At 43.3% G+C, this 55,307-nt stretch overlaps 1 protein-coding gene across 1 annotated transcript; it reads left to right on the top strand.

Annotated features, from left to right (window-relative positions):
- The first annotated feature begins 7,523 nt into the window (after positions 1-7,523).
- Positions 7,524-39,432, top strand: LOC120044405 (neuronal vesicle trafficking-associated protein 2-like). Its single transcript, XM_038989041.1, has 4 exons — positions 7,524-7,652; positions 18,035-18,133; positions 38,768-38,878; positions 39,241-39,432. Exons 1-4 carry the CDS (start codon positions 7,524-7,526, stop codon positions 39,430-39,432), a joined length of 531 nt encoding a protein of 176 aa, XP_038844969.1.
- Positions 39,433-55,307: the final 15,875 nt, after the last annotated feature.

Here is a 55,307-nt window from a genome sequence, read left to right as displayed (position 1 = left end):
ATCAAGAAGCTGATTAAACAGCATGATCATTAACCAGGTGCACCTTGTGCTAGGGACAATAAAAGGCCAATCTGAAATGTGCAGTTTTGTCACACAACACAATGCCACAGATGTCTCAAGTTTTGAGGGAATGTGCAATTGGCATGCTGACTGCAGGACTGTCTACCAGAGCTGTTGCCAGAGAATTGAATGTCATTTCTCTACCATAAGCCACCTCCAACGTCAATTTAGAGAATTTGTCAGTACGTCCAACCGGCCTCACAACCACAGACCACGTGTAACCATGCCAGCCCAGGACCTCCACATCCGGCTTCTTCACCTGCGGGATTGTCTTAGACCAGCCACCTGAACAGCTGACGAAACTGAGAACAATTTTTGTCTGTAATAAAGCCCTTTTGTGGGGAAAAACTAATTCTGATTGGCTGGGCCTGGCTCCCAAGTGGGTGGGCCTATGCCCTCCCAGGCCCACCCAAGGCTGCAACGCTGCCCAGTCGTGAAATCCATAGATTAGGGCCTAATGAATTTTTTTCAATTGACTGATTTCCTTATATTAACTGTAGCTCAGTCAAATCTTTGAAATTGTTGCATGTTGCATTTATATTTTTGTTCAGTATAGAATAATAGTGACAAAAAACTTGGATGAAAGATCCAGATGACATCACGCCTGTCTCTCTGACAGTGGAGACAATGGTTCTGCTGAGCCAATTCATTCTGCGACCGGATGCCTGCCTGCCTCTCTCTTTCTCTCTCTGCCTCTGTAGCAGCCAGCAACCAGGTCACAGAGACATGGACCCCTCATTAAGCACAGCTAGGCCGTGGTGTCTGGTAAGACTCATAGCAAGGAAAAGCCTCTGCCCTGGACATGTTGTCCCTTAGGTAGTACATTTATAAGAATGAGTACTCTAGGACAGGAATTTGAAATCTCCTTAGATTATTGTTATTGAACACTGTTTTGGTCCTATGTGCCTTTTGGTCCTATGTGCCCTGGTCAAAAGTAGTACACTGAACCCTTGAAACAAAGAATGCAACGTTGTGACTACTGTTTCATGAAGGAGGGAAACGAGGTACATCATACTATGGGGAGTCGCACTCTCGCGACTTCGCTTGAAGGATCTACAATCACGCCTGACAAAGCCAATGAAATATGTGCCTCGATGGAAGCCCCGCCTTCCACAGGTGATAAGCGTGAGGCTTGGATTCATTCCTTCAATTTAATAATGCGCTTCACCAAGCCCAGGAACGGGCGGTGCGGGGCCAAACAGGTGTTGTATCTCCTTTCCCTCCTTCAGGGAACAGTAGTTATAGTCATAACGTTACGTTCCCTTTAAGTCAGTCAACTTTGTTAAAACGTACTATGGGGAAATATAATCAGGCCCCAATGGCCCATGGCAGACAACCTAGACCTGACACCACCAGATGTGACAGTCTGGGTATTGAGCACACGGTGCGCTGCCTAGTGACTTTCCCCTGTCCTTGCTGTAAGAAAAGTGTGTGGTGATGCCCGACTCGCTGCAGCACAAATATCTCCTATAGTCAACCCTTTAAGCAACACCCAAGATGCCAGTGGAGTGGGCGCTTACTCGTCTAGGTAACCCCTGCTCCTTGCTGCTATATGCCAGGGAAATATGCCACAATCATATCAAATCAAATCATATCAAAATCAAATCAAATTGTATTTGTCACATGCACCGAATACAACAGGTATTTCACCTTACAGTGAAATGCTTACGTACAAGCCCTTAACCAACACATTTTAAGAAAATACCCCCCAAAAAGTAACAAATAAAAGTAACAAATAATTAAGCAGTAAGTAAAGCAGTAAGCAGCAGTAAAATAACAATAGCGAGGCTATATACAGGGGGTATCGGTACAGAGTCAATGTGCGGGGGCACCGGTTAGTCGAGGTAATTGAGGTAATATGTACATGTAGGTAGAGTTATTAAAGTGACTATGCATAGATAATAGAGAGTAGCAGCAGCATAGAAGAGGGGAGTGGGGCAATGCAAATAGTCTGGGTAGCCATTTGATTAGAATTTCAGGAGTTTTATGGCTTGGGGGTAGAAGCTGTTTAGAAGCCTCTTGGACCTGTACTTGGCGCTCTGGTACCGCTTGCTGTGCGGTAGCAGAGAGAACAGTCTATGACTAGGGTGGCTGGAGTCTTTAACAATTTTTAGGGCCGAGCAGTTGCCATACCAGGTAGTGATGCAACCCGTCAGTGAGAGAGATGCTGCTTAGAGAACACCATGCACTGCCCGAAGTGAGAGTAAATGGGCTCTGCTCCACAGCAACAGGAAGCCAAGGTGAGGAGGGGGAGGGACCGAGTTCCCCCTGCCTGTTGATGTATGCAACCGTTGTCATGTTGTCGGATCTGACCTGCACATCACGGCCCGGGAAACGCGGGACTAGGCGCCTAAATGCTAAGTACACAGTCAAAAGTTCCAGGTAATTCATATGCCAGGCACTCTGTGACACTGTCCATACTGCCCAAATTGAGTAACCATCGTACAGCGTGCCCCACCATTTGGGGGACGCATCTGTCGTGACCACCTTGCGAGACAACACCTGGCCCATAGGAGCCCCTTGTGACAGCAAGATGCATCCAAGCTCGTTGCTAGTACCCACTGCTGGAATGGCCGCATCAATACTAGTCCCAGGGGAATGACCACTATCATAGAAGCTACTATCCCCAGTAGGCGCAGTAACTGGCAAAAACGTACTGTGAGCCCCAACCGAAATTGGGCCAAGCAGAGCTGGAACGCGGACACCTTCCCTTGACTCTGTTGCTATCAGCCAATCGTCCAGATAGGCCTATACCCTCAGCCCGTGGCTCCTCGTGGGTGCCAGAGCTGCCTCCACCACCTTTGAAAAGATGGAGACGAGAAGCTCGTAGGCTTGCCTCTTTAAGGAATCTCAGGAACTTTCTGTGACTTGGGTACATGGGCACATGAAAGTTTACATCCTTTAGGTCAATGGTGGTGAACCAACAGACGGACTGTAACAGCCACTGATTTGTGAGCATTTTGAATTAGTAAACTCTGAGATGTTTGTTCAGGGCATGTATGTCTAGAATGGGGCGTAAACCCCGTCCCTTTTCGGTACCAGGAAATTCCTCCCTTAATACCGGTCCTGAGGCCGGGAGAACAGTCAACTTCATGACACCGCAAACAAATAGGGTACGTACAACAATTTGTACCACAATGTTATGGTTTGCATTACCCAGGGCGACACTGTGCATGCGAGCAGGCAACGAGTCTCCCGTAAAGGGCCATCTGAGGGGGTATGACGTCTGTCGTGGACAGGTAGAAATAGGTTATTTTTGTATCTTTAAAAAAAATCTCCACCACTCTTTACAACCTTGTGTCTGAATGTGGAGGAGGGACATGCTTTATTGAACTCACATGAAGAATTACACAACACTCTTGAAACCCGAAAACAATGGGGTTGAAACAATGTGTTTAGGCGCATATGTTTGCCTGAAGCCCGGTCCACTCTGGATTTGGAGGCATCATGACGTACCCCAATTGACCGTGCTGTTGTCACCACGGGTGTTTGGGGCAGATGGCAAGGCAGGACCTGACCCCGTGCCACCCCGTGCCACCCCGCATCCCTGAGCTACGTATGCGGGGGCTGTCTCCTTCCCAGTGAGGTTGCAGGTCCCTCTCTCACCTCGCCCCTGGGTGCGGGGCAAACTGGCGTTGCGGATGGGAACCAGGCCTGTCTGACCTGGTGCTGACCCGAACCCAGGGACAGCCCGCTAAGCCGACAGAGCTCCACTTGCCGACCTTCCAGAAGCTGCCCCACCGGCATCCCCAAAGTACCTCAGAGGAAGAAAAGCATGCAACCCCTCTTCCTGCTTCTTTTTGGCCTCAAACTGTGCCAGCATAGCCTCCATGGCCAAGCTTAACAACCCCGTGGGAGATATTGGCTCATCGATATACATCTGTCTGTTCCTCTATGGCACCTGCGAAAGCATCACAAAAGATGACGTTGTGCCACCACAGTAGTTGCCATGCTTTTCCCAAGCGCCAGAACGGTGCACCGGGAAATGCGTAGAATGAAGTCAGCCGTAACGCGGATCTCATCCAGGAGCTCTGCGTGGGGCTCTCCTGTGGCCAAGGCCATGCCGAGCTCCTACAGCAACTCGGTCTGGTAGACCTGAAGCGTAGTGACAGACAACAGGGACCGGGCAGCCACCCCTCCTGTACTATACACCTTCTCCAGCTGAGCAGCCGAAAAGCAACTGTGCTTGTTAGGGAGCGTAGGATTCGCATTAGCAATGCCCTGGTGTGTGTACCAGCCCTGTCCCTTTCATCCTTTCCAGAAGGGGGCACACCCATGCAGCAACAGCTTAGCTGAATGTAGGTTGGACCAGGTTGTTGTCAATTCTTCGATGAAATCCAGAAACAGGGGTAGGTGGTGTTTGACTTTGGTCACCTCCAAACGCATAGCTACCCTGCAACGCAGTTCTATGAACGATGCATTGTAAACTATGTTTTCCCCTGTGACTCCCGTAGAGTGAGGAGGTGGCTGTCTCAGAACCAAGTCCTCTTCCTCATCCGAGAAACTCCCGGAGCCGTCCAGAGACACCAAGTCGTCATCCGAACCTGGGCTTTGTATGTAACCAACTGTCTCACTATCCCCCTGTTGGGATGCTAATTCCATCTGTTCCGACCACAGCCCCAAGTCTCTCTCCTCTTCCGGCACCTCAGTCCAAGCCGAGGTAACTGCATTTGGGAAAGGAAAATCGCCATCGGCAACTCCAAGCTTCCTCAAGAATGCTACATGTCTTTCCAGGGAGTTTGTCCGCACGTACGTGGCAATGCGCACACTGACTGGTTCGAGCGAGGGCCGCCTGAGCGTGTTCCAAGCCAAGACAAACTACACATAAATCGTGAGTATCTTTCAGAGAAATACTATAACCGCATGACTGGGGTCATGATCTCCACCACAAACCCGGTGTAGCCACCGTCGTTTCGGTTGCTTTCTTAGCCATCTTACTCATTGCGCTAGCAAATAGTTTGTGATTAGGAAACTAATGAGAACAAGTACAAACTTCAGCACAAAACGTCCAGCGGGTGAGCAGGCTATAACACTATGCAACAGTTTAGACAGTCTCATTTTCCAATTGTTTGTTTTCGTAGCGTGACTCGTTCCTGTTCACACCGAGGTGAAGAGAGGAATAATTGAAGGAATTAAACCGAGCCTCACGCTTATCACCTGTGGAAGGCAGGTTCCCAGCGTGGCATGGATTTTATTGGCCTTGTCAGGCTTGATTGTAGAACCTTCAAGCGAAGTCGCGAGAGTGCTACTCTCCATAGTATGTTGTACCGAAAGTTGACTGACTGAAAGGGAAACATGCATGTGCGTTTAGAAAAATTATGACATTGTCAAAACAAAAGGGGGGGGGGGGAATTTGTACACCACATCAAGTGTCATTATTAAAAGAAACCTCTCTTTCAATTCTACTTGTTTTCAAATGTACTTGTTTTCATACATATTTTCCATACTTTTTGTAATGATTCATGAAGTCTATTTAATTATTTTCAAAAGGCACATATATGGTTCTTGGATGCATCCACTATTTATATCTACAGTACAACAAGTACACTGAGCGTACAAAACATTCAGAACACCTGCTCTTTCCATGACATAAACTCACTAGATTAATCCAGGTGAAAGCTATAATCCCTTATTGATGTCACTTGTTAAATCCACTTCAATCAGAGTAGATGAAGGGGAGGAGACAGGTTAAATAAGTATTTTTAAGCCTTGAGACAATTGAGACATGGATTGTGTACGTGTGCCATTCAGAGGGTGAACGGGCAAGTCAAACGATTTATATAAGTGCCTTTGAACGGGGTATGGTAGTAGGAGCCAGGCGCACCGGTTTGTGTCAAGAACTGCAACGCTGCTGGGTTTTTCACGCTCAACAGTTTCCTGAATGTATCAAGAATGGTCCACCACCCAAAGGACATCCAGCCAAGTTGACACAACTGTGGGAAGTATTGGAGTCAACATGGGCCAGCATCCCTGTGGAATGCTTTGGACACCTTGTAGAGTCCACACCCTGATGAATTGAGGCTATTCTGAGGGCAAAAGTTTGTTTCTCAAGGTAAGGGACACATGGAGCTAGGGTTAGGGTTATGTTTGAGGTTAGCATTACAGCTGTAATAATAACGGCAAACCCTAACCCTAAAAGGGTATAGCAATGGCCCTACAGCTGTAATGCTAAGCACAAACCTAACTCTAACCATAACCCGCCCATAGGTCTCCCCCACCCCAGCTCCCAATTCCACCTTGTTCATACAGTGGATTGATGGGATGGATGCATGTTTTCCTGTATATTTGCACCCTCTTGTGGTGTTTAGTGAAACAGATTTTGGTATTGATGGCCAGATTAAACAGGTGGAAAATACAGCCCTTTAATATAACGTACATACAGACAGATAAAAACATAGGCTAACACTTTCAATGCACTAGATTTATATTTGATGATGGACAGATCATTGCCTTTCTCATCAGATTATCTTTTCCATTAATTGTGGCGTAGGGGCTATAGCTGGATATACAAAACAGATGGCTTGGGACGTGGACCTATCTTGACATTAAATCACTTTTGATGTCTCAAAACATGCGTCGAATTTGGACTTTGAAGTGCAATAATGTCCCTTTTTACGGTCTTGCACTTTAGTCCTTCTTTACCTAGCCTATATAGCCTCTAGTGGATAGACTATTATGCAGAGGGAGAGACACAGACACGGCACAGTTCTAACTTTAAGTCTCTAGGTGGCGATAAAGACTAAAAAAATACATCTGAATGCGGTTTGTGGTCCTTTTTAAGTCACGCATAACAAATGTGCGATTTCGTTCAAAAATCCCTCTAGCTGCGCCAGATGCAAGCATAAAGTGAGGAGGCAGTGTTTGGAATTGGGTTCTGGGTTGCTTACGGAGCCTGCTAGTCTCTGCAGGGATCGGGCTGTCTAGTTTCCTGCATCAGCATCGCTGAGTTTTGATTGCAACTACGCCCGGTCTGTCTTCACGCATCTGCTCCTTGCATCCTGTCTTTGATATAACAAAACAGCAGACGAAGAAACGAAAAGGACTTATACAAGTGCGTCCATCGTAAGTAGATGTTTTTGTTTGAGATCTTTTGTTTTTGGCCGATAAGAATGGCGAAGTAGGCTAGGCTACTGCAGGTGCATCCCTATGCACAGTTAGCCTATGAACGAACATAGGATTTATTTTGACGCCTGCTCTATGGCAGGCGTCAAAATATTTAATATTTAATATATCCAATATTTAGGAAATTAAAACGGGGTTTCAGAGCGTTTTATTAGACTGTAAAAAAGTATTATAAAGGTAAAGTTTAAATCCAATGAATGTAATGTCCAAAGAAAAAACATTGATTTGCGTGCTCATTAGATGTTTTATTGTTTGATAAATTAGACATGTACAATTAACTAACAGTGTCTGTCATATTTACAGCATCTGCTTGAGAAGTGCACTATTTTCTATTGGTAAAGATGGTTAAACTGGGGAGTAATCTACAAGACAAAGGCGCTAAACCGGTCAGTGTGGAGGATGGCTTCCAAAACGTGCCGCTCATCACCCCTCTGGATGTCGGTAATCTCCAGTATGGAGCCCCAGACAAGGTAAAATGGACTGTCTGTCTGCTGAGATTTCCTCTGATTCACACACACTCCTTGATTTATGGCCAAAGCCATAACAAATAAAACAGCAAACCCATCTCTTTGTCATCTCAATTGCCCTGTTGCCTCCTTTGTTTAAAGCCCTGATTAAAGAAGCCCTTTTTGGTTTATAACTGGGATGCACATCATCCATTCTAGGAAACCAGCAAACATGTCATCCCTAATTTACTTTGACAAGGGGTTTTATTTTTGAACCAGACTGCTGCATCTTATTACACAGAATGATTAATGAATTGACTAAAGCCATATAACAGTTTCGACTATTACAGTTCCAGCGCTGCCTCGCTGAACTGAATATGTTAATATGATTGATATGAGTGATGATAGTTTAATAATGCACATAATTTAATCTTACTTTGAAGTGATTTTCAATCAAAACAGCTCCATATGATCAAAGTAGTTAAAAAAAAAAATATTCCATAGGAGTGAAGGACAGGTCCTTTGTTGTGTTATCACAAGGCCCACAGTACCTGCTGGAGTCATTTCATGCATGTTTTACTTCAGGAGTGAATGCTGATATGCTGAAATGATGCTCCTCTGTGATTTATTTGTCAGCTCCCAGCTTATCGTAAGGCTTGTGTTTGGCTTATTTGATCAGCAGCACAGAAGAACCCATGGCCCCATGCAGGCCGAACCCGTCACTCTGTAGTAAACATTAAGGGAAGAACCCTGACACCTTTGCAGAGTGGTGCTTCAGCCCTTGTCTTGGATTCTGCTGTCTTAACCATGCCTGCCCGAGGAGGAATTGGAGCACCATCCAGGATTTTCAATGGGTTGATACATGTTTGTTTTTAAAGATATACCATGCAGAGGGTCAGATAAGTACATATCTTGTGGTTGTTTGGAGATGGAGTTGTTGAAGTGGACTAGGGGCCATGCCAGTAGATTTCCCCAAGGTGGTTGGATAAATAGAAAAAATGTAAAGACTCTATTTGGCATACAGCCTTGGTAAATACCAAAGATTTTGTTTTTTAATGCGGAATTATTGACATTTGAAACAGTACAGTTAAGGCTCAATTCATGATGTGTTTACAGTGGCCCTGTGTTTTCTGAAGAGGGCAAATTACATGGCTCAAGAAACACAAGGAAATCAGATGGTTTGAATGGGCTACTTGGTTTGTCGTCTTTGAATATATGAAGAGTAGACCTCACTAGCTCCTTTTATCTCTGGTTCTAACATGCAACCTTTGTCCTGATCTTGTCCACATTCTGATTGTGCCAACATTTTTAGACAAGTGTAGACAATCAAAAGACACATTGTGATCAGATCATCCTGCCCACCTCCGCAGGTAGTCAGGCAGGCATTGTGTCTGGATATCTTACAAGTGTAGATGGATCTGGACAGTAAAAACATTTTAATCATCATTATTCCACCCTCTAAAATCATTGACCTATGGCATCAATATGTGTCAAAATAAATATTATGAAAGAATGTCAAATAACTTGCATATAGGGAGGGATGCGGATAAGATGGCAAACATACAATGTTTAGACGCATGTCTGAAAATGTGGCCACAATCATAATGTGAACAAGATCAGGACACATTTGAACCGGGTATAAATTAGGCTACAGTCTCCAGATTCCACTCAAAGAACGGTCATTCTTGCATCCAGTTCATCCCTGTCAGAGATTGAGAGGTGGTCCATGCAGGCTCTCAGAGCTCTGGGGTCAGTGGTGTGAGTAGAGTGGGCACAGGGCGGTTTCGTTGGGCTACAGATAAGGCATAGCTGTGGGAACAGTTCACATTCTGCTTTACGCAGATTCTATTTTCACCCTCATGTAAAATGCCTCCCAAGCCTGAGGTGATGCTAGAGTACCATGTTTTCTCAGAGGTTCTTGGCTGTATGAAAATAATGTCCCTGTATTACCTTTAAACATTTCTCAGATGAATGTATAAAAATATGTTTGAAATAGATGAAAAGGAAAGTCAACCATTACTCCTCCTCCGAATATTAGAGAGAGGCCTGGTATAGAGGGTATTTACACATTCTACCTTCAAAAATAACACTGTGGGAGGAGTTGTCAGTGAGCTACAGATGCTTTTATCGTTCTAAACACTGCTGGCTGTGGGACCAGGGCTACTGGGCAGCAGTGAGACAAACGTGCCTGATAAACACAATCCTCAGTAGGCCAGTGCTGAGGGATTGGGGAGGAATTAGCCTTGATCCCATCTGGACGGCAGGGGATGCGCCTAAAGGGGCACCAATATCTTGATTGGATGGACAGTGATTTCAGGGAAACTAGCAGAGCTTGACTATAAATAGTTGACCTGCGGAGTGTAGTGGAGAGTGGTACATGCAGCACTTTGAATAAATCATTTTCTTAAGAATTCAGGCTCCAGGCCGGGCCTTTTTATTGCACTTCTTTCAAGAACAAGCTGCTGTTTGCCAAAGTGAACTGGATGACTTATCACTTGGCCCAGAGATCTGAGAGCCTGTTGGATGAGGGATGCCATGTTGTTACGTGTACAGTATAAATTAGTCAATATATAACTGCAGTGCTTTTTAGCAAAGCGAACACATCAAAACATCAACAAGAATATAGCATATGTAAAGAGCATATTTGGGTGCTTTGTATCTTGGTATTCTTCCTTTGGAGTTTCCATTTCACCTCGTCACTCCTGGTAGCAGTGATGCAGTGATTCATGTGCATTATTCAGACAAGAAGTCATGGGATACGTCCCAAATGGCAGCCTATTCCTTATTTGGTGCACTACTTTTGACCAAGCCCTATCCCTAAGACTGCTAAATAGTTTGTTACATAGTCCGGGCAGCTATTGGTTAATCCTCTGCATTGACCTTTTATTTATTTATTTAAGTTTTTAACCCCTTTTCTCCCCAATTTTTGTGGTATCCAATCGCTAGTAATTACTATCTTGTCTCATCGCTACAACTCCCATACGGGCTCGGGAGAGACGAAGGTCGAAAGCCACGCGTCCTCCGAAGCACAACCCAACCAAGCCGCACTGCTTCTTAACACAGCGCGCCTCCAACCCGGAAGCCAGCCGCACCAATGTGTCGGAGGAAACACTGTGCACCTGGCCCCCTTGGTTAGCGCGCACTGCGCCCGGCCCGCCACAGGAGTCGCTGGAGCGCAATGAGACAAGGATATCCCTACCGGCCAAACCCTCCCTTCCTTTTTTGCACTAACTTTTTTGACTCATCACATCAATGGGTTGATACTCCCTGACGAAGGCCATGCAGCCGAAACGTGTCGGTTTATAAAACTTTGTTTCTATTGAACATGCCATACTAATAAAGGCATTTTAATTAATTATATGAAGAGTGCCTTGGTCCTCCTTTCTTTTTGATGACCAATTTACCCCTTTTACCAAAGAGCACCTTCTGTCTACCAAAATGTACTATTGTGTACCTTAGTAGCGCTTCCCTTCCTCCTCTTTCTATGGGTTGATACACGCCTCTGAATGTTTTTTAAAGATATACCATGCAGAGGGTCAGATAAGTACATATTTTGTGGTTGTTTGGAGATGGAGTTGTTGAAGTGGACTAGGGGCCATGCCAGTAGATTTCTCCAAGGTGGTTGGATAAATAGAAAAATGTAAAGACTATTTGGCATACAGCCTTGGTAAATACCAAAGATTTTGTTTTTTAATGCGGAATTATTGACATTTGGTACAGTTAAGGCTCAATTCATGAGGTGTTTACAGTGGCCCTGTGTTTTCTGAAGAGGGCAAATTACATGGCTCAAGAAACACAAGGAAATCAGATGATTTGAATGGGCTACTTGGTTTGTCATCTTTGAATATATGAAGAGTAGACCTCACTAGCTCCTTTTATACCTGGTTCGAACATGCAACCTTTGTCCTGATCTTGTCCACATTCTGATTGTGCCAACATTTTTAGACAAGTGTAGACAATCAAAAGATACATTGTGATCAGGTAGTCAGGCAGGCATTGTGTCTGGATATCACTGGGGCCAAGCTCCCTGCCATCCAGGACCTCTATACCAGGCGGTATCAGAGGATGACCCAGCCACCCAAGTCATAGACTATTCTCTCTGCTACCGCATGGCAAGCGGTACCGTTGCACCAAGTCTGGAACCAACAGGACCCTGAACAGCTTCTACCCCCCCAAGCCATAAGACTGCTAAATAGTTTGTTACATAGTCCGGGCAGCTATTGGTTAACCCTCTGCATTGACCTTTTTTGCACTAACTTTTTTTGACACATCACATACGCATCTGCTACTGTTTATTATCTATCCCGTTGCTTAGTCACTTTATCCCTACCTACAGTGTCTTCTGGAAGTAATCAGACCCCTTGACCTTTTCCACATTTTGTTAGGTTACAGCCTTATTCTAAAATTGATTAAGTTGTTTTTTTTCCCCCTCATCGATCTACACACAATACCCCATTATGGCAAAGCAAAACCAGTTTTTTAGACATTTTTGCTAATGTATAAAAAAAAAAGAAAAAAAAAAAGAAGACATTTACATAAGTATTCAGACCCTTTATTCAGTTCTTTGTTGAAGCACCTTTGGCATCGATTACAGCCTCGAGACTTCTTGCTTGGCACACCTGTATTTCTAATGTGTCCGGAACTTGTCCACATTATGATTGTGGCCACATTTTCAGACATGCGTCTTCTCTACAGATTCTCTCAAGCTCTGTCAGGTTGGATGGGGAACATTTCTGCATAGCTATTTTCAGGTCTCTCCAGAGATGTTCGATCGGGTTCAAGTCCGGGCTCTGGTTGGGCCACTCAAGGACATTCAGAGACTTGTCCCGAGGCCACTCCTGCGTTGTCTTGGCTGTGTGCTTAGGGTTGTTGTCCTGTTGGAAAGTGAACCTTCACCCCGGTCTGAGGTCCTGCGTGCTCTGGAGCAGGTTTTCATCAAGGATCTCTCTGTGCTCCGCTCTGTTAGTCTTTGCCTCGATCCTGACTAGCCTCCCAGTCCCTCCCTCTGAAAAACATCCACACAGCATGATGCTGCCACCACCATGCTTCACCGTAGGGATGGTGCCAGGTTTCCCCCAAACGTGTGTGCGGCAGATGGTTATCCTTCTGGAAGGTTATCCCATCTCCACAGAGGAACTCTGAATCTCTGTCAGAGTGATCTCCCCCGATTGCTCAGTTTGACTGGGCAGCCAGCTTTAGGAAGAGTCTTGGTGGTTCCAAACTTCTTCTATTTAAGAATGATGAAGGCCACTGTGTTCTTGGGAACCTTCAATGCTGCAGAAACGTTTTGGTACCCTTCCCCAGATCTGTGCCTCAACACAATCCTGTCTCGGAGCTCTACGGACAATTCCTTTGACCTCATGGCTTCGTTTTTGTTTTGACATGCACTGTCAACTGTGGGACCGTATATGGACATGTATGTGCCTTTTCCAAATCATGTCCAATCATTTGTTGTACATCTCAAAGATTATCAATGGAAACAGGATGCACCTGAGCTCAATTTTGAGTCTCATAGCAAAGGGTCTGAATACATCTGTAAATAAGCAATTTTTTAATTAATAAAACAATGGGGGGAAAAAAGGTCTGAACCTGTTTTTTGCTTTGTCATTAGGGGCTGTTGTGTGTAGATTTAGAATGAGGCTGTAACGAGTGGTGATTTTAACATGTAAATATTGGTGGGGCAAATTTAAAAAAATAAAAGTGGGATGCATGCCAGCAAAGCTACTACACAACACAAAACAATGCATTAATTGCACTATAACGGTGACTAACGGTTACATAAAACTGTCCCAACAGCAGACCAAACCTCTTACCACTGCTACATCTGGCTACCAGCGGAGCCTTGTCTGGCAGCAAAACAGTTAATTCAGCCTCATATACTGCCTTTAAAAAAAAATATGGCTGACTTGCTTAATCAAATGTGGTTTCTAATGAGGGGATGACAAGCGGATAAAAGGCAATCTGTAATTTCAATTAAGACATTAATGAGCGAGCTAGGACGGACGTAGTCAATATAACTATTTGTTTAGCACTTTTGAAATGTACAGCGACAGAATTCAGAACATGGGCCGTTCTTACAGTGTTCTCCCTGTACATCAAATGTACACCAAGTCAGAACCGTAGGATAAATAAAGGGGCATATAAGCAGACAATGAAAGCTCTTAAAATCTTTGATTACATTTCTCTAAAACAGGTTATAGGCTACACCAAGTCAGAACAGTAGGCAAAATTAAGAGGGGTAAATAGACCAAATTATTAGGGTGAGGCACATGAACTACTAAAATCTTACTACACAACACACTTAATATTACTTTCATAGCTAAAGTATACATATCCCCCTGGCATATTACATCATTTATACAGCAGCATACAATCCATTTTTGAACTCACCTTGTTGTGCTGTGCTCACTTGAACAGGAAGATGGGTGCAGCGGTCCTTCGTGGGCAAATTTTGTCATCAAAGTCTGGCATTCTCTGGATTTATGGTGCTTTCAAAACAACTGGGAACTTGAAAAAAACAAGGTTGAATAATGATGTCGTTGATCTTCAGGTCATGGCTCTAGAAAGAGGCCGGATTTACAATTCTGAGTTGGATGACCGTTCAAAACGTATTTTCCGACTTCCCAGTTGTCTTGAACTTACTGAAGTCAAGTTTTCGCAGTTCCGAGTTAAGTTGTTTTGCGCACGGCACAAATCATGCTTCATTGACAGCATGGCCAATGTTGAATGTTAATCATTTTAAACTTGAAAAAGAGCCCCTTAATCCCAGATTTGGAACCACACAGCCACTGTCACTGATTCCTTCCAAATCACTCATTGTTGAATTTGCGATTTCCAACTCGTTGTGTAATGTTTATGTCCAATGGCCGTTGAGCACCGATGCGTTTTATCTATAATTTCTCTTCATATGACAAGGATTAAAAAGGATTTGCCAGTAGATTGTCGACTTGATTCATGATGATGACTGCTAGCTAAGATTTTCAAAGTATGATGTTGACATGATCAGCCCAATCAAAGCTACTGTACATATAACGTGATTTAACGTCATTCTATCTGTGGCCAATGACCCTGAGCCTTCTTGGATTGGCTCTTCTAATGTAACTCTATAGCAGCACCCAAGGGGCTCGAATTTTCGATGTCTCCCCTTAGACTTGGCGGTGACGTAGTATCCCTATGAGTGACAGAACACTGAGCCAATCACGGCGCAACGCTCCGTATTTTCTGCTGGCTTGCCCCACCACCACAGAAAGCACTGAAATTGTCTGAAACACTTGCATTTTGGAGCTGCCTTACTCAAGAAAACAAAAAAAGAGACCGTGTTTGAATGCGGCTTTATTAACTCAATGATACAGTTGAAGTCGGAAGTTTACATACAGTTAGGTTGGAGTCATTAAAACTCGTTTTTCAATCACTCCACAAATTTCTGGTTAACAAACTATAGTTTTGGCAAGTCGGTTCTACTTTGTGCATGACACAAGTAATTTTTCCAACAACTGTTTACAGACAGATTATTTAATTTATAATTCACTGTATCACAATTCCAGTGGGTCAGAAGTTTACATACGCTAAGTTGACTGTGTCTTTAAAAAGCTTGGAAAATTCCAGAAAATGATGTCATGCTTTAGAAGCTTCTGATAGGCTAATTGACATCTTTTGAGTCAATTGGAGGTGTATTTGTGGATGTATTTCAAGGCCTACCTTCAAACTCAGTTCCTCTTTGCTTGACATCATGGGAAAATCAAAAGAAATCAGCCAAGACCTCAGAAAAGAAATTGAAGACCTCCACAAGTCTGGTTCATCCTTGGGAGCAATTTCCAAATGCTTGAAGGTACCACGTTCATCTGTACAAACAATAGTACGCAAGTATAAACACCATGGGACCTTGCAGCCGACATACCGCTCAGGAAGGAGTCGCGTTCTGTCTCCTAGAGATGAACGTACTCTGGTGCGAAAGGTGCAAATCAATCCCAGAACATCAGCAAAGGACCTTATGAAGATGCTGGAGGAAACAAGTACAAAAGTATCTATATCCACAGTAAAACGAGTCCTATATCAACATAACCTGAAAGGGCGCTCAGCAAGGAAGAAGCCACTGCTCCAAAACCGCTATAAAAAAGCCAGACTATGGTTTGCAACTGCACACGGGGACAAAGATCGTACTTTTTGGAGAAATGTCCTCTGGTATGATGAAACAAATATAGAACTGTTTGGCCATAATGACCATCGTTATGTTTGGAGGAAAAAGGGGGAGGCTTGCAAGCCGAAGAACACCATCCCAACCATGAAGCACAGGAGTGGCAGTATCATGTTGTGGCGGTGCTTTGCTGCAGGAGGGACTGGTGCACTTCACAAAATAGATGGCACCATGAGGGAGGAAAGTTATGTGGATATATTGAAGCAACATCTCAAGACAGGAAGTTAAAGCTTGGTCGCAAATGGGTCTTCCAAATGGACAATGACCCCAAGCATACTTCCAAAGTTGTGGCAAAATGGCTTAAGGACAACAAAGTCAAGGTATTGGAGTGGCTATCAGAAAGCCCTGACCTCAATCCTATAGAAAATTTGTGGGCAGAACTGAAAGCATGTGTGAGCAAGGAGGCCTGAAAAAGAAATGAACGAAATAAAAGCTGAAATAAATCATTCTCTCTACTATTATTCTGACATTTCACATTCTTAAAATAAAGTGGTGATCCTAACTGACCTGAGACAGGGAATTTTTACCAGGATTAAATGTCAGGAATTGTGAAAAACTGAGTTTAAATGTATTTGGCTAAGGTGTATGTAAACTTCCGACTTCAACTGTATATACTTATTTTACATTGTTTGCAAACTGATATGTGGCAGACATTAATGCCAAAATAACATGCAAAACAGGCAAGCTCACCCAAAAATATTTATACACTACTGGTCAAAAGTTTTAGAACACCTACTCATACGAGGGTTTCTCTTTATTTTTACTATTTTATACATTGTAGAATAGCATCAGCATCAACTTCCGGTAGACAGGCGAAGTGCTAGTACGCTCAACTGAAAGGGATACCGTTCATTTACAGTATAATAAAAGTATATAGAAGGTAGTATATATTCATTATGTATGTAGTATACAATGTGTTAGTATGGGTATTCGAACACAGCTCTTGTCTTTTTATGGGGCCCACGTCATAAGAACTATATTCAAAAGTTTGTTTTATTGTGTGTAGCAATGTCACAGAACATTTTCTTTAATTGAGACAAAGCGTTTTCATTGTTAAAATAGGCCTATGATTTTTTTTTTCTCCAAAAAATGAATACTCTTGCAAGTATTCAAATACTAATGTCCGTTTGGATATTTGAATAACCGTGCCCATCCTTTTATTATTAGCCATTTTGATCCATGTAAATCATAATTCAAATACAGTCCCTTTTGATTATATGACTCAGGAGAAGCTCCTAGTACTTCCATTGCCTAGAATTACCTACCTGGGAAACTGCAGGTCCTCACCCGAGTGTAGCCTACACATTGCTTTTATCTATGAATGAGAAATGAAATGACAGTGGTAATGATAACAGGGTCTCTCAAATAATAAAGGGGCGCATGGAGAGAAAAATGGGTGCAGACAGCCTGGTAATTCAGGGGGAAAATTAAATGTCAAAGTGATCGGGAGGGAGTCGGAGGCTGTAATTGCAGTAGCCGAGTCTCTTCTTGGAGACTTCAGGATAATATAATGCCATTCATTCCAGATTGTGAGGTGGAGAGAGGAGCTACCAGGGGTTTGTGGAAGGCGCAATTATTTTGGAAATGTATTCCTTGATCCATCATTACTGGAAGTGCTAGCGTCACTCAGTTCCTGTGATTTTTGTCAAGTTAGAGAGGCTCAGGTGAATAGTGTCTAATAGCTGAGAGAAACAGTACAGTGACCTGTAGAAGTGATAAGGAACCAGCAGTACAAACTGCTGAATTCATCAGTCATTTACCGCATAGTACTTTCTGCCGACACCTTGGGTGTGACATTCATACAAGCAGCTAAATGAGGCTCACACTTGCACATTTTGTATCTCTCTCTCTCCCCCTCTGTATTTTGACTGCAATTCTGAGGCAATTTCAGTGAAGAATAGCAGAGTGACATTACTAGGACAGCCCCTTGCTTACCCAGCTCTCTGTTCTTCTACATCATGTTAAAAGAGAGTTGATTTGGTTCTGATTGGCGGGCATCATACGGGACAGTGCCTAAAATAGCCACCCCCTGACAGTTGCTTGGCAGAGGTTTTAGTTTTTCTCTCTGCCTTTGCCCTTAACACAGTGATGACGTAACAGTAAGACTTTGTGGTATGATGGCTTATGGCTGTGTCTAACTGAAGTTCAGCCAACCCATTAGTGATAATGTGCTGTGTCACTGTAACCGACTATTGTTGTCCTCTCCCTGCAGGTGGTGGTGAAGACACGGACTGAGTACCAAACGGACCAGAAGAAAACCAAGCTGAAGGTGCCCAAGGTGGAGGAGTTCACTATCAGCTTCACTGATGGAGTATCAGAGAGAATCAAGGTACTAGGAAAGTTTATTTCTTAATTCACTGAGACATACCAACTATTCCCTCAGCGCTAAGATGTGCTAAACAGCTACGTTGTTGCCGGAGGAGGCTGGTGGGAGGAGCTATAGGAGGATGGGCTCATTGTAATGTCTGGAATGGAATTCATGGAACGGCATCCAACACATCAACCATATGGAAACCACATGTTTGACTCAGTTCCATGAATTCCATTCCAGCCATTACAATGAGCCCATCCTCCTATAGCTCCTCCCATCAGCCCCCCCTGGTTGCGGCTAGCGTTTTCAGTATTATAATTTTGGTCCTAAGCACATAACTCCTCATCAGGAACGATGGTTATCTTTGGGAAAGCGTCAACTTCATTGGATCCGGATGTTAGTTTAATTTCTTAGGTGCTCTACGGGAAACAAAATGGTAATGTGGTTGTCATGGTAACCAGACCTCATGCATAAACTCATGAGAATCTCTAATACTTGAGCTAGCAAGCTTGTACTGAACGCCTGTATGAATATTACAGTGTGCGATCCACAGCACCTGAGTAAATTCTGGCTGTGTCGTCTGAATTTCTCACATTATTTACATACAAATTAGATATCCAGAATGATATTCAAACCAAGATGCACTACTATCTTACCCAGAGCAGCTCTGTCTCGAACAGCCCTTCAGACCAGAGCATAGAGTGAAATGGATTGACCTCATCCGTAATTAACACACCCTCTGCTTTGATGAGTGTCAATAGCAGTGGTCATTGTCCCCTCCACACCTCAAATCAAAGAGATGCAATTCCTTATACAGTCAATGAGAGTGAGGGCTATAACCATTTGGTACTGTTACATTTTGATGGAAGAGCGGGTTCTGCAGAGTGTTTGACTATAATTCATGTGAGATGGAGGAAGGAGAGCAGAGAGAGGGGAAGTTTGGCTTTGCCGTTAAAGGTCATTTGAGGAGCCAGCAGAGAGGAGAGAGATTAAGATATTCAACACAAACAGAGGCTGTGAAGCTTGTCTGAGTGGGGTTGCGACTGACTGAGAGGCGGATATCTTCTGCCTTGCTCCCTCCGTGGCAGAGTGGAGAGGCTTGATCGACCATGCCTGGCCTTCCCTCCCACACCGGCAGATGAGACGGAGACATATGACCCGGAAACAAGGAGGGCCCTCCCTTGCAGACTGCAAGGCGCAGTGAGCTATCAACTTCTGTTGGGTGGAAGGGAATTCAAATGAGACTTTTTTTTACTCAGCCTGATTTGTGCGCTGTAGGGACTTTTGGGGGGGCTGCCTGCCTTGCGTGACTGATGGACCTGGCCCAGCGCTGACTGAGGAGAGAAAGACGGATCTGTGTAGAAAGCTCGCACATCCCCTCTCCAAAGCCGTGCAGATTGTGTTGATGGATGAAGTTCTCCGTGCGATTGCTCCCTGATGAGCGCGGCCAAATTCCCCCTAGTTACTTTATCCGGGAAACAGGGGAGGAACGTTCTCCCTCATTAAACACACAAAATAAATGAAGACGGAGGTCTCTTGGTATCTGATGCAGCAAAGCGGAACATATTAACATATCATGTTGAAATAAAAGGGGGAATTAGAAGGACTCAATTAAAGTGGGGAGGCGGATTGAGGGATGGATGGATGAGTGGGTGGATGGATGGATAGGTGGACGGGGTTTAAGCCGGCTGCTGGGGCTCGGAGGGCAGGTTATGGCTCTCTCTTTCCTTTCCAGGCAGGGTGTTTGACACACACACAACCTGCCAAGTAGAGCACGCAGCAGCAGCCACGTCCAGAGTCCTGCCCACACCATACAACCAGAGAGACTCATCCAAAGCAATTATCCTATAATTATCTTCTGAGGAAATCTAAATCTGAGGATAAAAAGGCCTGTCGCAAGTAATGCTCCACTCCACCGAAGTGTTAGTGTTCTAACAGGTTGGAGATCACGGATGTTCTACAAACAGCCATGTGACCTACACAGTTGTTTCAGTTGGATGAGTAATGCTGCCATACAGAATGTTCAGTGTGTGATTATTTTGTGCTAGTCATTTTTTGTTAGGCACGCACACATGCGCGCACACACACACACGCGCACACAACGGAAAATTGGTTCATCTGTAACAATAGCTAGGCTCTCCCCATGTGCACATGAGGAGAGAGAAAATGACGTGAAAGTGCAGAGATCTGAGCTGAGATGCCTCCCTCTCTGTCAAGGGACTCGTCCTCTAGAGAAGCAGGCAGGCTGCAGAATGAGAATGAGGGACAGGCGCTGGCTGGGTGTCTCGGCTTGCAGAGAAATCTCCACATATTCAACAATACTGCTAGTTTAGACCCCGATGCTGTTTCGTCTGCCATTTTATCAGTGGACACAGAGAGAGATGGAGTAGAGAGTCGGGATACAATGCGAAGCGGCGCAATTTTAAAAAACTGTTTGTGTGGGTGTTCTCTTTATTAAGAGACAACGTACACTCACCGGTCAGTTTATTAGGTACACTCATCTAGTACCGGGTCGTACACTCCTTTGCCTCCAGAACAGCCTGAATTCTTTGGCATGTGTTCTACAAGGGGTTGGAAACGTTCGTTGCTCAATTGGTATCAAGGGACCTAATGTGTGCCAGGAAAACATTACACCACCGCCACCAGCCTGTACCGTTGACACCAGGCAGGATGGGTCCATGGACTCATGCTGCTTACTCCAAATCCTGACTCTGCCATCAGCATGACGCAACAGGAACCGGGATACGTCGGACTAGGCAATGTTTTCCCACTCAATTGCCCTAGTGTTGGTGATCGCATGTCCACTGGAGCTGCTTCTTCTTGTTTTTAGTTTATAGGAGTGGAACCCGGTGTGATCGTCTGCTGCAATATCCCATCCAGGAAAAGGATTGGCGAGTTGTGCGTTCCGAGATGCCGTTCTGCACACCACTGTTGTGCTGCTCTGTTATTTGTCTGTTTGTGGCCCGCCTGTTAGCTTGCACAATTCTTGCCATTCTCCTTCGACCTCTCTCATCAACAAGCTGTTTCCGCCCACAGGACTGCTGCTGACTGGATGTTTTTAGTTTGTCGCACCATTCTTGGTAAACCCTAGACACTGTCATGCGTGAAAAGCCCTGAGTTACTGGATCCGGCACGCCTGACACTGACGATGATACCACGCTCAAGGTCGCTTAGGTCACTTGTTTTGCTAATTCTAACTGAATGCCTTGATGTTTGTCTGCCTGCTTTATATAGCAAGTCACGGCCACGTAACTCAACGTGGTGGTGGACCTAATTAACTGCCCAGTGAGTGTATGTTTTGGATTGTGAGACATCACATTGATTTACATGGATTCTCTGTGGAACTCTAAATATGTTACAAAGAAATGTATCATTTCCATGTAGAGGCTGTTACGTACGCCTCTTGGAGGAGGGAACGCAACTCCCTGCTACAACTCAACTCCCCGGGGAGTGAAAAAAGGTATGTGATTATAGGTGCGGGTAAGGATGACAGAGAATATAACAGTTTACAGGGAATTTATTCTTCCTTCACACGGTAAGGTGGGGAAAAGGGGCTGGACGGAACCAAAGCAAAGAAAGTAAAAGTTCCTCTCCTACCTACCCACTGGTTACCTATTCTTAGCATAACCTGGCGCGCTAACCAAAATACAGGGGGTGGTCCGCCCGGGGCTTACCTAGTGTGCATAGACATAGTAAATACTACGGGTATTAACACTCCCAAGGTGCCTTCCCCAGGAACAAATTAAACTAAATAATTCACCAAACTTAGTGAACAATTTGAATAAACCAAAAACACTAGGTACTATGGTATACCTCTACAGGAGCGGCTACAAACCACTTTCAACAAATGTACCAGACCAACACAGGACATACAAAGAAGCTCTCTCTCCTAACAAAGGAAAACTGGCTTTTCAAGCTGCAGAAGGAGTCGGTAATCGCAGACAGCTGTATCCCCTGACGAGAGGGTGGGGTCAGAGCTCCAATTAGTGATGGGCTGATCAATCAGCTGCTTTGGAATCCAGGAAGCCATTTCCTGAAATACGCACATACATATACACAAACTCACAACAACACAGACACTGGGGAATGTAAACAGAGGCTATTCTCCCTGTATTCAGACAGCCCTTCAGACTGACAATAAATAATGCACTAGTTCACAGCATCCCCAACGAGCATATTTACTTTAACATGCTTTCCTCAGCTCTGCCACACAACTGAGGCATGTCAATGGCCAGTATGGATCAGCCTTTGATACAGTCAGTCCTCCAGTCAGTAGCTGTGTTGTGGCCTCTGGCCAGCGGCAACCACCAGTCCTTTACAATTCTGTCAGTCTGTCACTTGCGCCGTAGGAGGGCTGCAGACCAGCGAGTAAATACAAACACTCACCCTCTGACCCACCCACCCTGGAGCCATGGAAACACTGCCAGGTCCTAGTGGTAGCCAATTAGAGACACCTTCATGGTGAACGCTGGCCATTGATTGGATCAACATGGCATTGCATGGGGAGGTTCAACTTTTAATGGTTATGGCATGAGTGGATAGGAGGCATTGTTTGATAGCTAAGATTGAGCATGTGGAGAAAGTGTTACAATGAATTGCTTTCCCCATTTATTGCCACTCACACATACAAACAGGCTACAGATGGGAAATACGATATGCTAATTTATGACTGCTATTCACTGTTCCATTGGACCAAAAAGAACAACAAAAGACGGTTAGTAGCGTGTGCGCCAAAGGGGCATTTTCTTTTTGTGATTTGTCATTTCAAAAAGGACAGCGTATTTGAGGTGCCATGGGGGACAAGGGCTTTTGTGTGAACAATGCCGGAGATGATTTATAGAGCCAGATGGCTTTTTCTCTGTTCTAACGCTGATTAATCCCACCTCTCAGCTGCCTCCAATACCTCACAATCATTACATCTGAATATAGAGCTAATATTAAATCCAATGGACTTTGTCCCTAATGATTACACATTCTGTATAAAGTTTCAGGAGGAGTTCAATTATCCGTCAACTCTACCAGGTTAACTTTCTGTAATCTGTTTTTCACTCCCTACAGAAGTGATTGGAACATTTGATCTGCCATGATGTGGGAATAGAAAGATGCTCACATTGAGGAGGTAGCATAAAGGTATCTTATTTGTGATCCAAGCAGTCCATGTCAGGGATGCTGTGGTTTGTTTCTGGTTAGTGTGACTGACACTTTCCATAAGCACTGTGCATGTTGTGAGGCCATGATGAAAACAGTGGGACTCTCATTGACTGCTGTGCTCTGTCAGAGCTCTGTCCTCCATCAGACTACGGCATTTGGGGCCCCGGGGCACCTACCTTCAGGGGGCCTCCATTCCTGTCCTGCCAAGGTGAGCTTGGGGATCAATTAGTGGCTCCAGATACAGAACAGGTTTTGTTTTTCTCTCTCTCGCCTCCCCAATTCTCTCTGTGTGTGTTATTACTGTATGACACTTGCTGGGCTCTCTCTCTCTCTCTAGATTTATATCTGTTCATCTTTCTCCTCTACTCTCTCTACTCCTTCTCTCTGTACTGTACATCATTACATTTCGGCCAACTAGCCTGAGGATCCCTTGGCACCGTGGCGGTGGAGCCACTGCCCAGGAGGACCAGCCGTGTTGTTGTGCCGCCGATGATGCTCTCAGACAGTGACTCAGTGGAGTAGGCATTAGGTACTATAAACTAAGCACTAGGTAGCACACAGCCAGGCAGGCAGGGTCCACATAGGGCCATGTGGAACTCTCTTCATCTCCTCATCAAGTTGCTCCTCCTCTCCCTACATCTAGCACATAAGAGGTATGTGTGAGACGCTGGAGACTGAGTGACCCGAAGATACTAATGTCTAAGCGACGTAAAGAGGAGGTTTGAGGACTGTTTAGTTGTTCTTTACCAAGCCCAGGGGGTGTTGTCGGGTAGATTTCTCGAACACATCAGCAATAATATCTCCTCTTTCTCCTCAGCAACTTTGTGTCTCTGACATGCTGCTTATTAGCAAATCCAATTTGTTTTGTTTGCATATCCTCTGAACCTCGTTAGTGGTGTGTTTACTCAGAACAGGTAGATGGCCAGGATTCCACTCATTTAATCGCAAATGTAAAAAATGCCATCACTCGCTTTGAGTGAGTGCCCTGCTGTCAGAAAGAAGATGGGGCTCAGCTCCGGTCTCTGATGTTTACTCCAAGTCCTCTTCTTTGTGCATGTGTGTATTCATAGCACGCCACGACAGTAAGTCTTCCGAGTGTTGTCCCTAATAAAAATTGAGACTGTGTCCCTAAGTTCATAATCTTGAGCCAGGGACTGTCTTTATTAGACATGGCAGTGTGTTCTTTCACACCCTTGAAGTTCGATCACCTGAGAGACCTGTCCTAATTGGGAAACATTATCATAATGAGAAATTAACTCATACTGAACATGACACTGCCACTTATCCATTAGAGAAGGGAAGCATTCTATTGGTATTTGTGTGTAAGCGTTATTGTGTGTTGATCATTATACACATACAGTCAGGTCCATAATTATTGGCACCCTTGATAAAGATGACAAAAAAAACTATAAAATAAATAATACAAATACTGAGCTATATTGTATGCTCAGAAAATTGGGAAATTATATTATTTTATACTTTTAGAATAGAGAAAGAGATTTAGTTTAACAAGTAATACAAAAAAAAATCGAAAAAAGATGGGGGTTATTGTCACCTGTTTTCAATACTCTAGCATCCTCCCCTAGCGAGGATAACGACACTGAGCATTTTTCGAAGAATGTTTTATGACATCGGAGAACAGGACCAGTAGATGCAAGTTATGAGGTACTTTTCTGCATATTCCTCTCTTTTTCAACGGCAAACCCACCACTGGTGTGTGTGACCAAACAGCTCTATTTTCATCTGATCATCTGATCATAGCACTGCCTTGGATTGGAAGCGGTGCTGTGGTCAGATGACATGAAATTAGAGCTCTTTGGCCACGCACACCAGTGGTGGGTTTGGTATTGAAAAACAGAAGCACATGCAGAAAAGTAACTCATACCTACGGTAAAATATTATGGTGGACCTTTTAATGTTATGCAGCTATTTTGCTTACACTCGTCCTGGGGCCGGGCCCTTAAGGTCAATGGCATCATGAACTTTACCAAGTACCTGGACATTTTAGCCCAAAACCTGGTTGCCTCTGCTAGGAGGCTGAAACTTGGCCGCAAGTGGATCTTCCAGCAAAACAATAACCGCGAGCACTAATCAAACCTACAAAATAATCATTTTGCAACGACCATCTCAGTCTCCGGAGTTGAACCCCATTGAAAAACTGTGGTTTGAATTGAAAAGGGCAGTCCATAAGAGCAGATGAAGTATATCGAGGATCTGGAAAGTGTCTGTATGGAGCAATGGTCTAAGATCCCTCCCAATGTGTTTCCCAACTCATAAAACAATTTAGAAAAGGCTCAGTGTCGTTATCCTCGCAAGGGGAGGGTGCTACAGTATTTACATGTTTTTACTTGTTAAACAACATCTCTTTCTCTGAGCAATTGTATGAGTATAAAATAATAATTTCCACATTTCTTGGAGCATACATTATAGCTCAGTATTTGTATACTTTTTTGTATACAGACTTTTTTGCTCATCTTTATTAAGGGTGCCAATAATTATGGACCCGACTGTCGGTATCATAATTGTCATAATGATTGTACTGTACAGATATCTGATTTTGTTGCATTGAAGATGTACGTGCTGCTGTTTAGAGCTGTCCCGAGAGGCAGATGACATCTCAACAAGAGCGAATCTGTTTGTACTTTGTGGTTGTTCTAGACATTGTTACCTCCACAGGATAATCAACCCGCATGGGGACATCCCTTCTCCCGTGGCACGTCTCCTGTGCGACACTCCTCCCTTCGCTTCCTCAGCTACTACAGTACCATGCCCTAGATGGGTATTCCCCTGCAGGTTGCCATGTTGCTCACTCCTCTGAAACCATTTCATAAGAGCATTAGCAGGAAATCTAAGATGATTACATCCAAGGGGGAAAAAAAGACAGTTGTAGTTCCCTCAGTCTTACAAAGCTCCCTCCATTTTAAGAAGTCTTAGACTCAGAGATACCGTTATCTGGTCATTGTCGTGAAAATTGCAGACGAAGATGATTTTCTTCGTGTTATTTATCTTACAACAGAAGGAAATGGTTTATTTTCTATGCCTGGCTCTGTATTGAGCATCGGCTTCAGCAGAATATGAAGATGAAGCACAGACAATGGGTCTTCATTCCTCAATCAGGGACCTATTGATTTACTTATGACTTATCTTCCCATTGTTCTGTCAGCACCACCTGGTGCTAGAGGAAGAAGACCAGATTCTCTCTACCTCTCTCTAGCTTGCTCTCTGCCTCTCACTATCTCTCCCCCTGGAGCGACTGTAAGAGTTTTTGCTCTAACATATGGCTGGAAAAGTGGTCTTGCTGTGAGGGTGGCATTCTAACAGCATACGGGAAGGAGACTGGAATTACAAGGCTGGGCAAGCGTTAGGAAGGAAAGGGAAGATAAAACTGACACTTATATAGCAAAACCATATGTCTGATGGTGACAGAAATGGTGCCGAAGAAACATAGCAGCCATATGCTGACATTTCCCCCTGCATTCGGGAACCTACAATAAATCAAGATTTGAACAGCAACCTATTACACAAAAAGCCACAGAAGATTCAGTGAACTGCTGAACAACATGTGGGGGAGAGGGGATTAGGGGTGATAGACAGAAGGGAGTGAGAAAATGAAAACAAGCAGTTGTTGTGGGGGGGGGGTTAACGGAGTCGTTGAGATGTCCAGCCATCCACAGTATGGGCTCAGATCAGGGAGAGCGACACAATCACGTCTGACTCTTTAATCTGTTTGGATTGTCTTTTTGTTTCCTCAACGTCCTCCATGGCCAGCTGAAGAACACACCCTCTCTGTACTGTACCACTCTGACTGTGTTGTTACTGTAGCACCGTAACACATCCACCCTGCTGCACTCCAGGGATGTTTAGCCAGTGAATAAATCCCACTGCTGCCGGGGGATTATGAGCCTCCGTCTATATGGATTATACTGACGTCAGATTATGACGCCAACAACAACAGCAGTAGAAACATCAACCTTGAGCCTCAGCAGCAGGGCAGAGTAATAAACTAACATCCAGGCAGAGAAACAGTGCTGGCATAGGAGAGGCGAGCAGATGGTCTAATGTCTCGCCTATGTCTGTCTGCACTAACTAGACTAGAGCTGCAATGTTCGGGGCAAAATTGACCTCATTTGATGACGTCCCTCCCTGACCTCATTGAAGAGTTAAGTGCTAAGGGAATGTTCATGTAGGCCCACAATTGGCACAAGGACAAATACACTTTGGCATTGCCACTAGCCGGAAAAAGCTTTAGAAAATGAAACCGTGTGTATTGAATCAAAATACAGATCAAAACAAACAGTGTCATGGCGGTTCAGATACCAGACCCCTGACTATCCCAGTGAAATAATGCCAGCACTTCAAATGGGCCAATTTGATGGCACAGGGTCATCTGTCACTGCACACCAATGTAATCCCCATTACAGTCCAAGCAAGTCCAGGCAAAATAGAGGTCATCCTATTCTCAACTAACCCAGTGCCAGCGTGGAGCACACATCTGACAATAACCACATGAAAAAATACCTCAGTTTACTAAAGAATACTACAGTACTTCCTACAGAATTCTGTAGTATACTGTAGAATAATTACGTGATAATGCCCGAGAAGCCGGTGTTTGGAGGATATATTGGCACGGGTGTTGTTAGGCCCGAGACGAAGTCAACCTTTTTATACAACAGGTTACCAACATGTTCAAATAATGATTAACATATTTTCATAAAAACATGATATTTATTAATTTATTCATACTTTTTCATCCTTCGACAAGATATAATCCTGACACATCTAGGGTTGCTACCCAACCCGGCTGGTCGTTCGTTATATCGGTTCGGTTGCCAGAGAAGCGACCCAGTCGCTCAGTATTTTTGTTCTGTATCTAGGGACGCTAAATGTTCCATTTCCATACTGGCTGGCAACGTTCTTATCCCTTGCTTGCTAGCTAGCCAACTACGGCTAATTTACAGTCACATCAAACATTGCAGCCAGATTAACAGCAAAGTAGCTGCATTTGCGTTTGTTTAAGCTGTATTCTAGTGACATTTATTTGGATACATCCATAACAAAGAGCTAATGATGTGTGATTTCGCCTGGCGCAGAAAATGTGCTCATTCGTCAGGACACTGTTGTTTAGAGGAGCTAGCCAACAACACAGCTAACACAATCACTTCAAACTGAAGCTGGAAAGACTGCAAACTAGCTGCACTTTGTTTCGTTTACCTGTTTTCTATTGATAGTTCTTTGTATATAGCCATAAAAATTATGCTGATTCATGATTTCGACTGGCTGAGAAAAGCTGCTTGCTTATCGTTCTCATCCTGACTCCTGACACATTCATTACTATGGGACAGCTGGAGATCGAATTTGAAAATTGAAACAATGTCGCAAATTTCGGAGAGACATACAGCAAGGTTTATACAAATCTCAGCTGTTGAAAACTAAATGTTAGTCTGAAAGAAATGTGAGATAATGTAAGGATTTGTTTTTATATAGTGGAGATCAAGTTCATAAATTGCCTGGCTGGGATGATGAGACAGTAGATTGCACAGTCAGATGGAACAGAGTAAATAAGCATTTCAACGTCATAGATTTAGCCGGTAGTAATTTGTGGAATAAACACTGACTGGAATGCGGTTTTAACCCATCAGCCTTCAGGATTAGACCCTCCCCTTGTATAGTATACTACACACTGTAGTATCCCTTGATCATGTGTAGTACTTACTATAGAATGTTGTAATATACTCTAGAACAGTGATTCTCAACTGGGGGGTCAAGGATTTGAAGGGGTCGCAGGACTTGTGCAAGAATATATAAAAAAATTATTTTATTTTGAACGGTAACCGCCGCACCTCAACATTTATTTTGAAAGGATACCGCCGCACCGCTTATTGTTGCTGACTTTACACAACGTTACTGCTACACACAGGCATGCGTGCGCTGTACTGCTTATTGTTGCAAAACTTTGCACGTGCAGAACGTCCGCAGTGATGAAATGGCTAGCTACGTTCGGACTCAGAGGGTTTTCGCGCTGCACATACTCAGGTGACCAAAACAATAACGTTCTCGCCCCACACATACCCACTTCAAGCGGAGATTGCTGCGTTTCTTTCAGAAAACATGTCACCTCGGGCTGAACATTTCGATTGAGAGGAGTAGTTCACGAAGGTTGCCTACCTGGTGGATTTTTTTAATAATCTGAATTCGCTCAATGTGTCAAAGCTCGGGACGGGGGCACAATCGATTTGAACAGAGGATGGGGATGCCTTCAAGATGAAGTTTACCGTTTGGGCAAATCCTATTCTAACGGGAGGGTTGACATGTTTCCCCAATGCTGATTTCGAGATTGAGAATCTGATCAACAAAGCGCACAGCGACACACTGAAAAAAAACCTGTTAAACAGCATCTTGTCAAGCTGAAGGGAAAGTTTTGTGAATACTTCCCGGATGAGAACAGGAGACGACTGGATACAGGACCCCTTACTAGTGGGGATGGGAAGCGTCACGTTGCCAAGCAAGACGATCAGCTGGTGGAGCTGTCATTTGAACGTGGACTGAGCATGACACTGAAAATGACACTGCCACAGTTCTGGTGCAGCGTAGTGGGAGAGTATGCTGTTCTCGCCTGTCATGCAATCAGAATCATGTTACCGTTTAGCACTACCTATCTCTGAAAGTGGCTTCTCTGCTATGGCCGTGCTGAAAACGAAAAGCAGAAACAAACTGGACAGCCAGCATGACCTCCGAGTTGCCCCGTCAACCATCACCCCAGACATCAATAAACTTATCAAACTGAATAAACACCCCCAGGATTCCTACTGATAGGCCACACACACGCATTAACTAAACAGGTAAATGAGTTATTGTTCAGTATGTTAGCTATTATTGTTAATTAATTCTGACATTCATATTACATTTTATTGAACTGGTTAAAAATGTACACTTTAAGGTTGTGATGCTACTCATATGGTAATTATGATTACGAAACCCTAATGATTGTTTTTTTCTTTCTATTTTAAACAGTGGTATGTGTTACTGTTCATTAACATTATTGGACTGGTTTCGATGTCATGTTCTGAATCTGATCATTTATTACACCCACTCCTGAACTGGTCGCCTAATTAAATGGCTTATTCTCCTGAATTGATTATACATGTTTTCTCAGTTAATATGGCTGTGTAATGACTTTCTTTAATACCATAATAGTAGCCCATTGACATGCTGACCACACCGCTCGTGTCCCAAAACAAATTTAAACATACACGTTATTCAATTATTGCACCCACACTGCGCGCGCACACCAACGAGGGCTAAAATAGAAGTCAGTTCTATTTGTGATGCTGATCACGTTGCAAGTCCTGCCTCTCCCATCTCCTCATTGGTTTATAGAAGCAGATACCCATGTGCCATCTTTGGTTATACCCACGTGGGTGATTGGAAGATGAACTGAATTTGGTCGGTCGTCGTGGTAACTGAGATGACAATCACCATATAAAGTCCAAAGAAGAAAGAGCCCGGAAGGAGGAGAGATGACTAGAAACGATTCGGTTGACCGTTTTATATATGGATTAATTGTCGGCGTAGAGGATCTTGTGCATTTCAGGTAAAATAACAACTCAACATTTATATCCTAGGAAAAATTAGCTAGCAACTGCAAGCTAGCTAGCTAAATTGCCATAAATGTTTAATGCTTTTCGACCTGTCCCCAAATTAATATAATTGGTTCAGAGTTTGTTTTGATATTTATCCTGCGTTTGGTGTGGGGGACAAAATAAATTTGCGCACGCATACCGCTGGTTTGGGTACGGTGTGAGACAGTCTGCGGTCCAGAAGATTGCGCCGAAGAACATGGCTGACGTTTTACATTCTCCTAACCAATTGTGCTGTTTTGTTAGTTTTTCTGTGTTTTGTGTAACTTATTTTTTTAACTTATTGTGTACATAAAGTTGCTGCTACCGTCTTTTGTGACCAAAAATTACTTCTGGACATCATGTCCGCGATTACTCACCGCGGACTGGAAGAAACTTTTTCCTTTAACGAGTCCGACGAGAAGGATATCCTGCTTTCACTGGAACATGCCCAGATCCCCACCTTTTGCGTGAAGAAAAGACGCAGGAAAAGGGGCCGCAGATCGGTCATCCTTCTGAAGATCCGTAGGCAAGCGAGTAAACTCCCACTGTCATCTGTTCTTCTTGCTAACGTGCAATCATTGGATAATAAAATTGATGACCTACGATTATTATCCTACCAACGGGACATTAAAAACTGTAACATCTTATGTTTCACCGAGACGTGGCTGAACGAAGATACGGACAATATAGAGCTAACAGGATTTCCATGCACTGGCAGAACAGAGATGCTGCCTCTGGTAAGACGAGGGGTGGGGTGCGTGTGTTTATTTGTCAACAGCTGGTGCGCAATGTCTAATATTAAAGAAGTCTCGAGGTATTGCTTGCCTGAGGTAGAGTACCTTATGATAAACTGTAGACCACACTCATCTATATAGTTCCTAGCTGTCTATTTACCACCACAGAACGAAGCTGGCACTAAGACCTCTCTCAACCAACTCTATTTAAAAATATATATATATATTTCACCTTTATTTAACCAGGTAGGCTAGTTGAGAACAAGTTCTCATTTACAACTGTGACCTGGCCAAGATAAAGCAAAGCAGTTTGACACATACAACAACACAGAGTTACACATGGAATAAACAAACATACAGTCAATAATACAGTAGGAAAAAAAGTATATATACAGTGTGTGCAAATGAGGTAAGATAAGGGAGGTAAGGCAATAAATAGGCCATGGTGGCAAAGTAATTACAATATAGCAATTAAACACTGGAATGGTAGATGTGCAGAAGATGAATGTGCAAGTAGAGATACTGGGGTGCAATGGAGCAAGATAAATAAATACAGTATGGGGATGAGGTAGTTGGATGGGCTGTTTATAGGTGGGCTATGTACAGGTGCAGTGATCTGTGAGCTGCTCTGACAGCTGGTGCTTAAAGCTAGTGAGGGAGATATGTGTCTCCACCTTCAGTGATGTTCTTTTTGCAGTTCGTTCCAGTCATTGGCAGCAGAGAACTGGAAGGAAAGACGGTCAAAGGAGGAATTGGCTTTGGGGGTGACCAGTGAGATATACCTGCTAGAGTGCGTGCTACGGTTGGGTGCTGCAATGGTGACCAGTGAGCTGAGATAAGGCGGGGCTTTACCTAGCAAAGACTTGTAGATGACCTGGAGCCAGTGTGTTTGGCGACGAGTATGAAGCGAGGGCCAGCCAACGAGAGCGTACAGGTCGCAGTGGTGGGTAGTATATGGGGCTTTGGTGACAAAACGGATGGCACTGTGATAGACTGTTACAGAAGTCAACAAATGAGAGCACCTGGGGAATAGGAGTGGAGCTAGGCACTGCAGGGCCTGGATTAACCTCTACATCACCAGAGGAGGAGTAGGATAAGGGTACGGCTAAAGGCTATAAGAGCTGGTCGTCTAGTACGTCCGGAACAGAGAGTAAAAGGAGCAGGTTTCTGGGCGCGATAGAATAGATTCATGGCATAATGAACAGACAAAGGTATGGTAGGATGTGAATACAGTGGAAGTAGGCCTAGGCATTGAGTGATGATGAGAGAGATATTGTCTCTAGAAACATAATTTAAACCAGGTGATGTCATCGCATGTGTGGGAGGTGGAACTTAAGGGTTGGCTAAGGTATATTGAGCAGGGCTACAGGCTCTACAGTGAAATAAGACAATCACTAACCAGAACAGCAATGGACAAGGCATATTGACATTAAGGAGAGGCATGCGTAGCCGAGTGATCATAAGGGTCCAGTGAGTAGTGAGGCTGGTTGGAGACACGGCGATTCAGACAGCTAGCAGGCCGGGGCTAGCAAGCTAGCAGAAGGGCCTCAGAGGGACGTCACGACGGGGGAAGTCTGTTTATAGCCTCTTCGTGCAGAGCCTCATGCGTTTACGTCGGTAGACCAGTCGTGATGGATTAGTAGGGTTCCGTGTGGTAAAGGGGCCCAGTCCAATTGGCAGAATAGGTATAGTGGCCCAAGAAATAGTCCGATGGACCTATTCAGCAAACAGCCGATATGCCCTAGACAGCTAGTGGGCCGCGGCTAGCAGATGGGCTATCAGGGGACGTCGCGACGGAATGGCCAGTTGAATAACCCCCCCAGGCAGATTACATCGGTAGTCCAGTCGTGAAGGACCGGCGGGGCTCTGCCCCAGCAGTAAAATGGGTCCAGGCCAATTGGCAAAATAGGTATAGTAGCCCAGGAGTGGCTGATGGAACTCTTCAGCTAGCTGGGAGATGGGCCTAGCATGGGCTAGCTCCAGGCTAGTTGGTGCTTGCTTTGAGACAGAGATGTTAGCCAGGAGTAGACACTCAGATTGCAGCTAGCTAGCTGCGATGATCCAGGTTAAAAGGTTCAGAGCTTGCGGTGGGAATCTGGGGATATGGAGAGAAAATAAGTCTGGTATGCTCTGGTTTGAATCGCGTTGTGCAAACTGGCGAGAGTTTTCCGAGCTAAAGGTTAGCTGTTGACCGCTAGCAGTGGTTAGCTGACTACTAGCTAGTAGCTAGTCAGCTGGCTAGCTTATGTTGGGGTTCCGATTCAGGAGTAAAGAAAATACTTTAGAAAAATCAGATCCACACCACATTAGGTGAGAGTATTTTGAATTTGAGGTTTAGAAAAAATATAAAAAGATATACGAGGGAAAAAAGATGTATACATGGGACACGACAAAGACGAGGACAAAGACGTCTGACTGCTACGCCATCTTGGACTGCAACTCTATAAGCAAAGAAGAAATTGCTCACCCAGAAGCGGCGCTCTTAGTGGCCGGGGTCTTTAATGCAGGCAAACTTAAATCAGTTTTTCCAAATTTTTACCAGCATGTCACATATGCAACTAGATAAAAAAAATCCTAGACCACCTTTACTCCACACACAGAGATGCATACAAAGCTTACCCCCGCCCTCCATTTGGCAAATCTGACCATAATTCTATCCTTCTGATTCCTACTTACAAGCAAAAACTAAAGCAGGAAGTACCAGTGACTCGCTCAATACGGAAGTGGTCAGATGACGCGGATGCTACACTACAGGACTGTTTTGCAAGCACAGACTGAAATATGTTCCGTGATTCATCCAATGGCATTGAGGAGTACACCACCTCAGTCATCGGCTTCATCAATGTGCATCGACGACATCGTCCCCACATTGACTGTACGTACAGTACATATCCCAACTAGAGGCCATGGATTACAGGCAACATTCACATCGTGCTAAAGGTTAGAGCTGCCGCTTTCAAGGAGCGGGAGACTAATCCGGATGCTTACAAGAAATCCCACTATGCCCTCAGACGAACCATCAAAAAAGCAAAGCGTCAATACAGGATTTAAGATTGAATTGTACTACATCGGCTCTGACGCTTGTCGTATGTGGTAGGGCTTGCAAACTATTACGGACAACAAAGAGAAACCCATCCGTGAGCTGCCCAGTGACCCGAGCTTACCAGATGGGCTAAATTCCTTTTATGCTCGTTTCGAGGCAAGCAACACTGAAGCATGCATGAGAGCACCAGCTATTCCGGAAGACTGTGTGATCACACTCTTCGCAGCCAATGTGAGTAAGACCTTTAAAACTTCTTAGGGCTGCAATCCCATTAACGTGATCGATATGACAACAGCCAGTGAAAGTGCAGGGCGCCAAATTCAAACAGAAATCTCATAATTAAAATTCTTCAAGCATACAAGTATTTCACACCATTTTAAAGATACACTTCTTGTTAATCCCACCACAGTGTCCGATTTCAAAAAGGCTTTACAGCGAAAGCACCACAAACGATTATGTTAGGTCACCGCAAAATCCAAGAAAAACACAGCCATTTTTCCAGCCAAAGACAGGAGTCACAAAAAGCACAAATAGAGATAAAATTAATCACTAACCTTTTGATGATCTTCATCAGATGACACTCATAGGACTTCATGTTACACAATACATACAGTGGGGAGAACAAGTATTTGATACACTGCCGATTTTGCAGGTTTTCCTACTTACAAAGCATGTAGAGGTCTGTAATTGTTATTATAGGTACACTTCAACTGTGAGAGATGGAATCTAAAAAAAATCCAGAAAATCACATTCACACATGATTTTTAAGTATTTATACTATAGTTGACTGTAAATACTACAGTATACTACAGTGAATACTATAGTAAAGTCCTCAAAAACACTACAGTGAATACTATAGTATTTATACTATAGTATTTTTCCATGTGGGTAGTGTTGTATTTCTGTAGGACATTTGATGTGGTGGAAATTGGCCAACGTATCCTCACCTAGAGGAGGAATATATTAGATTGTGTGATTCAGACTTCCCTGTTCAATAGTAGGGTTCCATTCCCTCAATATACTGTAGTGTTCTGACTAGAAGGACACAGTGACAAAGCCAACCATTGTATTGGCGATACCTGACGAGGGAGACAAACTAAATAGAAATGGATGCTAGCTGTGAGATGAGTCTTATACAGGCTTAACAAATACTGGCCACCAGTAATCGAAATATTATGATATACAATACCAGTCAAAAGTTTGGACACACTTACTCATTCAAGTTTTTTTTCTTTCACTATTTTCTGCATTGTAGAATAATAGTGAAGACATATGGAATCATGTAGTAACCAAAAAGTGTTGAACAAATACAAATGTATTTTATATTTAGGATTCTTCAAAGTAGCCACCCTTTGCCTTGATGACAGCTTTGCACACTCTTGGCATTCTCTCAACCAGCTTCACCTGGAATGCTTTTCCAACAGTCTAGGAGTTCCCACATATGCTGAGCACTTGTTGGCTGCTTTTCCTTCAGTCTGTGGTCCAACTCATCTCAAACCATTTCAATTGGGTTGAGGTCGGGTGATTGTGGAGGCCAGGTCATCTGATGCAGCACTCCATCACTTTCCTTCTTGGTCAAATAGCCCTTACACAGCCTAGAGGTGGGTTTTAGGTAATTGTCCTGTTGAAAAAACAAATGATAGTCCCACTAAGCGCAACCAGATGGGATGGCGTATCGCTGCAGATGGCCGTGGTAGCCATGCTTGTTAAGTGTGCCTTGAATTCTAAATAAATCACTGATAGTGTCACCAGCAAAGCACTCCCCCACCATCACACCTCCATGCTTCATGGTGGGAACCACACATGCAGAGATCATCTGTTCACCTACTCTGCGTCTCTCACAAAGACGGCAGTTGGAACCAAAAATCTCAAATTCGGACTCATCGGACTAAAGGACAGATTTCCACCGGTCTAATGTCCATTGCTCGTGTTTCTTAGCCCAAGCAAGTCTCTTCTTATTGGTGTCCTTTAGTAGTGGGTTCTTTGCAGCAATTCGACCATGAAGGCCTGATTTCATGCAGTCTCCTCTGAACAGTTGATGTTGAGATGTGTCTGTAACTTGAACTCTGAAGCGTTTATTTAGGCTGTGTTTCTGAGGATGGTAACTCTAATGAACATGTCCTCTGCAGCAGAGGTAACTCATGGATCTTCCTTTCCTGTGTCGGTCCTCATGAGAGCCAGTTTCATCATGATTGTTTTTGCGACTGCACTTGAAGAAACTTTCAAAGTTCTTGACATTTTACGGATTGACTTACATTCATGTCTTAAAGTAATGATGGACTGTTGTTTCTCTTTGCTTATTTGAGCTGTTCTTACCATAATATGGACCCCTACTTTGTCACAACACAACTGATTGGCTCAAACGCATTAAGAAGGAAAGAAATTCCACAAATTAACTTTTAACAAAGCCCTCGTGTTAATTGACATGCATTCCAGGTGACTACCTCATTAAGCTGGATGAGAGAATGCCAAGATTGTGCGAAGCTGTCATCAAGGCAAAGGATGGCTACTTTGAAGAATCTAAAATATATTTTGATTTGTTTAACACATTTTTTGGTTACTACATGATTCCGTATATGTTATTTCATAGTTTTGATGTCTTCACTATTGTTCTGCAATGTAAAAAATTAAGAAAAACCCTTGAATGAGTAGGTGTGTCCAAACCTTTGACTGGTACTGTAGATATGGACATATAGATAGATTAAGAAAATCCAATGCCTACGCATGTCAAATTAGTGTCATGGCATTAAACCAAACCCTGTGAGGTTTAGGGTTCATTGAGTTTATGAATAATGTAAAAAGTTCATCATTAATATTAATAGACCACATGCTTCTGTCAATATTATCAATACTCTACAAATCTAGGTTAAAAGCTATCAATTGAATGCTTAAACACTCCCGTACTGGAACAATGTGTTTATATGTCATATGGATAACTGCCAAAGAATTACCGTTAAAGCCCTAATACCCTTTAAGCAGCCATTTCACATGTTTAGGGTGTGTGATAAGCAAATGTACATTCATGAACATTCTGACAGAACCAAACATGTGTCCTCACATTAACACCTAAGTCATTGGTCATTTAGCCTCTCTGCTCCCCTTTTAACAAATCACTCTGATCTCTGCTGATTAGCACGCTAGCTACATGTAAATCCCCTAGCCTAGCATCCTGCCGAGATGGCGTGAGATGGGCGATATGGAGGGAGGCCATTGGAAACAGGGAAATGGTTTTATGGTGCATTATGAATAATTGTGGACGTGAGGATGAAAATAGCCCTTCGGTCAATTGATTTGACACTACTAAACCAGAGTTTTACTGGTCTACCACCGCATTTACATTACGGTAGAGCTTTGCCGTGTGTACACGTTCTTTCACTCCTCTCTAAAGTAATCAGATTGCAAAACCATTCTAACATCTCTCAGCTATCATTTTACATACATTTGCATAATGTTAATTAACCAATCATAGATTCAGGAGGAACAGGGAGAAAATCGGTCCTGTTATATGTTAATCTCCCACTATAAAATCATCTTGTCTACCAGGGAAATACACATTTGAAGCACCAAATTTCTACATCAAGTAGTTATATAGATGTACTTATTTGGATCACTCTATTGAAAGTAATGTATTCTGACATATTGGATTGTCTTTTTTAGGAATGTGGTTATGGAGCTATTTTTTCCCAGCGTCTGTCTGCTTCAACTGCATTTTGTGACCACTTTGGCTGCTGGGTTGTGAAAAATGTAATTAGTGAAGGTGTTTATTGAATCTGTTCGTCTCCACTGGGCTTAATATGGCAGGCAATGAACACGTTCTACCTCTACTCAGATGGCATTTCTGGAGACAAATGATGATGAGTTATATCCTGCATATTGACTTGTTTTCTCTCACCTTGTCACCAGACAAATGATGGTAGTAGTTGTTTGAGTGCTCTTTTGAACATATACCGATATTATAGTGTCAAACTCCATCGAATCTATTAAATAACAGAACCTTGCTTTAAGATGTTTTAGATCTCCGTTTTGACAGGAAACCTGACTTCGCCGGCAGCTATTAAATTCAACGGTGTGTATCTCTCATTCGCAGGTCACTATCCTCATAGTCCTGGCCTTGGCCTTCCTGGCCTGCATAGTGTTCCTGGTGGTGTACAAGGCGTTTACCTACGACCACAGCTGCCCAGACGGATTCATATACAAGGTGAGTGGGCCCTGGAGGGTCTTAAGGGTGTGTCACAAATGGCACCCTATTCCCTATATAGTGTATTTTGACTAGAGCCATATATGCCCTGGTCAAAAGTAGTCCACTACATAGGGAATAGGGTGCTATTTGGGACAGAGTGTTAACTACACTGGTTAATTGTCTGTACAGAGTCACCTTTAGCGGTTTTTGCTGTGGACTACAGGCATGTTTAGCTGAAGTAAATCTCATTTAGACACAGCCACTGCGCTCTCCAGAGGGAAAAAAAACCCTCTTCACCAGAAAAAGCCCTTAGTGCTGTGCAACAGTGTGTAAATGAGGAGAGTATGATATTGAACCCTCCCCACTCTCTCCCCCTGCAGCATAAGCGGTGCATCCCTGCCTCTCTGGAGGCCTACTACACTGCTCAGGATGCCAACTCCCGAGGGCGATTCTATACGGTGATCAGCCACTACAGCATGGCCAAGCAGACCACCTCTCGCTCCGTCTCTCCCTGGCTCCCTGCTGGCGCTGCGCCGCACGACGCCAAGCCGCCCAACACAGACGGGCACTGAGTCTGCCTGCCCAACCCTCCCACCAACCCCACCTCGTCTGCCCGTCTCCATTCCAAGCTTTTAACAGGGAGTGTGTGTCTCCCCAGTGTCTTGCTCGGCTCAGAGTACTCTCACACCCGCCTTCCTGCCCATATCTGAATCTCCCTTCCCTCCCGGCTGTCTCTGTTCTCTTTTCATGTCTCATCCCTCTATGTATTTATTATTTATCATCACTTTTTTTTACTTGTTATTGCTGTTTTGTATTTGATATCAAACAACTGTTTGTACAAAGGCACGGGGTCAATGTTGAAATCCACTCAGAGTCCGTTTTTCTGAGCTGCTACTAACAGAGTCAAACTTCATTTTTCAGATGTGTGCGCCTGTTATCTGCTAGGCCTCCTGTAGTGTCATGACTGTGTGTAGTGGAAGGCATGTAATGATAAACACTAGGAACATGTTTCTAATTCAAGTCCAGGCATATCTATGTCACTCTGTGCATAATCATACTGGAATACATTCTTATAAAAAAGTTTTTTTCCAAGTGAGTATCGATTTGTACGTCTATGGAAGTTGAACATGAACACCGGTATACAATAGATTTCCTGAATTATCTGAGCAAAGCTAGCTAAGTATTCTCTATCATGACGGTTTGATAACTGAACACTTTTCAAGTTACTGTACTGTATGTCATAGTTCCGTCATTGAGGCAAGCTGTATAAAGCCCAATGCATTCATGCTAGTTTCTGTGTGTGCATTGTTGTAGCTAGGTTTCATGACATTTGAAAAAAATAATTCAATGGGAGAAAAAAATGGCCTTATTGCCAGTTGTTTCGCTTTAGAAAACAGTCCAGATACTGTACACAACATGAATATGTGGACCTAGCTAGGGATAAATACCCAAGACTTGGAGATGATGGGGAACAGTGTGCATATCACTGTCTTTGCTAAAACTCTTGGTTCTGCAATGTTTAGATACATTTTTAGATAAGCTTCTCTGCGTGGTTTAGTTCTGTTACCATTTTTTTTTTATGTTGTCAAAAAATCGCTTTTTGAACTATTGTGATTTTGGTAGATGGATATGTAGCAAAGCCTGGAGTAGTTTCTCAGTGTGCATCCCATAGGTTTGAAATGAAAAATAAAGCAAGCTGTGACCTGTACAGAAAGTATGTGTCCGGTTGTTTTCAATGTTCCGGACTTCAAATCTCTTCATTATCCTGGTCCACATCTGTACAGTAGCGGTTGGATTCAATCTGTAGCGCCGAAGATCGGCGTTGTAGCGTGATTCAATTGAAGTTAATGTTTCACTTTTTTTCCCCCTCATCAATCTACACACAATAACTCATAATGACAGCAAAAAGTTTTTTTATAAATTTTTGCAAATGTATAAAAAACAGAAATATCACATTTACAGTGATTCGGGAAGTTTTTACCCATCTACCAATAGGATCCCTTCTTTAGATGGGTAAAAATAAAACAAGCAGACATTGAATATCCCTTTGAGCATGGTGAAGTTATGACACTTTGAATGGTATATCAATACACCCAGTCACTATAAAGATACAGGTGTCCTTCATAACTCAGTTGACGGAGAGGAAGGAAACCACTCAGGGATTTCACCGCCAATGGTGACTTTAAAACAGTTACAGAGTTGAATGGCTGTGATAGGAGAAAACAGGATGGATAAACAACATTGTAGTTACTCCACAATACTAACCTAATTGACAGATTGACAAGAAGGAAGCCTGTACAAAATAAAAAATATTCCAAAACATGCATCCTGTTTGCAACAAGGCACTAAAGTAATACTGCAAAAAAATATGGCAAAGCAATTAACTTCTTGTCTTGATTACAAAGTGTTATAATTGTGGCAAATCCAATACAACACATTACTGAGTACCACTCTCCATATTTTCAAGCATAGCGTTGGCTGCATCATGTTATAGGTATGCTTGTATTCGATAAGGACTGGGGAGTTTTTCAGGATAAAAAATACATGAATGGAGCTAAGCACAGGCAAACTCCTAGAGTAAAACCTGGTTCAGTCTGCTTTCCACCAAACACTGGGAGACGAATTCACCTTCCAGCAAAAACCCCAAACACAAATCTACACTGGAGTTGCTGAGTGTTCCTGAGTGTCCAAGTTACAGTTTCTTGAAAATCGATGGCAAGACTTGAAAATGGTTATCTAGCAATGATCAACAACCAATTTGGCAGATTTTGAAAGGAATAATGGCCAAATATTGTACAGTCGAGGCGTGCAAAACTCTTGGAGACTTACCCAGAAAGACTCACAGCTGTAATCATTGCTGAAGGTGATTCTAACACGTATTGACTCAGGGGTGTGAATTCTTATGTGAATGAGATATTTTTATATTTCATTTGTTAATAAATTAACGAAAATTGCTAAAAACATGTTTTTTTCTTCGTCATTATGGGGTAATGTGTGTATATGGGTGTAACATTAAGGCGGTAACACAACAAAATGTGTAATAAGTCAAGGGGTATGAATACTTTATGAAGGCACTATGTAGTAGATACTACCTGACTGCAATTAGCATTGGTCTTTGGTTCTCATTCATCATCTCAAAGCAAGCCTTAAGTCATTAAGAGAGGGTGGATTGTTAATATTGAACCAATATTTACCTCAATCAAAGATTGACTCCTTAATGGGGATTTTCATAATTGAAAATAGCCTCAATTGTTAGGCTGTCCAGGTTTATCAAACCCAATAAACTCTGCGCTAGTCAAGTCACTGTTAGAGACGTACCTTTTGTCTTTGTGGACAGTCTTTACTATCTGTGAAGAGAGCAGGACAGGAGATAATAGAGGGCTATGCAGCCTTGGCACTGACTGACACCCTCGTGAATTACTGTTGACACGTGGAAATGAACAGCCATTTATTTTCTCACCGAAACAGCCATGTTTAAAACACAAATTTTAATACTGACGCTTTGATTGGTTGTTTTCAATGCTGGCCGATAGTACCCCCACCTTCCTCTCCCTCCTTCTCTCTTTTATTTGCTTTATCTTTAATTGAACAGACTTCATTTTCAAAGACACTCTTTCCTAGTTGCAGGATTTCTTGGTGAGTTTTTAGAGAGCATAGAGCACCATTTCCAGATTTCAATATTTCAGGCTTAATATGAAAAGCGGGTGGCGTAATCACAACAAGGTGTATTGTCAGACTGCAATGCTTGACAGAGTGGCTCCAGACTGAGATGCCAATGATTCAGGTACATTGGATGGTACATCTCCTCCACCTGCTGTCGTGCTGTCAGAGAAAGGCTGCAGCTCAGCTGGACACCCAGGCAGGGGGACACAAGCACCAGGAGAGACATTAAGTAAACAAGGTCAAAACAGAACACATACACATAACACGCACACACACACAAAAACACAGACATGCACACACACGCACAAACACACACACAAACATGCGCACCCCCCCCCCCCCCCCCCCCCCCCCCCAGACACAACGAATGTTTTATTAAGTTTTGACACTTTTAATAGTCCTGACCTCTGTGAGGCAGTTAAAGTTGAAGCCTCATTTGTTGAGCTGACAAATGTGTGGAAAGGTCACCAGGGATCTATTCACCACAGACGATTCTATTCTGTTCTATTTAAGGACTGATTTGTGACAAATAAGTTCATTCCATCTACTGAAAAAGAGAAAACAGGGAACGTTTGGTCTCTGAAACAGTAAGAATTGGATTACCCATAGCCCTGCTGCCTGACTCTTGTTTTAGTCCTTTTTTATTTATTACTATTTTCAAGTTTCAAATTTTGTCACATGCACAGGCTACAACAGGTGTAAAACAGTACAGTGAAATTCTTACCTTGAAATCTCTTTCGAAACAATTCAGTAATAACAATAATACATGGTAGATAATAATAGAAAATAGAATTTAAAAAAACACACAAGAAGTACGAGACAGGTTGAAGAAACAGGAGAGTGCAAGTATATACAGGTCAATGCCAATACCTTTTTCAATTTGAAAAGTTCAGCGGCGGCCACTGATTGGCTGAATACCTGGGACGTGAGGTGGTTGGAGTGAACAAAACATCATAACAGAAATATGATGCCAAGTTATCGAACTACCGGTAGTTTCTTTGAAAATATATATGAAGTGATCTGTGCATTTGAACAACAGCATAAAAACACCTATTTCACTTTTGCATTTCAAAAACTGAATGACCACTCCTGCACATGCTGCCACTGTTTTGAACAGATTAACGTTACTATTTAGAACGCGCATCCAGCTCAAGAAAGAACGAGTGCACCAGGGAGAATGCAACGAGCATGCATATGCAATAAGTGAAAACACATGATCTAACTGGGGATAGCTAGCTAACATAATGTCACAAAGCACGATGCGCTAGTCAGTTAACTTTCATTCTGAAATAACTTAAAATGTATGACATTAGATATTAGCTTTGAAAGACTTGAAATTGGCATGGGAGCTAACTAGCTAGCAAGTTACCAGCTAGCTGCTTATCAAAGGTAGAGAGTTAACTGATTAATTTGACCCAAAAAAATCAACCAAGAATGTCTCAATGTTTCTCAGAATTACTGTAGCTGGCAAATTCATTTGATCATGCTTTGGGATACACTCGGTTGTAAGCTGTTTTAGTCCACACAACATGTTGCCGTTTCACCTACAGTAGAACCTTATAAACAACATCGGTGGGAAACAATAAAATTGGCCATGCTTTTTGTCCTACCAGATCCACAATGAGAAGGTTCTAGCCAGTATATCCCTCTGTCCTTTGACTCTTGTTGGATGAAGTCATCTGGTTTATCAGGCACAGTTTCCCATGACTGTTCTGAATATTTATTTACAAGTTAATTACTTTGCTTTTGGCGTTAGCTCAATCTGTACCTGATAGAGCACATGTTGTCCCACGTGAGGAAGTAAGTATTTACCATATTTTATGAGCATTTAAAATTATATAATATATATAGAGAGATTTTAAATACATACAATACCAGTCAAAAGTCTGGACACACCTGCTCATTCAAGGGTTTTTGAACTGCACTTGAAGAAACTTTAAAAGTTCTTGAACTGTTCCGTATTGACTGACCTTCATGTCTTAAAGTAATGATGGACTGTCATTTCTCTTTGCTTATTTGAGCTGTTCTTGCCATAATATGGACTTGGTCTTTACCAAAAAGGGATATCTTCTGTAAACCACTGCTACCTTGTCACATTTTATTTTATTTTATTTATTTAACCTTTATTTAACCAGGTAGGCAAGTTGAGAACACGTTCTCATTTACAATTGCGACCTGGCCAAGATAAAGCAAAGCAGTTCGACACATATGGAGTAAAACAAACATACAGTCAATAATACAGTAGAAGAATAAGTCTATATACAACGTGAGCAAGTGAGGTGAGATAAGGGAGGTGAAGGCAAAAAAAGGCCATGGTGGCAAAGTAAATACAATATAGCAAGTGAACACTGGAATGGTTGATTTGCAGTGGAAGAATGTGCAAAGTAGAGGTAGAAATAATGGGATGAAAAGGAGCAAAATAAATAAATAAATACAGTAGGGAAGGAGGTAGTTGTTTGGGCTAAATTATAGATGGGCTATGTACAGGTGCAGTAATCTATGAGCTGCTCTGACAGCTGGTGCTTAAAGCTAGTGGGGGAGATAAGTGTTTCCAGTTTCAGAGATTTTTGTAGTTCGTTCCAGTCATTGGCAGCAGAACTGGAAGGAGAGGCGGCCAAAGGAAGAGTTGGTTTTGGGGGTGACCAGAGAGATATACCTGCTGGAGCGCGTGCTACAGGTGGGTGCTGCTATGTTGACCAGCGAGCTGAGATAAGGGGGGACTTTACCTAGCAGGGTCTAGATGACCTGGAGCCAGTGGGATTGGCGACGAGTATGAAGCGAGGGCCAGCCAACGAGAGTGTACAGGTCGCAGTGGTGGGTAGTATATGGGGCTTTGGTGACAAAACGGATGTCACTGTGATAGACTGCATCCAATTTATTGAGTAGGGTATTGGAGGCTATTTGTAAATGACATCAACGAAGTCGAGGATTGGTAGGATGGTCAGTTTTACAAGGGTATGTTTGGCAGCATGAGTGAAGGATGCTTTGTTGCGGAATAGGAAGCCAATTCTAGATTTAACTTTGGATTGGAGATGTTTGATGTCTGGAAGGAGAGTTTACAGTCTAACCAGACACCTAGGTATTTGTAGTTGTCCACATATTCTAAGTCAGAGCCGTCCAGAGTAGTGATGTTGGACAGGCGGGCAGGTGCAGGCAGCGATCGGTTGAAGAGCATGCATTTAGTTTTACTTGTATTTAAGAGCAATTGGAGGCCACGGAAGGAGAGTTGTATGGCATCGAAGCTCGCCTGGAGGGTAGTTAACACAGTGTCCAAAGAAGAGCCAGAAGTATACAGAATGGTGTCGTCTGCGTAGAGGTGGATCAGAGACTCACCAGCAGCAAGAGCGACATCATTGATGTATACAGAGAAGAGAGTCGGTCCAAGAATTGAACCCCGTGGCACCCCCATAGAGACTGCCAGAGGCCCGGACAACAGACCCTCCGATTTGACACACTGAACTCTATCAGAGAAGTAGTTGGTGAACCAGGCGAGGCAATCATTTGAGAAACCAAGGCTGTCGAGTCTGCCGACGAGGATGTGGTGATTGACAGAGTCGAAAGCCTTGGCCAGGTCAATGAATACGGCTGCACAGTATTGTTTCTTATCGATGGCGGTTAAGATATCGTTTAGGACCTTGAGCGTGGCTGAGGTGCACCCATGACCAGCTCTGAAACCAGATTGCATAGCGGAGAAGGTATGGTGGGATTCGAAATGGTCGGTAATCTGTTTGTTGACTTGGCTTTCGAAGACCTTAGAAAGGCAGGGTAGGATAGATATAGGTCTGTAGCAGTTTGGGTCAAGAGTGTCCCCCCCTTTGAAGAGGGGGATGACCGCAGCTGCTTTCCAATCTTTGGGAATCTCAGACGACACGAAAGAGAGGTTGAACAGGCTAGTAATAGGGGTGGCAACAATTTTAGAAAGAAAGGGTCCAGATTATCTAGCCCGGCTGATTTGTAGGGGTCCAGATTTTGCAGCTCTTTCAGAACATCAGCTGACTGGATTTGGGAGAAGGAGAAATGGGGAAGGTTTGGGCGAGTAGCTGTGGGGGGTGCAGTGCTGTTGACCGGGGTAGGGGTAGCCAGGTGGAAAGCATGGCCAGCCGTAGAAAAATGCTTATTGAAATTCTCAATTATAGTGGATTTGTCTGTGGTGACAGTGTTTCCTATCTTCAGTGCAGTGGGCAGCTGGGAGGAGATGTTCTTATTCTCCATGGACTTTACAGTGTCCCAGAACTTTTTTGAGTTTGTGTTGCAGGAAGCAAATTTCTGCTTGAAAAAGCTAGCCTTGGCTTTTCTGCCTGTGTATATTGGTTTCTAGCTTCCCTGAAAAGTTGCATATCACGGGGGCTGTTCGATGCTAATGCAGAACGCCATAGGATGTTTTTGTGTTGGTTAAGGGCAGTCAGGTCTGGAGAGAACCAAGGGCTATATCTGTTCCTGGTTCTAAATTTCTTGAATGGGGCATGCTTATTTAAGATGGTGAGGAAGGCATTTAAAAAAAATAACCAGGCATCCTCTACTGATACAACTGATTGGAAAGAAATTACACAAATTAACTTTAAATTAAATGCATTCCAGGTGACTACCTCATGAAGCTGGTTGAGAGAATGACAAGAGTGTGCAAAGCTGTCATCAAGGCAAAGGGTGGCTACTTGGAAGAATCTCAATCTCAAAAATAAAATATATTTCGATTTTTTTAATTGTTCAATATTTTTTTGGTTACTACATGATTCCATGTGTGTTGTCTTCACTATTATTCTACAATGTAGAAAATAGTAAAAATATTGAATGAGTAGGTGTGTCCAAACTTCTGACTGGTACTGTAGGTGTTAATTCAGGGCTTTTGATTGGGGAAGCAGTGAACCTTCACTGTGGGGACAATGTCAGTGATGCATTTCCTCATTAAGCTGGTGACGAAGGTGGTTGCTCGTTGATGCTATTGCCAGAGTCCCGGAACAAATTCCAGTCAGGGCTAGCAAAACTGTCCTGGAGCATGTCACGGGTACTTCCTGTTTGAGCTTCTGTTCACCCCTAGTGGCAAAGGAGACGTGTTGATAGTAGTTGGGTATCACGTGCCTTAGTGATGCGGAATTAAAATCACCGGCAACAAGAACATTTTATTTTATTTTTTAAACTTTATTTAACTAGGCAAGTCAGTTAAGAACAAATTCTCTCCTCTAGCACTGAAATGCAGTGCCTTAGAATGCTGCGCCACTTGGGAGCCCTTAAAAAGCAGCCTCCAGATGCATGGTTTCCTGCTTGTTTATAGCCTCATCCAGTTCGTTAAATCCCAGCTTGTTGTTGGTGTCCTGAGGTGGATTATATACAGCAGTTTTGATAACAGATGAAAAATCTCTCGGTAGGGTAGAAGGGTCCGCATTTGACCGTCAGGTATTCCAAGACGGGTGAACAATAGGTTGAGACTTCTACTGCGCTACAGTCTGCACACCATTTGTTGTTGATGAAGAGACATATTCCTGCCCCTCTGGATTTCCCTGAATCCAATATCCTTTGAGTTGGATAGCCATGGGGGGTATCTTTTCCAAAAGCCTGTTTCAGAAAAACAGGGAACATTGCAGTTAAGAGAGTCCCATTGAGAGCAAATCCGCGATCAGAGGTCACCCATTTTATGGTAAAGTGACTAACAGTTGCCCATAGAATGGAGGGAAGTGGGGCCAGTTTCCCCCTTGCCTTAGTCTCACAGCGGCCTTGCGAGTGTTGACCAGATAAAAATTCTTCCTCGCGTCGGCCTCGAGATCAATACCACCCAGTCCTTTGGGACAGCAGGGGCTTTCATGCATGGCTTGATGTTATTTTTGTCGAAAAGTGCATTAAATGCATTGAGTTCGTCTGGTAGAGGCATTGTTGGAAAGATCTCGGCTAGGTCTTCCCTTGTAATCTGTAATGGACTGTTGCCCGTTTATCTTATTCTCAAGTGACTAATAGAGTGGCCCATAGAATGGAGGGAAGTGGGGCTAGTTTTCCCGCTCTCCTGAAAATTACTGAAGATGTCTGCCTTACTCATGTCATCCTCGAGAGCAAGATCACCCAGTTCTCTGGGGTGGCGGGGGCTCTCAGGCATGGCTCGGTGCTCCTGCCTCTTTTATGCTCTTGCCTCTTTTTCGCTGGCATTTCCTCTTGGGTAGCTCAAAGATTGGGTCGGAGGTACACAAAGAGCCCAGGGCAGATGAGTAGAAGTCGAAGTTGAAGCTGGAATTGAGGTTAGTAACTTCCGAACTGATGTTCAAAGGTTCTTGCCGATCATAAGAAATGATAGCGGATACATTCCGTGCCAATAAAGTTAAGATAAACGGCAAAAGTACAGTACGCCGCCATCTTTTAGACCGTTTAATGGTGTTAGAGTAGGATATCAGACAACAGAATGATAGTCTGTGTGTCATTGTGGACACAGAGTTTTCTGATCTGTGAGTCCTCCTTCAGTCTTCTGGTCTCTCTTAATGGAGACTTGGCTGGGTCCCCTGAGGAAGCCTAAGAGTTGTGTGTAATTTAGGTTTGGCCTAGTTTTTTTTGAGACATTTAAAGCAGGCTTTGTACTGTTCTTCACTGGTGTGCTTTGGGGACCCCCCTTTAGTTTGGTACATGCAATATTCAAAGCGTGGAGAATCATTTAATTATTTAGAAAATGTGTCTGGCGAGGACATGTAAATCCCTGTCTCGACGGCTGAAACATACTGTACCAAGTGCAGAGCCTGAGTTCAACACAAACCTGTAATGGTGATTCCATCCATTCCCTCTAGTGTCTGCCTGCCGGCCTGCCTGCTTGTGTCTGCCTGCCAACACTTTTTGCTTCTGTCAGAAACTAAATCTAAATCACACACCTCAGTTCATTATATAGGACCTTTCTTGTAATGTATTGTTAATTGGAAGCGAGTTTTATGCATATTTTTGTTTTCAACAGAATTTAAAGGAGCAAATGTTTCAGTTAGCTATTTTTAGGTTGGTAACTAAGGCTTATGTAATTACCAGCAATAGTCTATATTCATAGTGGTAATTCATAATTTAGTCATACTGAATTAATGGCTCATTCCCCAGCTTAATTCCATTTAGCGTACTCGCACATTCAGTTAAAACAACTTCAATGTATCTCATTGCAAACAGACAGAGTAGACCAAGTGCTAACAGTGAAACTGGGTCATGGGATAATCCCCTGGTCATGTCAATCATATTAAACAACTCCCAAGTATGCTGACACACTGACTGCAGTCACAGATGACACATACTGCAAAATACACTAAGTGTTGCCTTCTGAATAATGAGTATCCAACACAGGATAAATCATATACAATGCTATGCTAAGCCAATAAAACTTTGCAGTGGAGAAACTGCATTCTGATGAATTGTATTCTTATGACAGGACACGTCAGCCGTCACAGGATAGCCATATAATTTATGGGTAATTCCAATGGTAACAGAGTGATGCTGAGACTCAGAGTTTTTACTTTAAAATGTACTGTATGTAAAACAAATAAAAAATTATTGAAAAGTTAAACAAACTATACAACCCTATGCACAAGGACAACTTTTAACAATTTACAAAAAACATTTACATGAAGAAGAACAGTGCATATGCAAAGTTTGGTAACATAATGATGGTTTGTGCTGTTGGTGCCATAATTCTGTTACCAAACTTTGCATCTGCACTGGGCTCGTGTGGTGGAGGAGATCTTCGTGGCTATAGTCCGCCTTGTCTCAGGGTAGTAAGTTGGTGGTCTGTTGATATCCCTCTGGTGGTGTGGGGTCTGTGCTTTGGCATAGTGTGTGGGGTTATATCCTGCCTGATTTGCCCTGTCCGAGGGTATCGTTGCACAGGGCCACGGTGTCCCTCGACCCCCCGTGTCTCAGTCCCCAGTATCTATGCTGCAATAGTCTATGTGCCGGGGTGCTAGGGCCAGTCTGTCCTATCTGGTGTAATTCTCCTGTCTTAGCTGGTGTGCTGTGTGATCTTAAGTATTTTTTCTCTCTCTCGACCTGAGCCCTTGGACCATGCCTCAGGCATACCTGTCCTGGCGACTCTTGTCTGTCCCCGTCTCCAGTCCACCTGGTTGTGCTGCTGATCCAGTTTCTGTTATTCTGCCTGTGGCCATTGAACCCTGACCTGTTCGACTGACTGACTGACTGACACTCTCTCTCTCTCTCTCTCTCTCTCCTGAGGTGCTGACTTGTTGCACTCTCTATACCCACTGTGATTATTATTTGACCCTGCTGGTCATCTATGATTGTTTGAACATCTTGAAGAACAATCTAGCCTTAATGGCCATGTACTCTTATAATCTCTACCAGCACAGCCAGAAGTGGAATGGCCTCCCCTCAGAGCCTGGTTCCTCTCTAGGTTTCTTCATAGGTTCCTGCCTTTCCAGGGAGTTTTTCCTAGCCACTGTGCTTCTACATCTGCATTGCTTGCTCTTTGGGGTTTTAGGCAGGGTTTCTGTATAAGCACTTTGTGACAACTGCTGATGTAAAAAGGGCTTTATAAATAAATGTGATTGAAATTTGATTGATTCTTCAAGTAAATGTGTTTTTGTAAAATTTTCTGTGGAAATTGTTAAAGGTCATCCTTTTGTCAAACATTCTAAAGTGAAACATCAGAGTCTCAGCATTACTCTGCTACCGTGGAATTGCCCTTATATCACCAAGTAACAGAGAGACTAAGCAAACAGTGAAAGTCAAGCTAGTGGTAAGATTTCTGTCCCTTATCAGGTAATCTTCTTTCCAATTCCCCACACTAATGAAGCTTTAATTGGGCCCTCATTCATTGGCCTATCAACCAGATCATGCCACTGCCTGGCTATTAAACCTCATCTGGAGAGGCAACATTAACCAGGCGAATAGCTTTGTCCTCCTGACTCTGGCTGAACCTCTTCACACTCAGACCCAGAGGCTGTTCCACTATCTTCACAGGCCTGGCTCCTCTCGGATGAACGGTAGCCATCATTTATTATTATTATTTTTAAATGTAACCTTTATTTAACTAGGCAATTGAACTATCTCACCAAAGCAGAGGATATTTTACATTCTTAGTAGATGTTCTTATCCAGAGTGACTCACAGGAGCAATTAGGGTTAAGTGCCTTGCTCAAGGGCACGTTGACAGATTGTTCACCTCATCAGCTCAGGAATTTGAACCAGCAACCTTTCTATTACTGGCCCAACGCTCTTAGTAACTCCTAGGCTATCTGCCAGATGGCAATAATATCACTTTCTGGGATGATTAAATGGGGGAAAAGGTTCCAGGTTTATTTGAATAGCAAGAAAACCTCTGAAAGAGAAGAAGTCCTCTGACAGCAAGTTCAACGTACTGTCTCATCTACTGACTGGTACCTTTGAGCCTCTAGCCTAAAGGGGAGAAAAACACTACGAAAGAGTATAGGAAGTGGACGAATCTCCCAAAGGACACTGTTATATGTTCTTGAGCAAAATATCCTGCATTACTTGAGTATACATGTAAATGCATCATTTTTATGCTGCATAAGGTAAAGTAAAAAGCTGAACTGCATATGTAAACAGGATCTATGTTTGAGAGATTGGTGCAATTCTACAGTATATGCACTTTCTGTATGATCCAACATGTCAGATGAGTGACTGACTGGCCTGCTTTGCTCATGGATTGAGATAGTCAAGGACGGGTGACTCTCTCCCTGCTCACCATCAATGGTCCATCTGTTTCCCACACACTGCATGACTAGACTGCTTCATCAACCACAGGACATATACTGACAGGCACAAATATGTAGGCTAGATAGAGATAGGTAGATAGGACACAGGCACACTCACATGCAGACACACACACACACGCACACACACACACACACACACACACACACACACACACACACACACACACACACGGACCACTGGGGACTGGGTTGTCTGACGCTTCATCTTGAAGCTGCCATGACTGACAGTGCGTGAGGTGGACGGGTGCATCCAAGGGGAAAGTGGTCAGCAGACAATGTCCCACACTGTTAACACGACACCAAATGCCCAGTCTCCGCCGAATGGGACCGTGGGACTAGACCACTGTAGCAGGAAGAAATCAATACCATAAGAATTGTACTTTTAAACTCATACAATGCAGAGATGCTAGTTGTGGGTCCCAAGCAGGGTTGCAAAGCTACCGGTAATTTACCAAAGTTACCAGAATCTTCTGTAAATTTGGTAATTAACAGGTAATCTATGGCACTGTATGGTAACTTTGGTAATTTATAATAAGTAATTGCTTACTTGAATTAAATAATATAAAGTATACATTTTTTGTATATACAGTATGTGTCCATATTGTCCATGTGTTTTAGTGGATAGGCCATATGGTTCAAGAGAAAATAGCTGAATTAATTTGAAAAAAAGGATCTAATCAACAATGGCATTATTTTCAATTAACTCTGCAACTCTTCCAGCTATTGACTTTTTCACAACTGCCACCAACAAAGACATATTGACATAGTAAAATAAATGAGTGAGTGCCGGTCTCACCAGGACACCAGCCCATCTATGCCTGCAGTTTTGGTAGCCCATGAAACAAAGGAATAGGGTCCGGTGTGAACAAGGGAACAGCTGAGTCACAGTTGGATTTGAAGTCAAGAGGTTAGTAACTGTCGATCTGATTTCAAAAAGTGGCGGTCATATGTGATAAAAGTATGAACATTCTGTACAATTCTTTTTTGAGGAATATATGAATACAGTGGCTTGTGAAAGTATTCAGCCCCCATGGAATTTTTACAGTCTCTTGGGTATGTCTCTATAGGCTTGGCACATCTAGCCACTGGGATTTTTGCCAATTCTTCAAGGCAAAACTGCTCCAGTTCCTTCAAGTTGGATGGGTTCCACTGGTGTACAGCAATATCTAAGTCATACCACAGATTCTCAATTGGATTAAGGTCTGGGCTTTGACTAGGCCACTCCAAGACATTTACATGTTTCCCCTTAAACCACTCAGGTGTTGCTTTAGGAGTATGCTCATTGTCATTGTCCTGCTGGAAGGTGAACCTCCATCCCAGTCTCAAATCTCTGGAAGACTGAAACAGGTTTCCCTCAAGAAATTCCCTGTACTTAGCACCATTCATCATTCCTTCAATTCTGACCAGTTTCCCAGTCCCTGCCGATGAAAAACATCCCCACAACATGATGCTGCCACCACCATACTTCACTGTGGGGATGGTGTTCTCAGGGTGATGAGAGGTCTTAGGTTTGCACCAGACATAGCATTTTCCTTGATGGCAATAATGCTCAATATTAGTCTCATCTGACCATATTACCTTCTTCCATATGTTTGTGGAGTTTCTCACATGCCTTTTGGCGAACACCAAATGTGTTTGCTTATTTTTTTCTTTAAGCAATGGATTTTTTCTGGCCACTCTTCCGTAAAGTCCAGCTCAGTGGAGTGTACGGCTTAAAGTAGTCCTATGGACAGATACTCCAATCTCCGTTGTGGAGCTTTGCAGCTCCTTCAGGGTTATCTTTGGTCTCTTTGTTGCCTCTCTGATTAATGCCCTCCTTGCCTGGTCCGTGAGTTTTGGTGACCAGCCCTCTCTTGGCAGGTTTGTTGTGGTGCCATATTCTTTTCATTTTTTATAATGGATTTAATGGTGCTCCGTGGGATGTTCAAATTTTCGGATATATTTTTATAACCCAACCCTGATCTGTACTTCTCCACAACTTTGTCCCTGATCTGTTTGGAGAGCTCCTTGGACTTCATGGTGCCGTTTGCTTGGTGGTGCCCCTTGCTTAGAGGTATTGAAGATTCTGGGGCCTTTCAGAACTGGTGTATATACAGTTGAAGTCGGAAGTTTACATACACCTTAGTCAAATATATTTAAACTCAGTTTTTCACAATTCCTGACATTTAATCCTAGTAGAAATTGTCTTAGGCCAGTTAGGATCACCACTTTATTTTAAGAATGTGAAATGTCAGAATAATAGTTGAGAGAATGATTTATTTCAGCTTTTATTTCTTTCATCACATTCCCAGTGGGTCAGAAGTTTACATACACTCAATTAGTATTTGGTAGGATTGCCTTTAAATTGTTTAACTTGGGTCAAACGTTTCGGATAGCCTTCCACAAGCCTCCCACAATAAGTGGGGTGAATTTTAGTCCATTCCTCCTGACAGAGCTGGTGTGACTGAGTCAGGGTTGTAGGCCTCCTTGCTCGCACACACTTTTTCAGTTCTGCCCACAAATTTTCTATAGGATTGAGGTCAGGGCTTTGTGATGGCCACTCCAATATCTTGACTTTGTTGTCTTTAAGCCATTTTGCCACAACTTTGGAAGTATGCTTGGGGTCATTGTCCATTTGGAAGACCCATTTGCGACCAAGCTTTAACTACCAGACTGATGTCCCTCCTGCAGCAAAGCACCCCCACAACATGATGCTGCCACCCCCGTGCTTCACGGTTGGAATGGTGTTCTTCGGCTTGCATGCCTCCCCCTTTTACCTCCAAACATAACGATGGTCATTATGGCCAAACAGTTCTATTTTTGTTTCATCAGACCAGAGGACATTTCTCCAAATAGTACAATCTTTGTCCCCATGTGCAGTTGCAAACCGTAGTTTGGCTTTTTTATGGCGGTTTTGGAGCAGTGGCTTATTCCTTGCTGAGCGGACTTTCAGATTATGTTGATATAGGACTGTGGATATAGATACTTTTGTACTTGTTTCCTCCAGCATCTTCATAAGGTCCTTTGCTGTTGTTCTGGGATTGATTTTCACTTTTCTCACCAAAGTACGTTCATCTCTAGGAGACAGAACGCATCTCCTTCCTGAGCGGT

This window comes from Salvelinus namaycush, chromosome 3, assembly GCF_016432855.1.
Source record: "Salvelinus namaycush isolate Seneca chromosome 3, SaNama_1.0, whole genome shotgun sequence".
NCBI classification, from domain to species: Eukaryota; Metazoa; Chordata; class Actinopteri; order Salmoniformes; family Salmonidae; genus Salvelinus; species Salvelinus namaycush.
The sequence above is the reverse complement of the archived record's forward strand: the minus strand, read 5'-3'. Positions and strand labels throughout refer to the sequence as shown.

Excerpts from the sequence above, each read along its gene's own strand:
- LOC120044405 (XM_038989041.1), top strand. The coding sequence starts at position 7,524 with ATGGTTAAACTGGGGAGTAATCTACAAGACAAAGGCGCTAAACCGGTC. Across the intron at positions 18,134-38,767 it reads CTATCAGCTTCACTGATGGA|GTCACTATCCTCATAGTCCT; the intron begins GTATCAGAGAGA and ends TCTCATTCGCAG. Across the intron at positions 38,879-39,240 it reads CAGACGGATTCATATACAAG|CATAAGCGGTGCATCCCTGC; the intron begins GTGAGTGGGCCC and ends CTCCCCCTGCAG.